The following is a 72089-nucleotide window of genomic DNA, read 5'->3' on the forward strand; positions in this document are numbered from 1 at the left end:
AGGAGTTGAACATTGTCAGAGTTTGTTTGGAGCATAAAGCTGATGGTCTCAGGATTGCTGTACCCTGCAGTGGAGCCAAGCCTTTCCTCAGTGCAATTCTGTGTTGGACACTTCCCTGCCCCTCTGAACTCTTCACACCTGATTTTTACAATGTAAGCAATGAAAAATAAATGGTAAAGCTCCTGTGCCTCTGAGGATGTTTTTGGGAGTAGAATCTGCTCTTCAGCAATCAGAAAAAGAGGGAGTAACCCTGTGGTTACACAGCAGCACCAAAGGAACAGGTAGAAGATTTTCTGCAACTTTGACCCACAAATTCTCTTATCTCCAAGAAGCTTTAGATAGCCAATAGTTTTCACAGTTAAAAGGTAATATATGCATGAAAGGGGACCATGCAGGCTTCCCTGGACTGCATAGGTGATGCAGGTCTTCAGTATTTAGTATGCATGAAGTATTTTTTTCCACTGAAGGGCTAATTTGTCTCTTGCTATTTTTTTTAATTTAAGTATTATTACAATAACTTGTTTATTTTAATGTATTCCTGTTCAATTTCAAACATCATTGATCCATTTAAATTAAACTTTTTTACTACCAGTAATTAATTCATATAAAATTACAAGTCCTGATTTTGTGTTTTCTTTCCCTCAGTATTAGGGTTGTCATAATAACTTCATCCCTGTGAACCTGCTTAGCTATCAGGAGTTCTAGTGCCAGCCTTAGATGGACTCTTTTTATAACCCACATTAATCTCAGCAGCAGTGCCAAAATAATGCTTTTATTTGAACATTTTTGCTTTCCCACCCTATCCTAACATAGTCTATATATCTCACAGTCTGCATTTGATCTGAATAAATATAATGGACTGCTGAGTGTTCTTACTGGGATGGGATGTCTCAGATTCATTCCACATGGCATTGTTTGCTTTTTCATTTCTTCAGTATTTTTCCCTGTTTTCTATTGTGAGTCTTTTGAAGTCTACAAGCCAAGTTCTTCTCTCATTTATACAAGTGCAAACTCATCAACTCAAATAGGTCTAAGCTAAGACAGGGCTTGGATCTGTTCCTACCACTTGCTGAAAGTTGTAGTCCCCTTTCTAGACAGGTATCTTAGCTGCTGGCCTCATTCTCCTGTTTCTTTTCAATTCATCTCTAAGAATGTGCAAGGATAAGCATTTATCATAACATGCCATGGATTCTGGAGTTTCTTTAATAAAAATAGCCCAGCATGTGCCTGTCACAAATTTCAGGGTCTGCATATTGCCTACTCAAAATAAAACAGCTCTTCTCCACACTTTGAGTAGAGATGGACAAATATAGAATTAAAGGCCAGCCAGGGAGATCCTAAGAAGTGCATGCAAAATTCAAGCAACAAATACCCAAAGTGTTTTTCTTCTTCTTGGTTTTTGCCATTGTTTGTGTATTTATTTTTTTGTGTGGGAGCAATTTTTAACATTCATCTTGTTCAGCTAGCACAAGTGGCTGCTAGGTACACAATTATTTCCACTTAGAAAACTGGCTTAATAAGAAATCATGTATTTCTCATCTATGTAAATCACTATTTAGGCTGATGAATCTAGAAAACTGTGTTATTCATTGTAGATAAAAAAAGTCCTCCCTTCAGAAATCATACAGAGCTTCCAGTTTTGCAATATGCTTGTGAGACTGGCTGACACCCCAGTATGTACAGGGGTATGTTCATTTCAAATGTGTTTCTGGCCAACCACCTCAATGTTTAGGAAATGTTGATTCAAATAGAAAAAGAGGTGAAAAGATTCCATTAAAATTTTGAATAAAGTGAAAAAATAACAGACAAAAGTCTGATTAAGAGAGCAAAGAATATAAAAATTGAGAGATTTGGAGTTATGTCTTGCCTGGAGAAGTTGTGGAGTTTTCTTCACTAGAGATATTCAAGAACTGTTGGGATGCAATTCTTTGCCATGTGCTCTAGGGTAACCTTGCTTGATCAGGAAGGTTGGATGAACATCACCAATGATCTTTTCCAATCTCAACCATTCTGAGCTTCTGTGATCAGTGATGCATCAGGTCCATCTACAACCTCACCCTTGGTGTTATGATCAAGAAGACTTCTTACAAAAAAGAAAGTAATGGGCAACAGTCCCTGATCCCTAAATGAAATATTTAACTATAACATTTCATTTTTAGAGAGCAAGCTTCAGTTTAAACATTGCTTTCAGCCTGCTCCTAATTAATGTGGAGTTTTAAAAATTGAAAATATATTTTATCACCTATCTTACCTTATAGTCCAGTGGCTCTCTATGTAATAAAAAACATTCTGTATCCCTTTAAGACAGGCTGTATTACAAGTTTTGTTAAAAATGTTGGCAGACCTTGATTCAGGGCTGAAGCCTAAGTTAATGAGCAATGAAAACTATTTTAGTGTTTGTGACCACCTCCTTGACAGGCAAAATTTCCACTGATTCAGAGAAGTGATTGTTCATCTTCTGAATCTCATGGTTTAACCTGACATATGAATGCAGTCTGGTTTTAATCAGTTCATAGTGTAGTTGTATCAAAGTTATTAATATCACCTGGAGGCAAGTGGTCTTCATTTACTAAAATCTCTTTGAAGTACCATAGTCTGCTTGAGTAAAGGCCAAGGAAAAATAAAAAGACTATTCAATGAAAGGAGCAATATGATCAATAAACTCTCCAGTGAGGAAAGCTCATGGAGCAGCCAGTACTGTCAGTGCTGTGGCTGCAGTGTACAGGGTACATTTGTTAATGTACTCAGTAATGATTTTTCTAACTAGAAATGTCTGAAGAAAGGGCCAACACATTTTTGAAAAAGAGAAAGATCTCCTTAAATAACTACTGCAATAGGAAATTGCTACTTCAATTGCTACTAAAATTTGTGTTCTGTCAATGTCCTTTTAATCTGTTACCCTTACACACGTTGCAATTAAGTCAGTGATACTCTTCCTATTCCAACTTTAAGTTTGATGGATTTGCCTGCTCTCCCTTACCTCCCCAGCAGCTGAAGGGCTGGATGCAGTAACAAGACAGTCGGTGTTTTCAGCATAGACATGCCTGAAATAAACTCATGGGGATCTCTGAGGAGCCAGACCTTAAAAATTTGAGAGCAAATTGGAGGTTTGGGAACTCTCCTTACTCAGGTTTTTTGTTTGTTTGGTCTTTAGTTGTCAGGAGGTTTCAATATTTCCCAATTGCTTTACCTGTCATGGTCTTTTCTTCACTAGTGAAAAAATATTCTCTTTCACTCATTTAGATTCTTACTTTTCCCAAAATTATCTCTCAAGAAAAAAAGGAGGAGCAGTTTCTGATCCCCTCCATTAACACTTCTGATTTTCCTACATTGCGCAATTTTTCAGCTGCTGTGCCTTGGTTTGGAGTTAACTGACCATAGACTACCTGCCTGATTAAAGTTATTTGGTTTAGTGATGTAATTATATATTAACCATTGCCAGGATTTTCAGGAGAATGTAGAAAAATAAATGAGTTACTGGATGAAATGCTCCCTCTGCTGTCAAAGGGAAGTACCAGTAGTGGAAGGTTTGTTCCTAATGCTGCAAACATCACCAGGGGCAGAGGATATCACAATCCATCAAGAGTATTTCTAACTGTACTGGTCAGCTGTGCAGTCTCCAAGATCTCAGCTCTTACCTTTTGTCTGGAGTAAACTTAATATCTGAGGTTGAATATTTCCTCTGGAGCATTCAACATTATTAAAAGAGATAAAACAAAACCAGCCTAGTTCTTACACCATAAATCCCACTGCTAATCTATCTCAGATATGCCACAGGCAGGCTGGCTGAAAAGCCCTCTGAACAGGCAAAAGTTGTTCTCTTGACTTTGCTGGGTTTTGCACTGGACTGTCAAATAAATTTATCTCAATTTAGTTTCAGTTTGTAGTTTTCAGCAAAGAATCCAAGCAAACAAGAGAATGTTTCATCCTAAGAATTAAAGTGGAAGTAAATGATGGAATAATATCTGAACATATGAAATTACTATTGATGGCAGAAAGTAGGAGAATTGTCCCTCAGTTTATCAGGGCTAGAATAGCATCCAGGGAACTCTCCAAGAACAATGATCTTCTAATTGCTGCTGCACTAATGCATATCTTTGAATCTGCAAAGATTCAGTACTTTTTACTGAAACCCTGCTGGCACTGGCTCTGTCCTGCAGAAATGTGATCAGAAATGTTCATGTACCAGGCACCACACGTATTTGCTTTGATAATGTTCCTGAGTTCTTTTATTCACCTTTTGAGAACTGTTCTACAAGCAAATATTTGTTCACAAGAGCATTTCCAGAATGTGAAAATGTGAAGAGCACTCATGCAAGCAGGAATGTGTGTGAATATTTGAACAGCAGCTTTTAAAAGTCCTTCTGAGGTAAAGAATCCAAATAAGAAAGAACACAATACCTCATATCAAAAAGTCAGTAAAAAGAAAAAAAAGAGTCCTAAACACAGCAAAATTTGGAGATTTTCCAATAATGTTTTCTTATAACATTACTATATCAGACAGCTCTGTAATCTCTTTTTTTTTCAATCTCTTCATCAAGACCCTAAATGAAGTCACTGTTATGCCAACAGAAGAGGCTTTTTGAAATATGATTTAATCCAATTAAGACATTCAATCACCAGCATTTTTTCTTTTCTTTTTTTTTTTTTTTTTTCTTGTATTTTATAAGGATCATGAAGGAGGAAAAGTAACCTGGAGGGAACCCAAGCTCACTAGAACTGGGCTTCAGCTGCTCATTTCTCAGTCCTGAGTCCAGAAACTCTCATTCATGTGTCATTTATAGATTTTATAGATTATACAGTTCTGGGATAAAACCCATAATTAATCTTGACAGCAGAGCTCTCTTCTGCTTCTGCTGCTTCTCACCCAGCACGATGCTCTATGCTCTCTAGGAGGTCCAAGCGTGGTTTAACCATTCTCTCCCTTTGAGGGTATGAAGTGCTGAGGGTGTAAAGGATACAACAACCCCTTAGATGCTTATAATTTGTAGTCTGGCCATTATAGCATTTTTCTGTGTGAACAAATAGGATTGAAACCCCCACAGGCTTAGGAAATCCTTGAATTCATGTCTTTTATTTCTGAGTTAATGTTCTGCCACATGAATGTCACCACTGCAAGCAAACAGAAGAGTCAATGTGTTTGTGCTCTGAATGTGCCCAGGAGCACATCAGGGATTCTGTGAGGCATGCAGCAGGAGAAGGACCTGTGTCTACTAAAATCCTTGAAGATATTGCTGAGGACATCCATTAACACAACTTTAGAATGTTAAAGAATATTTTTTTTTTTCCTTCTGAAATATATATTATTGATCAATTGAAGAAATCACTCAAGATTTCCCTAACTTGCCTTCTCATACTCATATATTACTGTCTAAATTCACTTTCACAGTTTCACCTGGAAGGCTGAGTACCTCCAGAGAAGACACCATATTGCTGCAGCCTTTTAAATGCCAACAAAGCCTCATTTATTGAGCAAATAGCCCATGAAACGATAGCACTGACATGTCCATTCCCTTTGGCAGATGTACTTGGAAAATGGGGGCAGTGCCTAGCCAAAACAACCATTGTATCTGCCCTGAAGTTGGGATCCAGACATTTTGAGACCACTAACTCCAGAACTCCCAAGAGTTCTCAGGACCTTTCCTTGGAACAAGGTGAACCTCACTCCAGGGGGTTTAACCCTGACCTGCAGATGGGGTCCCCTGTTACAAACCAGCCAGTCCTGGCTCACCTGGTGATGCCAGAGCTCCCAAAGCTCCAAGGGAGCAGGTTGTGGAGTTTTCCCCTTGGCAGCAGGGAGCCAGATCTTTGGAGTTTGTCCTGCTGCTCTGTGACACTGGTGCTATTGTCCCTTCAAGCTCCACTGAGCTGGATGCCAATTTCACAGACCAGCCACCCATCTCATTATTTAACTCTAATTTTCATGTGGTTCTCAAACAATGCACAGGTTTTAGAAAGGGCTGTGTGTCAACTCACACCTTGAGGCAATATCACAATAATTGGACAGTATATTCAAGCACTGTGAGGAGTATATTAAGCTGTTTATCACTGGTACATTAGAACAGTAAATCAAACAGGAGACTTGGATAAGTCAACACAAGATTTGTGTCTATTAGAGCAAAGCCACAGGCCAGAACCTCAGCAAAAAGGCAGTGAATTAAATTAGTCAAAGAGTAAGCTGCACTTTTCATGGTTGTGTGCAATTACATGCAGATTAACTTTCTTTGAAAGAATTTGACAGGAGAAAATTTAAACTAAAAGTTTCTGGTAGACCAATAAATCTTGCTTTCCATGACTCATATCTCTGTCCCCTGGCCAAAAAAGAAGCCAGATATTTTATCTGTATTTTCATATGTGGCTAGAATTATAAAGTCCCACTCAAGAAAACCTAAAGGGGAAAATATGAAATTTCATAATATTCTTTGAATATAAATGCCCTGTTCATGTTCTGTTTCCAATACATAAAATATTACAGTCCCATTCATGAGAAAATTCAGGCACAATAAAAGTATATTACATCTAGTCCAGGCATGAATTTTTTTGATCTATCAAAATGTTTAACTGAACAAAGATCTCTTTGTTATTTAGGAGTATACACTGTAGATTATATGATTCCAATGCTAAAATCAGAGTTTTTGAGAGGGATTAATTATATTTTTTCTTTAAATATTTAACTGTGTATAAAATATAAATGTTACTGATTCTCTCTTTTCAGGTTCCTTTCCTTACCTGAAACTTTGCTGCCTTGATTTGTGTATAACTAATTCCACTAAAACTATACAAATCTTAATTTTTAAAAAATTAATCAGGCTAGAGCCAAAGGAAGTAAAAGGTCTGGAGCAGAAATCACCACCTTATTTATCAGGTGTATTTACATGAGATATTCAAATCACAAATTATATGGAAAAAAGGGAGACCTTCATTAGCTGAAAAAAATGGAGAGGAATTTCTGCTTTTTAGAGCATTTTGCAAGGATCTATAGAAGTGAATTATTGTATCTCATTTTGTTAATTATTGGGTTCCTAATTAAGGGTCTCAAGATTGTACCCATGAGGCATTTGTCTCTCTCCATTGATTACCCAGACAGCATTGGACCCTCACATAGATATTTTCAAGAGCAGTTATCTCTTAGGAAAGTAGTGATTAACATATAGATACATTAAATATAAAATTAGTAATAACTTCAACGAAAAACTAAGGGTTACAGATGGTTAATTATGTTTTATACATGCCACATTTATCCATTAATTTTGTCTGTGTCAAAATCAAGTGAAAAAGCTGAAGAAGAGGTAATGTACTAGAGGTTACATCAGGGTTGTAAATCTTGTGACACCTCCATTAACTCAATGTGACAAGTCTTGCACACATAAAGGAGTATCCTTGCCTCTCAAAGGAAAGACCACTGGGAATAGTCTCTGTCTGACACTACCCCCTAAATAACATCCAAATGTGAAGGTAGGCTGGAGGCAATGATTGTACTTGCAACCTTTCTAACAATCTGTAAGGTTAGATTTTCTCAGGGCAGGTCACCTGCACATGCTTTGGTTCTTTGTCTTCCAGTACAGCCCAAATGTTCTTGCACCTACATCACCTTACCTATCTCTTTGTTATGTACAAAGCCAAAAACATCTCATGAGGTTAAAGAATAGAGAAAGATGTGCTCCCTCTGCATCAGGCAGGTCAAGGGTCCAGGATGCTGAGATGGATAAACTATTTCTACCTAGGGAAACAAGGGTCAGAAAGGGCCAGAGAGGCCAAGGGAAGATGTCATTCCCAGTCTCAGGAAGTCAACACCTGAATCTGCTCTGTTGGGCCCACAGTTTTACACTATGGAAAGGTCCAGAAACTCAGCCTTTCTGAAAAACATTTCATCAAACACCTGCACATTTTAAAGTTAATAAAGCAAAGGTAGGAAAGACAATAAAATGCTGAAAGTCCCCACCCAGGACATGTGTGTTCCCCAGCTGCTGAGCTGGGTCTCAGCAATGGTACCAGGCTCAGGACCATCCACCATCAGTTTTATCCCAAACACCCCCTGTTGCTGAGCCCTGAGCCCTCCTCCCAGTGCCCCAGGGAGAGAGAGCCTTCAGCATCCCACAGTACCACTTGTGCAGCCATCCACACACCCCTCTGTTACCCCTCCCTGGCATCTGGCAGTGCCTCTCACAGGGGAACACCTCAGGTGCACTGCCACAGCCAGAGGCAAATATTGCCAGAAGGATTTAATTTCCTCTTCTCACTCTTTGCAGAATTGCTTTGCAGATCTCCTTACCCAGGTACCTTTGAAGGCAAAGCAGTTTGCTGCAGACCAGCAGCTGGTAAGCCAGTTACCAGCTCCTATATCTGCAGCAATAGACACATTACACAAAACAATTTGGCTTCCAAGGTCAGTGTCCTGGGTTAGAGAACCACTGAGAGAGGGAAGGAGGCAAGCCAGCATTACTGCCACCAGGAGAGATGAACAGTCTATGGCTTTTCCATTCCACCCTATGCTTGCTAGTAATAAATGAGCAGTTATTACAGCTGGAGAGAAATTCCCCATTGAAATATCCTGATGAAAAAAAAAAAAGGAGATTAAATGTGAAAATTTTCCATTCAGGTACTTCATGAAAACCTTAGAAAAGATCCAGATAGGAGTCTAGAATAGGCATTGACACCAGAAACACAATAAAGTACTTTGTGATGTTGATTAAACTGCAATATTATGACAAATGGTACATAAAGACCTGGTTTAAACTTGTGTTGGATAGAGGGGCTTTTAAACAGAAATGAAGAACCTGCAAAAAAAGTGCTGCCTGAATTCTTAATACATGCTTTTGTGTGAAAAAATAGATTTTTTCCCCCTTTCTTTTATTGGACCTTCTCTAGAGTTATAAATAATTACTGTATTTTTGCATGCACTTACCATCTTTTCCTTACCAATTAACATCACTTTTCATGTCTTTTAAATGTCAGACTCAGAAATTATAGTAGCACATCAACACAGCCAGTTTGGTATCTCTACATCTCTTCAATCTCATACTGAAGACAAATTTCCATGTCTCTTGGGCTACATATGAGGTGACAGCAGGGCACACCCATAAACATTCTTTCCAACCCTTGTGCTGGATCTGAAGCCTCTTCTGGACATTACACATTTTAGAACCCTACACAATGTTGGTTAGTGATGCCTAAAGCTGTGAATGTGTCCGATGCCTCCTGGAATCTGTCATTTTATGTGAAACCTTGAAAGACTTGTCTGCTCAGGACTTGGCTGACATGCACATTCCTTCACACACAGGGGTGTGTGGTGAAACAAAAGTGAATCTAAGATTATCCTGTGCTTCAACAAATGTTTTCTTACAAGCTTTTCCATTTTGTTTTGTTTCTTCTGAACTTTGCTTTGAAGCCAGACAATAATGTCATCTAACTGAGAACTAAAGACCAAGCTACACAAGCACACTGTGCATGAAGGTAATTTTCTTTGCTTCCCAGTGATAAAGCATATGAAAGAAATTACAGCTTTTCCCTATTATTCATGGGGCTGATCCAAAGCCCATTAAAATCAATGGGGGACTTTTGCATTAGTAAGTGTTTCAAAGCAGATTTTAGGTGATTTGAGAAGCAAGGCCAGTATTTTCAAGGGTGTCAGAGAAGAAATTTAGGACACTGGCAGGCAACAGAAAACAACTAAAGGATAATTTAGTTAATGAGTTACTGCTCAAGAGAAGAACCATAGTAAACAACAGCATGCAGAATCTTAGATTTTTATGGATTCACAAGAAAATGTTAATTTAATTATTTTTTAGCCAGTATTGACTCAGGAAGACAATTTATCCACAGCACTTCATGCAGAGATTCACCTCACTGACTCTAACTTTCTAAGCAGCTGAGATTCAAGCTGCAGGGCATCCTGTGCTGCCAAAGGAGGTTTTTCCACAGTTTCTCCTATTACAATTTCTCTGCTTTCTTCGAAATGCTGCAACATTCATCTTTCACTGGAAAGAAGGAAGGAACAGGACTTTTCATGGTGAATTGCCTAAAATTTTCTCTAGCCTTTTAAACCTGTGATTCTTGTACACAATGATAGAACTGATAAAACTTCAACAGGAGATTGAGAAGTTGCCTAATTCTTACAGCAGTGTTTTAGCAGAGTGGCATCCTGAGCAATAGTATCACCTAACCAAAGCCCTTCTAGTGAAGCTAACCCTGATTGCTGCAGGTTTAAAAGAGTGGAAACTATAGGAAAATAGCACACTAACTTAACAATCCAGCATCATTTATTTTTGTGCTTCAACACAGAATCAGGCTGAAGCAAATCACATTGCAAGTGCTACTCGAATTGCTTTTTTTCTAGAACAACAAGCTTTGACACAAGAGTGAGGAACTGAATCTTGATGGATCTCCTGTCACTGAAAGGGTTTGGCAACTTGGGAGAGTCTACCAAGCTCAAAGTTGCAGCATCACACCATTCATTAATTTTCCTAATTTATGTTAGCTTTACATATATGCAAAAGCAACACAGTATCACAATTATTGGATATTTTTATTCAGAAAATAGCAGAGACTGGAACAACAGGGGCACTGCTATTCAGGGATTGAATGTGTAGGCCAGACTGAGTGTTTTAAAAATTATGCAGCACTTCATCTTGACAGTATGCCTTGGCTTAGCCAGAAGCTGCATTTTGTGATTAGTATAGTCAGACACTTTCTTTTCTTTATGTTCAGAATCCAACTGTTCTGCAGATCTGAAAAACAGAGCAAAATGAAAAATATGCTTTTAAAACCAGTCTGACAACTGCAATTAAATCAATCACCCACTCGATTTCAGATATTTGTAACATCAAGCAATTTAACAAACACCTTTCATCCATAACAGCTCAAGGCATGTTTGCTTTAAAAGCACTTCAGTAGAAAATTCCAGCATTCCACCCCCACTAAGATCCTCTTATGAAGAATGCACTTCTAACTATAGAGAATAAAAAGGGTTGAATATTCACTAGTATATAATTTTCAGCATTGTTCACACTCCTGGGGGAACTATACTGAGATGAGGGCAAATCTACTACTTCTTGAGGAAATACATTTAAGAATAGGAAAGAAATTATTATCATCACAGAATATCCTGAATTGGAAGGGACCCACAAAGATCGTTGAAGTCAAAAGGCACAAGACAATCCCCAAAATCACCCCATGTGCCTCAGAGTGCTGTCCAAACACTTCTTGAACTCTGGCAGGCTTGGTGCTGTGACCTATTAGTATGTTAGACTACAAATAAGTAAGTGTAAATGGAAACTTCCTTTTCTGTTGTGCTTTTGTGCTTTCCTGCTCAGCTATGAAATCAGAACAGCTGCTTGGGTTCCATCCTTGACAAATTATCTTCCACAAAATTGCTGGAAACTTCAGTCTCTTACAGTTTGCAGTCCAGTTCTGCAGGAGGCCAAGAGGAGCTGAAACTTATATGGATATCTCCAGCAGAGCAAATCATTGATGGGATACTTCTTTGAAGTATTTTAAACTAAAGAGAATAATTTTCTGATATATTCTCCATCTTTGTGCCAGGAGAAGATACACCTCTGGGCATTGTTAAAGATTGCCAGAATTTTTGCTGACATGGTAAACCATGGCATCATTTTCCATAGTCTTTGTACAGTTATGATGAAGGTTTATCAGTTTATTAGGCCTACATATTTATTTGGTCTTTCTTTTTTAAACAACCAGCTAAATGTTCTGCCCTGTGTAGAATACAGAGTAACACACTCAGCACTGAAGTTTTGAGTAGGATTCAATCTTAGGGGGATGCATAGGCCATGTGCTTAATCAATGAGATTAAATAATTGCAGCCTGATGAAAGATCTGTTTAACTCCAAAGCACTTTGTTGGCTGCATTCCTGCCACTGCTGCTTCCTCTGGCAGACATTGGTTGTGCCTTTGTGGCAGCAAGTGTGTGTTGGATCATTCCTTTCAGATCTAACTGTGGGGGTAATCTTTTAAAAGATATGATCAATAATTTTTGCTTGCTTTCTTTTTTCAATGTATTTTATTTAAGCATTATGTTAGAATAGGAATATAAGGGGGGAGGGGGATGAATAGATGGCAATAGTTTTATATAAAAAAAGGAAAATTACACAGAATAAAAGCAAAGATCTAGGAAAATCAGTTAGTAAACAGCAATAAACAAAAATGGCAGCAAGAACTCTTACCTGTGTATTATTGGTAAAATAATAAAATAGTAAAATGAAAATAATAACAAAAATAAATTTTTTTTTCCTTTTGGTTCTTAAGGTCTTCTAGAGAATATGGAATGCACATTGGAACATTTTAGGGTTATGCATAAACTGGAATGGTACCTTTTTTTTTTTTTAATTTCCCCCACAAAATAATGCACTTAACTGGAAGAATTGTGTGGATCCTAGATATTCTTCTTTAAATCTGAAGAAAAACTGAACAATGAGTAACAAAATGACAATTTACCTTTTAAATCATTCTCCTTTTATTATTACTTATTTCTCTGCTTACCAAAATTTTTACAATAAATTATTTCAGAGAACAAGTTTATAGAAGATAAGGAATTGAGTTGACATGAGTAAACATTTTGCAGATTCCCTGAGCTGAGTTTCTAAGACAATTATTAAAGAACATCCAAAGTGAAAAATGGCACTGCAGAATTCTTATTTCAAAAATTAAGATGAGATCTTAGACTACAGCATGACTGAAAACCAGACCTCAAATCACTCCACTTTAATTTACTTCAGAAGTTATAATAAATAGAAGTTCTGGCTATATGAAATTACAGGTGAAAATTACCAAGTCAAAATTAATTTCTCTTAAAGATGAGAAAATAGTAATTACTGATATTAGCAAAATCCTTCAAGAACCAGACTTCTTAAGCATTACATAGCTAAGCAAACTCAGTAAAAGGATATAAATGATATGACTGTGCAACTTTTCCTAAAATCTTAGAACATCATTAATTAAAAATGAAATTAATAAAAATTAAACCTCTTGTTGCACGTACAGATGCAATATTATTTCCCTGATATCAACCTGAAGGACACTACAAAAAAAGTCTAATATATTAATCAATGATATTTGATATTAAATGGTGTTGTGTACCACTCATATAGGAGAAGCTGAAATGATAGAACATAACTTTAAAGAAATAAAATATAAATTATTTTTTTCCCAAAATTTATGCAGCAGTTAAAATCAAATAAAAGGGGTGACTACATCCTTTTCTGTCAATGCAAGAAATGTGTTTCATGGCACAAGAAATAGTGGGCTACTGGTGTGACAAGACACACATGAACAGTATCTGACCTCCAGCTGCTGAAACTCCTCAGAAGTTTCTATTTCATTTAGGCATAATATGACAACTCTATCCATAAAGTTAAAACACTCTAAGAGTATAGATATGCATAAAATTCTTAGAAGAAGCTGATTGCTCACTACAGTATTTTGCTAACCTCAAGCATCCACAGCATTGTTTCAGACTCCTTAATATATTCTTAATATTTCTATAAATCAGAATGTTTTACAGAAATTTTTTTTTCTATAAGCCTCTTTTGAGAGAAATGGGTTTCAAAAATAGGTAAAACATACAAAGCATTTAGCAATGCTAGTCTAAAGAGCTGTTCTGTAAAAATAAGCAGTGTGATACATGAAGGATGAATCACCCTCAGCAGGTGGTGAATTTGGTCTACTGAGAGAAATCCTTTGCTCTACTGACTCTTCAGGGAACCTAATCACCTGCTTGAAGGTAAAAGCTAAAATTGCATTAAAAGAATCTAACTCCAGTGCTAAAACACTTTTTTATTCCTTCTTAGCACTAACCTATCAGTGTTTCTTTGCTTTGTAACTTAGAAAATATATGTGTCAAGTTGTGCTTAAAAATAATAAGCTTCAAGTGCAGAGACAAATAGGAGAATTTAGAGTCAAAACCTTTTCCAAAAAATGGAAAAGAGCTTCCAGAGCTTTCCAGAGAGCTGATGAGAGAGGTAGATGCCCCATTGATGGAAACATTCAGGGTCCAACTGGATGGGGCTCTGAACAGCCTGATCTAGTTGAAGACATTGCCAGTCATTGCAGGGAGCTTGATCCCTTCTGACCCAAAACTACTCCTTGATTCTATGTTTATATGATTATACTAACACTAAATCAGTTTCACAAACTTCTTCAAGCAGGACAGCCACCAGTCCCCTCTGCCAGCAAAGAAATGGCAATATATATCACAGCACTCTGAAACTGCATGGAGGGAAAGAAACAGCTGTGAGAATTTCATCAAAGTATTATCATACATGGAAACCAGTAAGACCAGTGAAATTTGTCTAAAAATGTTGTGCTCTATCTATTGCTGTTGCAATCAAGTCACAGCTGTAGCAGGATGCAGTGCAGGTCTTACTGCCAGTCTTGCTGGGGTCATCCTGAATCCTTCACTGCATTGGAAAGGGCCACACAGCTCAGTGACAGTGATGGGACAGAGCCACTGCAAAGTGTCTTAACCCCTGGGTGGCCAGCAAGTCATTCAGGGGCCAGTTTTGAGCAAATAAAGCAATAAAAGTATAAGAATCAGGGAACAATAAGAACTGGGTATCCTAAATGTGGGGTTTTCCCCCATTGTCTACTTTGGTTGCTTAGCTGTATATATATATATATGCATATATATATTCACTGACAAGGAGCACTAGTATTACTTGGATCATCAAGTGACAGCTCTGAGATAGGTGGGAGTTGCCATAAAATATTCACTGATTTTTGAAATTTTGAAGCAATTTTTTCCTGTCTTTCTGAAAGCATAGTCATGAGGATTGTTGAGCCTTTAGAGGTAGCAGACAGAATCTGAAATCTTGCCAGCCTGGCTTGAGAACTACTTTTTCTGCTGGAAAACAAACATGGACAGCCAGTTATTGCTTAACATATGAGACCTTGAAGAGGTTCCAACTGCACAAGACTTTGATTTAAAGCAATATGTAGGAAATAGCAGAGCTTTTTGAAGCAGTCTGGTGGAGCAGGAATGGTATTGATATTCCAATGCTGCTTTCAGCTATGTGTATCAATACAGTAAGAAACACCTATTCCAAATGATGGAAGTGCTAGCAGATTCTAAGTATATTGATCCAACAAAGACAATGATGATGGTGATGGTGATGATGATGATGATGATGATGAAGGACACAGACAACTTTGGTGAGGCTCTTTGCTTTAAAAGGCTCTTTTAATTGAGCTGTTCCCATAACTATGAGAAAAAAAAGCAAAATAGACCTGAATGTGAATCTCTCTACCACAGACAGTTTGTTCCAGAGTTTTTTTTCTGTGCCATTCCCTTTCCTTTGGAGGGTTGTTGCATAGGATAAGTAGTCAGAAATGTAAATGTTGCAAGACACATCTGAATGATAACAAATTATCCTATACACTCTCTAACAAACATAATTTATTAGGAGACAAGGTGTCCAGTTTTCAGTGAACTCAACAGATAGAAGAACCTTGTGCTCATATGCTGTCTCTATCCAGCTTGGACTATGAGATAAAATTCATGTATCCTGTGTTTTGTTAAGAAGAGTTTGAGGAGTGAGGGAGGAAAGCAATGCAACTCTGAAGTAATTTTAAATTATATAAACCTGTTTGTTAAACTAGATATCATTCATCATAAAAAATGACTTGGTTTCCCCTGAGGTATGCAGGACATGTGAATCCTTCTCCCCATTCTATCTGCCAGAGAATATGCAATACAGCCCCATAATGTCTTAACAAAACACACTCTTTTCTTTCATTTTCTTTAATCTAAAATGATTTGTAACTGAACATAACAATTTGCTCTTCAAGGAGTTGAAAATATTTCATTCAACCAAAAAGAAAAAAAAGCTATGATTGTCTGAAAATACCACAAAAATCAGTTTTATTTACCACTTACATCTGAACCAAAATACTTCAAGATATTATACATACAAGTTTAGTCTTAGGCTTGCCCTGACATGGAATGGGAATTTTCTAAAGGCATTAACATTTTTGTGGACAGGAAAGCCATTTCTATCCAGCTAAAGCAGAATCATGAGAACATAATATAACTATTACATGTGACAACATGATTATGCAGATTGTCTACAGATGTGAACCAGAAGAGCTTTAATGAATTCAGTGGGGTTCTGCTGATTTACATTACCTGATGATCTCAATTTGCTGCATTCTGGATGAAAGATAGAAACAATTTGTCCTTATTCTTTTTTCAGAGATCTTAGAATACTTTCTGAAATCTCCAGTCTACATATTCTGATTAAGTTCAGTCTTAGAATGTCAGACTATTTACCCCTGCAGTACTATCCAAAAATAACTGCAAAGTATGTTTAAAAAGCAAGACTGCCATTGGTAAATCAGAAATGGAGCACCATAGTAAATTTTTGAGCAGACAGCAGTAGATAAAAATAAGAGCTATGTTGAATCAAATCCAGTTTTCTTCACTTGTACAAGTTCTCACAACACTGTAGGTTGTTGTATTCTATCCTTTTAGTGATATACTGATAATGAATTTGCTGACATTGCACTTCACCAGCAACCATATTGCATATTGAATACATGGAGCTCAGGGGTCCTTCAAATGTAAACTGTTATTATTTTAGTTTTCTTCTCTTGAGAAAGTTTTTCAGGTGGAGGATGATGAAGAAATGGAATTCAGAATGAAAATACTTACCTGAGATAGTTTGCATTCTGGAGTTAGGTTTTCCATTGCAATTCTTTCTATTGAACAAACTTGTTCTGCACTGTCTGAAAATTTCTGGCTGAGGAGTCATATCTAGATAACACTGCAAAATATGTGTCACCTTTTCAGTGCTTTATATTATGTGATGATATGAACTCCAGGACAGGTCTTCAGATTTTGTGATTTGTATATCATTGCTTGATATAAATGGAACCATTGCAACTCAATTTTAATTTTGCCTCAGTGGAAAGAAATTTGTCATCAGTTTTTATTTAAAGTTAGAAGAAATAGAAGGAGATGGTAAAATTTTAAGATGAGCCTTGAATGTAGTAATAGTTCTACAAATCTTATTACTCTGAAACCCTTTTCAGGAAAGATGTGGAAACAGTTTTCCTGGGAAGAAATATTTACCCTAATTTCTTGACTCTTACACCTTCTCCTGTCAGGCAAACTGATGTGTATAATATTGATGTAGTTTTGGATGTATCTGTCTAAATGTTGTGAAGTAGTCTCTAAAGCAGAGAGTTCTGAAGGCACACACTTAGCAGAGACATTGCAATCATATGAATGTGAAAAAAACCTTGTCAGTAAGCAGTGTAGAGGTGGCTTTTCTGTCCTTTGTAGCAAAGCAAAAGTACAGTTAGAGGAAAAATAATCTTTCTCACAAGCAGGAAAAACTATAGAGAATACATCAAGAGAGAAAAATCACATAGTTTCTGTCTTCATAAGAATTCTATACAAGGGTTACATTGGTTTTGTAAGTCTGCCTGGTCTAATTAAGACTGTCTGTGTTAAGTTCACCAACAAAGAGTGTTATTTTTAAAACCCACATGCTTTTATTTTCTGCACAAATGCAGTTTTCTGTTTCTCTGCTTTTAACTTCTTTTAAGAACAATGAAATCCAAATTCTACAAGGAAGAAGTATTAAATCTGTATAGAAGCAGATGTTGCATGCTTGTTGACTGCATGAATTATCAGGTACATGGCTCTTAAAGAGACTGCTTGCCTACAGACATTATGTGACTTAATAAAATGGTTTTTATATACTATCAGATGTGTGTGCTTGCAGTAGGACTGTGCTGCATTACAGCTGAATAAATCAGAGACCAAACTCAAGATGGTATTACATTCTAGGAGTCAGAACATCTGCATTAAAAACAATGTAACTACTAAGAGGGTGCTGCACTACTGTGTCAAACAGTGTGGGTTTGCTCTTCGTGGTTTACAAATTTTTTTGTTAGGACTGTGAGGTCAAATTCTATGCAGTAATTAATAGATACTACTGACTTCAGAGAGGTTCTGCCTCGCTGTTACCATCACAGACTGTTTCTTATTTAGAAAATATTATAGAAAAAATGGTATAATTTCTTATGTTTTCTATTACAAAATCCTTCTGTGAAGTTGTAAATAAAGGTTTCCCAGAACAAAACAATGTATCAGGAAGAAGAACATAATAGATGGTATTGAAAAGCTGAGTTCAGTCATGCTGGAATTACTTAATAATGAGAAAGGGTTATATAAAGGTATAGGGGTTATATATCTATATAAAGGTAAGGGTTATATCTCTAAAGCCTATAGAGTGCATTTGGAAAACTGAAGTTGAGTTCTTCATGTGAAAAAGGAAGAGTGAACCAACATTTTCTAACAGCAGCACCATGCAGAGATTCCTCCACTAAAATTCTCATGCTGAAAGTACCTGATACAGGAAAATGGTTTCTTAAGGTCTATTTACCAACTGCTTCAGATGTTAACCATGCTTTCATGGCAGTATTTCAGATTGAAAAGAGATTTATTGCTAGCATTTGCTGGGTGACTATCAGAGAAGAACAATTTACTGCATAAAGAGAGATTATGTAAAAACCTATGGGCAGTTTGAGAAGAGTTTCACCTGCCTGGGACTCAACTTGAGCATCCAGAAGTTGGGTGCTTATATCTGAACTAGGCATTATGTGTGTATTAAATGGTCAATGGAGAGAAAAAGATAACTTCCAAAGGGGAATTCTTCTGACCTGACATGTATGAATCATAAGACCCTCACTTCCCTCTACAGACTACAAAGAGACACTACTGTGATTTAGACTTGGTGTGTTCAGCTACAGGCATTCACAGATGAGATGATTTCCTCTTATTTAGACTGGAAGATTAAGCTACTGATTTATGGCACTCAGGTGTCACATTTTTTTCCTTTCTTTTCCCCTGCTCACATTCACTCACCCACAAATTCCTCACAGTTTTGAATTAAGATGTGAGGAGAGTTACTGAGATCTTTGTTTCCATAGCCTTAGCCTAGGAAACAGCTTTTTAAATACATTTCTCTAACTGTTTTGCAGCGTCCACAAATGTTTGAACTACTCGACTCATATGAGATTAAAGGGAAAATTTTTATAAAACTGAAGATGTGCAGGCATTCCAAAAGTGATGATGTGTTTCATGGATCCTGTGAGAGCTGAGAGGCAGATACAGAAAATGCTCATTTTAGAGACATCATGTTGATGAAATGTAGAATTGAATTCAATACTTCTAAACCAAATTTTGCCATTGCCCTCGAGTGGGACTGGGTAAGTAATCTCCTTTCTCCCATCACCACAGTAGAGAAATTAAAATACTACTATTGAATTTTTTCTGTGCAAAGCTGTTCTGGGAATTTTCCAATTCTTATAATATATTTGAACATGAACTATTATATGACACCATTAAATAGTACCTAGATATGAATTTAATTATGGCTCATAGTTCAGCTGAGAAAAGGATTTCTTAGTTTTTCTTCTCTTTATGCAACTAATGCCATTTTTTATGCTTGTACTTGGAATTAAGGCTTTGAAGTACATGATTGCATAGGATTTATTAGCATGTTTAATGGTGGATATTTGATAGCCTTTTTTTTTAGTTAATAGGGCAGCTAAAGTGCTTAAATTTAGGAATATTCAATGCCTCTGCCTATGGGGAAAGAGTAATTATGTGCAAAGAGGTTTTAAAGAAAGTTTCACCATGCAAAAAAAATATTTTCATACTACTAAACTTTCCCAAGTAGAGGAGACCAATATTTGTGTTACCTCATTTCAAAGTTCCTGCAAGTTTTCCTGAGAAGCTTGGCATATGCCTAATAATTACTGTAAAACTGCAAGGAAATCAGCCATTCCAATTTGCTTAGATAAAGTTTCTTTGAACTGCCTTCCAACACTGGGCTCCATTCATAGCACGTTTCATTCTAACAGTGTTTCCACTGTCTGCTATGGAGGGGCAGTTGGCATAAGTTTTATGGAGCACAGCATATGGAATTCCACATGCTATTTGTTACAACCAGTGCATAAATTACGTGCACTTTAGCAAAGAGCTTTATCCACATTGATAAAAAGAGGTGTGTGTTTTCAACAAGGTGATATGTTCAATCAGGACAGTTTCCTCCTGACTTTTTATCAATATTAATGATGTTTTAAGATATTTTCTGGTGCTTATTGTATAGGTATACATTGCAGTCCAAGAGCTTATCTGTTCTCATAATATTCATATTCAAAGTTGGAAAAGCTGAGCAGCCTACTACTTAAAATACCAAGTGGATCACTGCAGGTGTCTAACAAGCACAAAACAACGACCCAAAAAACCAAACCAAAATAAATTAAATCCAAAACTCAAACAAACAAACAAACAAACAAACAAAAAAACACCAAAAAACCTAACTAATTTTTTATTCCTGGAAGAGAAAAAGGTTTAGTTTTCAAAACTAATGGAAACTGAATGACAGTGAAGGTTTAGAATTAGAGCTGGATCAATTACTTCATCAGGTAGAAAAATTTATATCTGTCTCCCCTTTACAAAACTATGTGAGCTTTTTAAGATGAGACAGCATTCATTGTGTGCAAATTAAACCATATATACTTTCAACTAGATATATTTTATAGAGAATATTTCATGCCTATTTATGTGCTAGTTCCCAGTAATCAAGTATATGACATTTATGGCTGTTCAATTAAAAAAAAATAATAAGAAAAAGCAAAAAAGCAAGATACACACTGTTCATATAAATGTTTTTAATCGTGTTTCATATAGTGATTGTTTTATTACAGGACCCAAATTTTGAAATGCATCTTTCCTGATTTTGAACAGAATCCAGTCTGTTGAAGAGATTGCTATGATAATGACAGATTCCCTCAGTACAAGATGAGATAACTTAGAATTTTCTTCTATCAACCATGGGTAGAAGCAAAGATACATTTTTTTGATTGAGAAATATCATAAAAAGTATTAAGCAATAATTATTATAATTATTATAAAAAATCTGCAAAAAACAAGGGGATTTTGCAATGGTTTGCATTCAGCAATTTCTAGAAACACCAGGTAAATATAAATTAGTGCCATGAAATAAGATTTTAAAAAAATTAATATGTTAACCCATTTTTGTTCTACTTTGTTACAATGTATGGAACCACTTACTGTGAAAGGATTGCAATAGGATTTACTGAGCTTCAACCAAGTGTTCTCCATTAAGTGTTTTTGAACCTGCTTCTAGGTTCTGTATAGGATGTGAAATGCAGGCTGGGCCCAGTTTTCTCCTCTGCCAAGGCCAGGCAGTGGGACCCAGCCATGACCCCATTGCTGAGGAATTACTGTTAATGACAGAGCCATGTTATTCTCAGGCTAAAAAGTTGAAACCACTTCTGAAATCATCATCACCTATGTTAGTGTGTGGATACTCCTTAGTTTTTTTGCTTTGCTTATACAAGTTGAACCCAAGTTGAAGCCAAAGTTGAACCCAAGCAGTTAATATTATTGTAAACTGGGGATAGCTTGAACTTTAGGACATTAAAAATAAGGGCATAAGGCTTTTAGAAACACTGGATGCTTTATTATTAATTCTCCTCTTTAATATTTTAGTAAAGATTTTAAGCTGACTCAGATTTAGGATTTCTTACAGATATCAGATTGCAGGCACAGTGAAAAGCAAAACAATTATTGGGTGTTATCCATTAAGAAGAATTCAAATAGCAACTGTTAACAATCTGCAACACCAGGGTAGCTGTGGGCTCTTCTCTATGCCATAAAAGACCCTCAAAGTTACCATAAAGCTTCATTCACTTTTAGTGTGATAGGTTACACATGTGATGGTTTATTTTACAAGCAAAATCTGCATGTAAGCTGAAAAGTGCCTGAATGCTTGGATTGCAAGATGGAAAAATAAACAACTGCAATTAAGGGATCAAGCATTCCAATATTGTTCCTATTATATCATGTGATTTTATTTTCCTAAAAGCACTTCAGAGAAATATACTGCCAAATTAGGACCTTTGATGTCTTCTGAAATGATCAGTGATACATGGATATTTTATTCAGGAAAAACAGCATTAAGGTGTTGACTATAGAAAACATTTTCTGCAAAATCTCTCCTGAGTAATTTGAAAGTTTTAAATAAAAGTTTAACTACTGAAAAATCTTTCTAGCTAATATATTAAATATTTAATTCTAATAAAAATTATAATAATTTTCTATATTATTTCATTCTGATAACATTTTTCTTCTTCTGAAGAATTATTATACACATTGAATTTTAGTCTTAAAGAGTTATTACAAGTAAAAATAGGTATAGTTTTAGAGTTTTTATAAGTTTGGAAAGCACCCATTAAACTGGGTGCAATAGAGCTAACACTTTTTCAATTTGTATTGCATTATGCACTGATTGTGAAGTTCATGCAGTTCATTCTATTTTCCATATTAAAATGTTTAATTGGATATATTAAAAAAGAATATTGCACAATGGTATTGCAAAGAAGTGCACAAAAGGTGCTTCCAAGTGTTTGATATGTAAGTCAAAGTAATTCTAAATGCAGGTACCTGACAAAAGTTTAACAAAGCAAAGTCTGTAGCACTGGAACAATGGAATCTATCAATGATATATTAAAGTATACATATTTTCACCAGTTATTAACACTCACCCTATTCTCTTAGGCACTTCATTTTTTTAAGTAATTTGTGAGTATTAGCTTTTATAATGTCACATATTCAGAAATCTAAGAGATTATTTATGTTAATATGTTTAAAAAATTATTTTAAAAATTTGTTTTTTCAAAAAAATCCTTCCAGGTGATGTAAGATTTCTGACTTCAAAAGGGACTTGATTTTATAAATTTTATTATCATCAACAAAAAAACTTGAAATACCAAGTTTTAGTTTAAAAAAGTGGCATTTTGCACCATATTCAGCTGTTTAATCTAATTAAACCACTGAGATGAAGGAATGCCTAAACACTAAGGAAAAAAAAATCTTAAGTAAAAGAAGAAAATCTGTATACTATATTTCTCCAACATTGCTATCTACTTGACAAGGCAATATTATGTACATTTTCCTACAAGTACAGAATCTTTAATCACCACAGAGACTGTATGAAGAATGTTGTACATCTTCAACAGAAGAGTTTTACTACCTCAATACCCAAAATTCCTGTGAAGAAATAGCTATATATTGATTTTGAGGGAATAGTGCCACCTGCTGAGCCAGTGCCTTCCATTTCTGTGGTGTTCCCTAAATACAGATTTAATCCAGTGTGGTGAACTTGAAAAATCTTCCACTCCTTAATCTTTGAATACTATCCTTGTTTTTATAACTAGTTGGGATTTTTTTTAAATTAAATTTATTCTACTAGCACCTAAATGAAAGGCTCAGCTCCTTGGATGTAATCCATTCCTACTGATGGGCTTGAGCTCTCTAGCACAGGAGGCTCAGAGCCTCTGTGATATCACAGAATGCTGCTGCAATATAAATAATGACAAATATGGGTCCAGGTCTTATCTAAGGAGGAAGTCCCCTCTTCCCAGGTGAATTATACTGGCAAACCTCAGGTTTTTCTGCAGGTAACTAAACCAGGGAAATTGGTTTAGCTTATCATAAAACATCCTATGCATAGCAATGATATTTAGGTCAATGTCATGTTTTAAGTAGTTTTTTTTTACTGGGCTCTAAAGAGACAAAAGATGATCCAAGTAAAACAGAAATACAGAAGGTTTGTCTCATTCCAGAATATTTTATTTCACAGCATTAATTATGTGCTTTGATGGGATCAAATAGCCTATGTCTTTGCTATAAGTTCAGTTAGGAAGCTTATAATTCAATAAAAAGGCATCCAAAGTAAATGGTCTAGAAAATAAACATTTTTCTTAAAACAGACATCTTTATCAAAACAATCAAGGCAAGACATGGAATGGCAAAGAGAATCAGTCTATTATTCAGTTATCCCATCAATTTAGGAGAAAGACAAAGGCCCAATGCAAATGCAGCTCTGGGGTTTACATCCTAAAAAAATTGTTGAGGCATCAGTAGTTAAAAATTGCATTTGACTTTACACAGAAAGGAGATTTGAAAACCTCTCCTTACATTTTGTGGACTGAATTTATTCCCCAAAATCATCATAGTAACTCTTGATAGAAAATTTTATAAAACTTTTTCTTTAATTACTTAGTAGAAAATCTTGTAGAGAAACATATTTGAGGCTTCTCATTTTTTAAACTCCTCATATCACTTTAAGTTTCTGTTCTGTATGGTCACTTTCCATCAGTCTTTCTTCTGCATTTGGAGTAGAAACAACTGATAATAACTGTGAATTTAGGACATATCATTGTGTGAAATTCTGAGATTATTGAGTAAAAGAGTTTTAGATATCTAGTATTCAATCATAGTTCTCATATTTTGTTGATCCATCTATAAATGTGTTTCCAATTAACAAATAATCTGTGATTTATGACTGTGATGTCTGAGTTATAATTTTCTTTCATTTTTTCTGCAGTTAATGAGGGATGACAAAGACCAGTGAAGGAAAACTTCTGCAGGAGATCTGTACTTATCAGTAAAGAATGCATATCAGAACTTAGAATTAAGTGGAATTTCAACTTGGTTTTCGAAATTAATTTCCTGAAGGGTAAGAGGAAAAAAAAGCCAGAAAAATAAAGTGTTTTTGTGGAATGAAAAGTTTAAAAACCATTACATGTTACTTAATTTTGGGCCAATTAACTACTAATTTAGATTTGTTCACTTTAATGCAATGCTGAATGGAAAGTACTTCTGTTATTTGTTGTAGTGGAGTCTAAGTTTTATGTAGAATACTGGTCTCAGGAGAAAAGTTTTGCATTTGAATGAAAGAAACAATAGATTAAACAAGAATAGCATCATATTCTAAATTGCAGTTTAGCACTTTGGAATTCTTGGTTGAAAAATTTTAAGGAACACAACATTATCAACTGTACCTTATTTCACAGTGACCAGGCATCACTTTGCAAGAAAACATCCAAATGTGCAAGATACATTTGTTGTGCATTCACAGGATTTTATATTCTAATATAAAACGTACCATTACATTTCAATTTAATTTTGTTTTCCCTATCTGTTCATTATGATTTGTCATGGAGCAAATTCAGAGACCATTTGAAAACAAACAAATCAGATCTGTCTCAGCTGGACATTTCCCCTTAGATTTAAGAATGTGAAGCAGAACAGAATTCAGCTCCCTACTCTAGGACTAGCAGACAGCTTATTCTCAACATTGATAGCTGAAGCCTATGTTTAAGGATAAATAGAATATAGAAAAATCATCACTTTAAACTGATCACTTATATGCCTTTTTAAGTTGGGAACTTCAGGAGTTTAGACTGGTTTTGTAGATGGATAGAGGAAAAATGGAGTTATAAGCAATGGAGCAAGAAAATCTATAGGAGAATGTGCATATTGCACTTGGAAAAGTCTGGAAATGGTCCTGGAAAATCCAGGCAAATCCATTGTGATCAATGAAAAAAATATGTAGAATTTAAAGGTAGTCTGCCAGCAAAACATTAAAGTACCTCCAGGTACACTGATGCACTACTTGGAAAAACAAAATCTCTTACATTCTCCACTCACATTCAATCACTTGCAAATGGTTTATGTATTGAAATTACAGATGACTGTGTATTGATGCTCCACCAAAAAGGTATTTAGGAAAAGCAGGAATGGTATCTTTTATGAGAAAACTTATATGGCTTTTTTTTTTTTTTTTTTTTTTTTTTTTTTTTTTTTTTAATTAAAATGGAATATAATTACTTAACATATCTGGGAGGAAATGTACTGTATTTTGAAGAAAACAACTTGATAACAATGGATCTCTCCTTCCTCTAACTACTGTGAGAATGTAATTTTAATTCAACACAATAAACAAAACATATGCACCTATACAAACACACTCATATGCATTAAAAACAGAAAAAAAAAGAAATAAAAAATTTCTCCCTAGAGCCTAAGCTGCATCATTATTTTAAAATGTTTATTATGTGATTGACACTGTAGACTTCTGGGAATGTAAATTTCAGCCAGGAAAAGATGCTGAAGGATTGAAGGAACTTGAAGGTGTTTATTATATGAAATCAAATATTGAGTAAAAGGACAGACAAATTTCAGTTTGAAATTTCTGAGTTTAATATTTCTGAGTTTGAAACTCTGTGCAATGGACAGAATTTGTTTCAAAATTCTCTCAAGACCATTATAAAAATCATCACCAATATAAGGAGATGCATTTTACTTCTTCTCTAGACAACATATATTGTCATATGAGCTCCAAAAATCTTCTTTCTGCACATACTTTTCTTCTTGTCCTTTTGTTTCTTTGCACTAATTCTCTTGTCTCTCATCTAGACAGAGCATAACCAAAATTCTTCTCTTTACTATTTACTACCTTAGTTGAGCTAAATTACCTAAGTTCCTCTTAGATTCAGAAGTAGCCTTTGCAAAATGTAGTAGGAGCAAAAGGTTATGAAACTTTTGTGCCATAAATTGGGATGGGATGGGATGAAAATAGAATAGAATAGAATAGAATAGAATAGAATAGAATAGAATAGAATAGAATAGAATAGAATAGAATAGAATAGAATAGAATAGAATAGAATAATAGGAATATTAATTTTCCTAATATATAAAATAAAACCCTGTATCTGTATTAATCAAATTGAGGACTGAAACCTTTCCATGAGAAATAGAAATCCTTTTTAGAAAAATCTGGAAAGTGGTTTCTGAGGGGGCAAGGGAGTCACAAGAGTAGATAAGAGTGTAAAATATTCTATCATGAATTGTATCTAGGTTGTGTTCCTCAAAGATCTGCACTTGACATTGGAGAGAGGGGTCTATTATATATTGAAATAAAGCAGATTTTATATCAGTTGTTACAAAAAAGTCAAGAAGGAAAAGAAAAAGTCATCATAAGACATTCTGCCCATTAAAAAGGGGTGGCCCTAGTGGTTTTTTTTTTTTTTTTTAATGTTAGTGGCATGGCCAGTGAACACTACCCAGTAGACTTCTACAGCTCATCCCAAAATATGTTCTTGGGAAGTTCACATTCTTTTGGAATACTTTAACACAGGTATAGTTCATTAAATTTCTCATACTTATTAAATCCTCACAATACTATAATGATATTATTTACAAATTGTATCTAAAAGGAAAACCCCCACAAAATATATAAAGTTACTGGGTTTTATCCTAGTACATTTAGAATGGCTTAAGTCAAGCTTTTTCCCCAGTTCTGGTTGTGAACCAGAAGCAGGCACTTTATTTTTACTTGATCAGAGAGAAGATGAAAAATAACAACCTTGATCTACATTAGAATTTCTAAAGTTACATTGATAATATTTGATAAATCATATTATACAAGTCATTCCACTTGATTGCATGAGTAGAAATTTGGGTTCTAATGCAGACATTATGGGGTTTTTTCAATTTCATTTTCTATAACTATTATATAATATCTTCTGTTGCTTGATTTTATTGCTTTTTTTTGAAAATTTTGACCTCTGCATCTCAAAAAAAGAGACGAAGGAGCATTAAAACTGTTGCAGGGAACTGACTGGAAATTAATCAGAAAACACTAAACCCCAAGAAATTCAGTACAGAAGGAGAATTAGAATGATGCCATTACATGATGATCTTTACCCAATCAATACATTAGACATCTTCTCCTCTACTTAATATAAAGGATCATGGTACAAATAAATCTGAAATTACTGTAGATAGACGTGAGTCACAATTGTGGTAATTTCTATTAACTAAGAATCTGTCTGACATGACCATTTTTCAAGGCATGAAATGAGTTATATTTATTAATACAATAGCAAAGAGGAAATTCAAACAGACAGAAGTTTCTTCCCTTTTGCTCCCTTTACTCCCACACCTGAGCTGTTTTACTCCATGGCAGAGCAGTGCTCCTTTCCAGACACGTGGCATGTTCCAGTCCCTGCTGGAGCCGGGGGATTCCATGGGAATCAGGTCACGTTTGTAAAATGGGTTCTGAGCATTGCAAAGAGCGTGGATCAGCTCTTTATGAACAGTTTCATTGCAGTCTGAGGTAACACTTCTCCCACTGCCTTCTCTTAGCCCCATGGCAAGCTGACCCTCTGTCTATAAAGGAGAAAGCTTTGAAATGCGTGAGCCACTCAGCTTTAACTCAGCTTGGGAGCATTCTGCACATCAGTGTGAAATGCTCTTGGAAAGCCTACCATGACAGTTTTATGAATGGAGTCCATTGTAAATTTCAGCTTTGAAATTGAATTTATGGACTATGCTTAATGCACAAAAAGGGAGTCAGCTGGGGTGGGTATCTTGGAAAATCTCTGTGGTTAATGAATAGTGAGCTCCAACTTTTGCTTTGCACTTCATGTTCTCTTTCATAGTGCTGATGAAACAAAATAAGAAGAAAGAATTGAAAGAAAGAAGAAAAGAAAACAAAAAACATTAAAAACTAAAAAAAAATAAAAAGTTCCTGCGTCAAAATATGCACAATAAATTAAAGCAACAAAACCAAAAGGCAGTAAAATAAACTTCCTTATTTATCAATTTTCCAGGACGATTAAAGAGCTAGAACTTTATCTTGAACTATTCATGATATGATCATGCAACAGGTATTAATGTTTGTCAAGTGAAAAAGAACCTAGCAATGAAGGTTTTCTGTGTTCTCAATTCAGATGATTTGAAGACTGACATCTTTTATGGATGGGTTTCCTTTAAACTTTAAGGATTATTTTATTTCTAGAAACAACTGATTAATTGTTTTTAATGGCATCTTGAAGCTTTTTTCTACCTTAACTAACTACTACTCCTCTGCCTACTTTAATTGTCTGATCCAAGAGCTTTCATCATTTAACTACACATTTTTCAACTGAGTTTCTACACTCTGTCAATTCTTCTTTCCTTCATCCCTGAACCCTTCCATACTTTTGAATTTTCTTTCCATTTCTTTCCAACTGACAAAATGATCCCCTTCCTCTACTCAGACACTGTCACCTCAAACCATCAAGCCACTGTGTAATTGGTTAACCCCAGTACATCATTTCTTTGTGGGCATTTTGCCTGTTTTCGCTGCCATCTGACTTGTGTTTTAGATTTTCCACTTACTAGCAGAGACCAGCTAAGAAAGTTGGTTTGGCAGAGCCAAAAGAATTAGTTTTGATTAGTAGCTCTACATTACAGATTTTCTTTTATACAGTCTTTGATCTAAGCCTTTGATATGATTTATCTTGTGTTTATAGTAAAATGGGGGTTCAGCTAGACTGTCCACTGGATTCCTACAAGAGCTGACTAAAGTATCTCTTAGTCATGCAGCTTAGTTTTCTCTTATTCTCTTTTTTCACAAAGTGCTTCACTTTGCTCTTTTTCACACTAACTAACACATCCATTCTGAGACCTAGAACAGGCCAGGTTCTGCCAAATGACCAAAGGAGCACTGAGCCATCCTCCCATGGACATATCTGGAATATGATGAAGGGAAAAAGAATTTTAGTCCAATTTGCTCTGAATCTTCTCTACTGTTAAACTAACGCCAGAAAATATTGTTATGTTTCAGACTATTTTAGCATGGAAGAGACTTTGCTATTGAAGTAATTTTTTCTATATTTTCTCAATTTAAATATTTTTACAATACACAGGGCTTCAATAACATCCCTTACATGATTTCCTCAAGCCAATATTGCCTGCATCTTAGATTTTCCTTCATCTACACATTACCTTGATAACTTGATATAGACCCAGATTGCCTTTCTAAAGAGGTTTTCTCCATTTTTTCCAGCTTTTATAGTGAATTGCTCTTATCTCAAACTCTAATACATTCTTGGAAGCAGCATTGTGAAGAAAGTATGGAAAAGTATTTATTAAAAGTGCAAATTATTTCACATGTAAAAGAAAATTGTTGGTAGGAAACTAATTTTATCAACTGCATAAAAAAACCCACACTCATCTTTTACTGTGGTTTTCAGCACATAATATATTGAAAAGAAAAATAAAACCATTTAATAAAAGAAACAAAGATAATTTCTTTCTATGACATGTAAGGGGATGCCTTATTTATTCCCTACTGGTTCTTGGAAGGAATTCATAACACTGAAGGCTGATACAGCTTAAAAGCCTGAATATTGTATCTACTTAAATAATTTATTTTTTTCATCAACAATAAAGGGATGGAAGCTGGCCAAGAATGATCAGCACCAGTCCCAAAATGAATATGCATCTCAGTGTCTGCTGGTACGAGATTCTGGAATGGTTTCAGGATCTGGCTGTATGGTAACCAAACGTGCCATTTAGCAAATTATATAATTAATTTAATTCAGCAAAAGAACCAAAGAAACTAATGAAGTCAAATGAATGGTGAATTTGAACCCTTTCATCAAAACACAAACATGATTTTATTGAAACATTTGCATTAGGCAAGAGTTTTTGTGAGTGTATTAAGTGTAGGATTTCTTTCACAATTAACTCTCCAGCACACTAGAAAAAGCCTAAGAAATTCAGAAAAAAATTTCAGAATGTATGAGGAACATAGCTGTGACCACTGATTTATTTTCCTAAATATATATTAGTTGGGTTTGGGGTTTTTTGGGTTTTATTTTTTTTTATCTTTTTGGTTTTTTGAGTTGTTTTTTCGGTAATCCAAAATGTCTGAAATAGTAAACTCCTTGCATAAATCTTAAGATTACCAATCTCTCAACAGGCCAATGTCACTTGTTGAAAATGAGAGTGAATCATGGTGAGTAGCACCCTGACCCTCAGTCAAGTATTGATTCACACAAAGCATGCTATCTTAAAATCCAATAAGAAGTATTATTGGCAATTGAGCTGGTAGATGTACTTTTCAATTGCAGAGACCCAGGTCTGAAGTTCAGTCTAAAGACAAACTTCATGAGTTATAGCTGCTCCTCGTTTCCCATATATTTCCTGTCCTAGAAAAAGTTATTCAAACAAATTGCATATTAGTCAACTCCTGTGTGAAGCTTTAACTGAGAAATTAATGCTCAGATTTATCTTTTGTTTGAGATAAATTAATGTCTCTCTTTAAAGCCATGACAGTGCAGGTAAGCATTACCTTCAAATGATTGAGGGCATAACAAATAACGTGATGGATTTCTTTCAGTTTTAGGGATTGTCATCAAAGGTTGAAAGAGACTGTGAACAAAAGTTTTAAATGTGAAGTTAAGGTAAGCTTCTCACCGGATAGCACGTGGTCAGTTAATTTATTGGAATTTTTGGATTTATCTGGCAACAGGATAAGCTAGGATACACTTGAAAGAAATAAAAATAATCTTACTTCAGTAATTCATTTAGTCTGTAAGCTCATGATGTTTGTAGCCAGAACAAAGCTAGATATAAATGAAACTTAAAATTATCTAATTCAATCAAACACACATACAGCTTCTGGAGGGAACACTGTGATTTTCATGTCTCCTGAGCCAGTTGTATCTTAAACTTGAATTAGACTCAAAAGAAAAATGGTTCTTGATAAGATAACTTATGATTAATAAGGCATTTAAGTGTGTGAAAATATTCCTAAATTCCTGTGTACCACACTCCCATCAGATTGGCTTTGCCTTCTAAAAGTATTTGGTGCAACAAGGGAACAAGGTCCATTAAACTAGACCAGTCTTTCTTCTTGCTTTTCCAAAAGTTTGTTTGAAAAGGAAAGTATGTTTTCTCTAGCATTTATAAAATCACTAAAGTCAGGAAATCATTACCAAAAAATGTAAATTAATATATTATTAATTATGGCTTTATCTACTGAAATTATATTAGCTTTTATTCTCCTACTTTGTAGTAATGTAATGTTTTCAACCCTACTCTGATTCTGGCATCATTTGGCATTTCAATTGCTTCTTTTACTTTAACCATCAGGAATAAAATCAGATTTCAGAGTCACATACTGCCTTACTCTACTGGAAATGTTCATATATTTCTTGATTGTTGTAAGTGATGAGACCGCACACAAAGTGAAAGCAGACTAAGGACAAAATTACAGAAAAAAATCCCACAGCTCTATCCCTCATGCTGAACATGTGGTTTGGGCTAAACAGAGCACAGTGTGACTGTCTCAAAAATAAGATGGCAAATTCTATACCTCTGATTACAAATAGACTCCTGGCAGCAATTTGGTTTCAAATAACTCCATTCAGATCCTCAGGCAAGTGTGTGTGCCTTGCATTTTTGAGCTGGGAATGTTAAATCTTTTCAGTAGATTTCCAACACTATATGGTTTCAGCCAGCATGGAAACACCCTCTGAGAATTTAACTTAAAGATGTGTTCATTAATCAGCTCAACCACTGGCATCTAAAGATCTGTCAACTCTGCAGAATTATGGCATCCCTTAAGTTTTCTATCCCTGCCACTGCAAAAAGTAATATTTAAACAAGCAGCAACAGTAATTTGCAATGTAAGAAAAGAGTTAACCAAAAGGCTGGTTAAAATCTCCTCTATTGTTCAATGTTGATTAAACAAGTCTTGAGAAAACACTCTCCTGTTTGGCTTTTATCGAGTTGGGTTTTTTCTCTTCCACATTTTTCACCTTTTTTTTTTTTTTTTTTTTTTTACATTTGTAAGAAGTGGGAACTTTAGACATTTGCAGTAATATTAGTAGACCTCAGTTCCCTTGATTTTCTATAACAAGAAGATTATTCATCTATGACATATATTGCCCACTACATTAAAACTTGCAAGGGTTTACTTGAATATTTCCTTGTCTCTGTAATAACCTTCAGAAAATAAATCATGTAACCACTCAATCCCCAAGGTGCCTTCAAGAAGACTTGTATCTAACTTAGCCTAAAAAAGAAAACCCTTATCTATTACCTTCAGTAGACTGGATAAAATGAAAACTCAACAAAATTGCAATTACAAATTTAAATCAAACACAGTTTTTTTTTTTGAAAGGTGAAAATCACATTTTGGAGTTGTTCATCTCACAGTAAATTTGTCTTATTTTCAATTGGTAAACACAGCTGGCTCTCTGGCAGGTCTCAACTGGCTTTGTGTATTTCATCTAGGATGGTTATTTAAAAAGAAAAAGGTTTTTTTTTCTGATAATATCATATTAGGTTTTTTGGGTTACAGAAGGAATGTGGGAAGGTTCCTATTTTGCCAGAAAAGGGGTAAATGTTCTGGAGAGGCCAGCAGGCACACATGAGCAGATAACTCAATATGAGATTTTTTTAAATGTTGAAGCCCTGAGTTTCAGGTCAGGAATACATATCAAAATAAACCAAGGATGTGCTTTCATCTTGCCACTTACCATGTCATGACACCTCATCTTTCCAGTGCCCAACAGCCTTTTGGACATTCTGTTTTCCTTTCCAAGTAATGGAGATAAACTGACCTTTATAGGTGTCCAAGAAATCTAAGAAACTTGCAGTGGTGATTCAAGATAATTTTTTATAATATATTTTTTTTTATATTGTGTACTTAAAAATAAAGTGTTCTTTTAAAGTCTGATTTGGACTTTTGTAGAAAAGTTTTCTGGTGTTTTCTTTTTTTGGTTTGGGTTTTTTTACTTCTATGGAAGCATGAAATTATTTATTATGCTATGAAATCTGATTATATTTTTACATATATATTGGGTCTGAACCCTTACTTACACTGCTTGACTTGGTTGAACACAGCAAGAGAAGCTCTGGATCTCTGTCCTTGTTAGCTTTGGTGATTCTGGGTTTCATTCCACTAACTTCTGTTCTGCTGTGTGCCCTTCTGACCTGTGACTTCAAACTGTCAGAAACAGGTCATTCATGTATACACTTGATTTCGTTAGATCTTGAATTTTGTTTCTGGCAGTTCTCTCACCTTGGATCAAAACCACTCACTTAGGAAAATGGACTGTTTAGAGAGATATTTTCACTACCTCAATGCCTTTCTGTATAAAACTGCATTTGTCTACAAAGTCTTCCTTTTAATTTGCTCCACATTATGCCTCTCTTTGGTATTTAAGGACTTGAAAGAGGAATAATAAAAAATATATCTTTAAGTTCCTATAAAAAGGAGAAAGAGAAATCAGTTCAGGTGATCCAAAGAGGATGAAGTTATTTTTGGATTTTTTTATTTATTGTGTAACTGTTGATAATATTTCCATGCTTGTTTCACTTGGAACCCCTACAACATCCGTCCAACCCAACATCTTACACTTTGGAAATCATTCTGAGAAAATGTGTTAAAACTCTCATTCTAAAGCCAAAACATGGATTTATACAAGTGTGTGAAACAACCCATTTGGGGAATCACACAATTTTGCTATAACCTTATATTTACATTGGGAAAAGAAACCTCTTTTCCCTTCCTACATCACAGTTATACTGACAAACACAGCTATTGATGGAAATAGTTCCTTGCTCTTTATCTGAGCAAACCTAGCCCATGACAGACAGATATAAAACTGGAATTAAACCTTCTGGGCTGGTTACTGACTGCCTTCACCAAGCTCTCAGCTTCTGACTGCTCTCACTCTTTTCCTAAATACCTCAGTTAAAGCAATTTCGCTTTGTTTTTTCTTTGGATCATTCCAGGGTTGGAGTCTTCATAAAAGGTCTCCACATTCAGGCCACAAATAGCTGATAGCAGAAGAAAGGAAAGCATGTAATATATGGGAAGCTTGGAGGAAGCTTTTCTCACAAGAAAGTCAAGGACAGCACGGTCCTCCATGCGTGAGCTCTGATTAGCAAAAGCTTGTTTCTAATTTCACCATAGTCTGATCCCTCTTTTTGCCTCTCTCTCTGCTGTGGAAGCAGAGTTGAAATGTAGAGAATCCATATTTCTCCTTTTCTAATTCTATTCTATTCTATTCTATTCTATTCTATTCTATTCTATTCTATTCTATTCTATTCTATTCTATTCTATTCTATTCTATTCTATTCTAATATTTTTAGTCACCAGTCATTTTCCTGGTCCAGTCTCTATCTAGAAGTGCTTTGGCTCCTCACCCAGCCATACAAGTTCTCATTCTGGCACAAGAGAGACAAAGGGGGGAATTTCCCTTTGGCTGACTTTGGTTAAGCCAGCTTAAGTTGTGAGGCTGGAGCCACGGGAGCCATACTGGTGTGATAGCACACTCAGGATAAAATCCTCCTGGTCTGGGCACCAGAACAGAGAGTTCTGACTTCTGAGATATTCATTCACTCCAGGACATCAAGTCTCCCTGAGCTCCTTCCTGGTATGGCCAATGGCCAAGGCATGGCAATGTGGTTGGCTTTGCCCTGCCCAGTTCTGTCTGGAGCCAGTCTGCCCTTCATCTGTTCTCATACATATGTGTTTAAATACAAAAAAAACCCAAAACAAACAAACAAACAAACAAAAAAAAAAACTAAAACAAAAAAACCCCAAAAAACCCAACAACAACAACAACAAAAACCAACCAACCAACCAAACAAAAAACCACCAAAAAAAGCCCTAAAAAAATGATGAAATACCAACTTGGTTTGGTATCCATAGTGTGGACAAAATTATGTTATTGATTTGAGTATTCCTTGATCACTTTGAGGAAATAACACCTGAAAAGCTATGTTTAGAATAAAAGTGTTGGAAGCTGCCTGTAAGGCTAGAGATACACGAGGGAAAATAGGGTGCTAAGAGAGAATGAGGTCTTACAGTTATTTTAGGTCTCTAAGCAATTAATTTGTCCAGGGAAAATCCAGAGGAAGAAAGGGAAATTTCCAAACCCACCACAGTAAACTATTTTAGAAAATCACTTTGTTGTCATGCTAGGTTGAAATAAAATTTATAAGATTTACAAAACTTTTGCCTCAATCCAGAAAACACAGATTGTTTAAACATAAATTATTTAAAGTTCTTTAATTAAGAAGAGTTCAAACATGCTTTATTGAGAGATAGCTTAGAAACAGTTTATGCTTGTATTTTAAAATGTCAGAGAAAATAACATCTGGAGGAGGTAATGTCTCGAGGAAATTTTGAATGCATTTCTAAGTCACTATATGAGCATAAAATTTTAGTTCGATATATTCTGTAATAGACTAACCAGGCTATATAGACACATGTATTCCTATAAATATCTACATATTTAACCACTTAAGCCATAAAACACATTTTAAAATATATACAAGTCTCTAAAAATTTTGACAGTTAACAACAAGCTGTATTATGTCAGCATAGAGCTTGAGGTCAATTGGAACTCTCCAGTACTTTTTAAGTGAAAAAAATCAGGTTCTTTCTGAGCTTCCAGCAGTTTTTAACAACCATCAGAAAGAAACCTGGCATACTATCTACAAGATTATAGAAACAATCTGGGGAAAGATAAGACCCCATTCTTGAAAGAATTCCTAATACTTCTTCCACTTTCAGTAGCACTTAATAATAGCTAATACCAGATCTTTCATTGCCAAAATATTTTAGCATCAGTACTGGCAATTATTTTGAAGGTCTTAAAAGGGGGTCCAGACATTTATCTGGAGCTTTGCAAGCCTAAATCAGATTACCTTGATTTCTGGATTAGTTTTCACCTGAAAACTCAACTGCATTTATAGTTCTCATAATTTCTGCCTTAGCTGCTTGATTTGAAATAAAATATAGTGTAAATGCACTTAATAAAGAAATCTCTAAGGACTGGCTTACAGGCTGGTGACCTGTAACAGTGCTCCATCCTCAGCCTTGTTCTCTTCAGTATCTTCATTAACAACTTGGGCTATGACTCAACTGAATGCTGAGGAAGTTTGTCAGTGTCACTAAAATGGGAGGAATTTTTACTGCCTTGGGGACAGAGAGGTCCTGCAGAGAGACCTCAACAAATTAGAGGGATGGGCAATCACCAACCATCACCAAGTTCAACCAGGAAAATGCTGGAATCTGCACTTGGCAGGGCAACCCTGGTTCTGTGAGACTGAGGAATGAGAAGCAGTGCTGGGGAAAGGGACCTGGGGGTCCTGGCTGAAAATGAGCCAGCAGAGCCCTGGCAGCCAGGAGGGAAAACCATTTCCAGGGGCATCAGGGCTAGGGAGGGGATTGTTCTGCTCTGCTTTGCACTGGGGCAGCCTCACTTGGAGTCCTGGGGGCATTTTTGGGCACCACAATATAAAAAAAGACACTGAGCTATTGGCAAGTGTGCCAAGGATGGCCACAAGGATGATGATGATGGGTCTGGAGGGGAATCCTTATGGGGAGCAGCTGAGGTCACTTGATTTGTTCAGTCTGGAGTAGACAGGACAGAGGAGAGACCTGATTGTGGTTTTCAACATCCTCATGAGGGGCAGAGGAGAAGCAGGTACTGATCTGTTCACTCCTGTGGCCAGAGACAGGACTTGAGGGAACGGTAGGGAGCTGAGTCAGGGGAGGTTCAGTTTGGATGTCAAGAAAAGGCTTTTACCCAGAAGGTGGTTGAGCACTGGAACAGGCTCCCCAGGCACAGCACCAAGCCTGGCAGAGTTCTAGAAGTGTTTGAACAATGCTCTCAGGCCCATGGTGTGATTCTTGGGCTGTCATGCTCAGGGCTCCATTCTGATGGATCCCTTCCAACTCAGCAGATTCTGTGGTTCTATGGCTTTATGATTCTGTGACTTGCACATCAGATTGGAGAAGATGTTTGACACCATTTTCACAATTAAAGCCACCTTAGACTGGATGTTACCCAGTATACAATACTGAGACTAACACAATATTTGGCATTTCTCATCTGCACTAGACCTAACTAGTGTTAAGAGTGGATTGAATCCCTGCAATCAAGAGATGATTTTTCCTCTCCAGTGTATGTGCTGCTACATAATTGGTGCATGGAATCACTCACTGCTCTGCAGAGTACTCTTTGGACTCTAATGTTTGTGCATTGCCAGGTTCCCTTCTCTGGAAAAAATGGTTTGTGATAACAACAGAGCTTTCACAGCATGGCACACAAACTAACTCAGGCAGCATGAGAAGTCTCAGAAGACTGGACATGGTAGTTTGAAGCTGCCTGTTAAATTTCTGGAACTAAACATTTAGCACAAAAAACACCTGAAGAACATCACAATGAAGGTAGAACAAATAATCTGTAAACTTCTGAGGCAAAAGCTAGCACAACTTACTTTTCTAACTGTTCTTATTCTAACATATTCCTTAGCTTCTAGCTCTGTGCTGTTGTTAGAGGATCTATGCATCACAAAGTTGTTTTATTTCTTCATTTCTTTTGTAATGGCCTATCTGTGTAATTACCTTTCCTGCCCTCTGACTGGCCTCAATCTGTCAGACCAGCTTTGCCTCACTGCCAGGTGAGACACACTATCTATGACGTGGCAAGTTCTGGAACACCTGCAGAGGAGTGACTAACACCATCATGAGCTTTTTTAAGACACTCTCTTTTAGAAAACCCAGTCCTTAGCTTGAAAAGAAGGAGGTTTGTATCAAGAGGTGGTTGTTGCTTTACATGTGGAGAAGCATCAACCAGCACAGCTAAAAGCAGTTCATGTACAGTTTAAGGTGTTCCTAGCCCAGCTCCTCTTGCAGGGATGACAGCCTTGGTTACAGGGCAGCACACACTGAACTTCTCCCTCTCCTTTGCTACTAGAGTGAAGTTTTGCAGCAGTTTCTCTGTCTTAAAACCTTCTAGATATTTTTGAGCCTTATTCTGGGATCATCAAGGACCTTTGTTATAGAAACTGAAATATCTTATTTTGAACTTTAAATGCATTATTACTTGTGGGAAGTATCTCACGTTGACTTGTAAGTCACTGCATCAATGTAGTTTAGTGAATATGGAATATTTACATCATCTCCCTTTGAAAAGGTGCTCATGGCAACTATAACGAAAACACTATCAGCTTCTTCTTTAAAATATCCATTTATTTTCATTGTAATTGTCACAAATGCTGTTCAGCAGCACATCATGATCCTTTTTACTAGGGATACCTGTTGACATAATGAAAAATGCAATTTTTTTTTTGTTGTTTTTTTCCCTTCCCTCTTACAGTCTTTTAAATTGAAAGCTGCGGAGAAGAAAAAAATGTAAAGGAAAAAAGTTAGCAAAAGAGCAGTAGGCTGTTTTCATGCAAAACTACTCTTATCTGTATCTAATATTGGGATGTTTATGGTGATAAAGGAATCAGCTGTTTCAGCCTTCCAAGGTCATGTAGGGAAGCACATTGTTCCAGGACTGAGAAGTGAGATTTCACTGGTCATCCAAACCCTGTGGCACAGGACACACATTAGTGATGCACCAAGAAATCTTTAATGTGTTAACTGCAGGAGCAGACAGAAAGCACACTTATACTGCAGAGCTGGGATTATTTTATGCATATTTTGAATCTGTAGTCTTTTTGCAGTCAGAAAACCTTACTAACCTTGTGTTTTCTAAAATACTTGACATTTCTGTTTAGTTACACTTGAGGCTAAGTTTTGGATGATTTTTAGAGGTTTGTTGCTGGTTGAGGTTTTTTTACTGAGGACAAAGGGAAGTTTGTAAGACAGGTTTATTGACTGTCTAGAGTACTTTATATTCCAGTTTCTCTTGTCACCTACACAAGTAATCACATATGTTTTTAGCTTAGTTTCAATGCTTTCAGCCAGACTGATGTCTGGATTTTTATTTCATAGAGTGTCTGGGCTGTTGCTGAGAGGATTCAGAGCTCCACTGGGCATTCCCTCCTTCCATACACAGCACTTACACAACACATGCTTCACACTTCTGTCAAGAAGCAGAACTTCCCCAAAAATGCCATGCTGCATTTTTACTACTATCCTAAAGGATAAAGGGATGTCCTAACAGCCTTTCTTATCTGTCTGTGAAACTAATTTTCTTCATGCCACAGCACTGACATCTAGTTTGGAGGATATGTTGTGATGGTATCAGAAGAGTTAATTTTTACTGCATTACATCTCCTGGTTTTAATTGACAGTTTCTATGAATGATGCTTCTTCCATATCAGACTAGGTACAAATTCAGAGACATGGCTCACCTCAGTACATTCTCCTGGACTAGATGCTCAGCAGCTGCTTTCTCTTTTTCATGTGTGCTTTGGGGGGTGGGGATTGGCTTTTTTGTTGTTGCTTTGATCATGTTTTTAGGTTTTCTTTTTTGGCTTTCTCATTAAGCTTCATGTTGATGCTCTGCACAATGTTGACTAGCTTGTTTAAAACAAAAGTGTTCAACCAAAGACTGAAACAAAATATCTCTAATACTTTTGGGCAGCCACAGAGAAAAAAGCAAAGTAGAAATGTTTTTTGGCACACACTGGTTGAAGAGAGGCCAAAGGTAGGGTTATTTTGGAAGCACTGTTTGTCTCTGCTTTAGACATGCAGTCCTTGGTGTCCTTGGAATAGTTCTCCTTTATTCTTACTGTAGCACCTGTAGTGCTGAGATCAACTTTTTGGTGACGTAGATGCATTCATCACTGTAGACTTTACATGTACTCTGAAACTATTTATGAATTCTGATTAACATAAATATTCCTGAGAGAACACACAGTGTGAGCATAGGTTATAGGAAACATAAATGAGAGCACCTGTAACACCTTGGGGGTCATAGAAGCAAGAGACAAGCTTCAGTAAGGTATTTGATAGGGTATCACAAAGCAGCCCTGTAGTCAGATTATTGCCAAGAAGGATATGTACTAGATAGGTGGACTCCAGGCTTGGTGAAAAGCAGCTTGTGTTGCTGGATTTAGGATTATTCCAATTATTTGAAATGTCCCACTTTAACTGTGCATAATTTCAAAGAGTAGAAGTACTTTAATATAAAACAACGAGCTACCATTTAAAATCTGACTGGTGCTGAGCTACTAATAATGTTCCTAAGGGGTTGGTGCAGTGCCTATAGTGTTTAATTTATCCACTGAAAACCTGGAGAATGGGACAGGAAGACAAGCTCACCTTCTTCACAAGTTCACCCAGGGGTAGAGTTAAGCCCCAGCAGGGAAGGGCTCCCTACAGAGGAAAGGGACCTTGGCAAGCTAAAATTATGGACCCAGAGAAGTGGCAGGGGTTTCAACAAAAATACATATGAAGCCCTTTACCCTGGTAGAGACCTTGTTGAAGCTCTGTCCTCAGAAAATTTCAAAACACATGCTTCTTTTTAATCTCACCTTGAATTTAGCCATCCTCCAAGAGGCTGGATTAGAAACCTCTGTAATTCTCTCCAAATAATTTTTTTTTCTGGTTCTGTAAGTTTTCTGCAAGTCTTTGCTTAGAAAAAAAAAAAAAAAAAGAAAAAAACAAATCAACAAATTAAAAGAACTTGAAAGGAATTTAAGTGAAAAGTAATCATAGAAATATAACCAGTAGCACGTCAAAAATTTGGATAGAAATTACTCTTGTCCTTCTGGTAAATCAAATAAGTAATGGTGTCTATTACTGTGTCCTGTTGAGGAACTCTGTATTAAGTGACTGTATATTAAGTTAGAATCAAGTTGCAGAAGAAATTTTTTGTCCCTGTGACTACATCAGTAGGGATGATCTGAGTTGCATTCTGATAAAGGAAGATGCCTTGAATCTCTTCTGATCTTTTCTTGTGATGTGATTATAACTTTTGGTCTTGAGTTTGAAGGCATGGCTATGCAGAAATCCTCCTTGCAATCCCCCACATCTATGGCTGATATAAAGCTCTCATCTGCCACAGAAGTTTGGTTTCTATTCCAGAGCTTTGCTCTCTGGCTAAGTGATCCTGTGGTGTCTAACTACTAAGGACCACCCATGGTCCCTTTTGAGCTTTCCTGTATCCTGTATTTCTATAATTTCTAACTATTTTTGCTTTGAGAGACATAAGAAAATTCTTCTGTGGGTTCACATAGACGTACACATCACAGACTAAAGCTTGCCTTATTTTGTATAAAATACAGGCTTTTCCCTTGTTCTGGCTTTGTTATTTTTGGAAGTAAGGAGCATTCCTGTGCAGTGTGCCAGTGTGTTGGCAGATACTGAGCTAATGATGTGAAGTGCTTCTGCATAGTGAAGCTGAAGAATACCAGGCTAAGCTTTCAACTCTCTCCCTCACCCCTAAATAGAAAACAGCAGTGCTTTGTAAATGCTGAGAGCTGAGGGTTAGACTACTTCTTTGGTGAAGAAAAACTGGTGGCAATGGCCAAATGACAGCTTGCCCTGCAGCACAGAGCCAATGCAAATAGCTTGAGACAATATTGCAGGGCAGAGTCAGTGATGCCTGGCAGTAACCTGCTAATCTGGCAATCCAAAGCTACTGCAAAAGCTTCAAGTTTCTTCAGGTCATGAGCTAAAAGATTCTTAGAGCCACTCCAGGCTTCATAAAAAGAAATAAATTGCACAAGTACTTTGTTCCAGTGCAAACACCCATGCTGAGTCTTCCTTCCCAGTAGGTAATTGGTGCAGCACAAGTACAGATTTGAACATCAGTATCTACTTTCCTAAACTTCCTTTTAAAAACTTAGTTTGGACTCATATAGAAGGAGAAATGCATACAAGAGGGAGGGTGGATTGTAATGCTGTTTTTATAACTGTCATAATTCAGGCTTATCTGATTTTTCTTCAGGCAAGGTATCTTGCATGAAATTCCCCTTTTCTGTCTTCTCTGAGTTGACTAAAATAGTTAAAGATGTGAACATGTTCAAAGAATTTTGTCTCAAATGGCTATGTATGGAAAGGCAAGCAGATGTTAGAGAGGATATGTCCAAGGGAGTTTTTGGTTCCATCACTGCTGGAATAGAGAAGCAACCTTAATATAAAAAGCATGTGTAGATAGATAGATAGATAGATAGATAGATAGATAGATAGATAGATAGATAGATAGATAGATGATAGATAGATAGATAGATAGACAGATAGATAGATATGCATGTATGTATGTATTTATGTATTTATATGGATTTTAAATCTGTGCATTAATACATGAAAGGGTACATACATGAGAACTGTGGCCCTCAGTTGCAGAAAAAATATATAAGAAAAACTAAACAACCTGTCTTTTACTGTAAAATTTCTGTTTACTACTGTCTAACATGGTGACAGATATTTCCCTAATTCCCTGTTATTTCACAGAGTGATCAAATGCAAAGGTGACCATTAGAGCTACAAGAATCTCTGGACCTGAATCAATGCTGCTGTAAATATCACCAGGATTGCAACATTTTATAAGTGAAGGGACATAATTCATGCTGTGAGTGGATTATCATGGTCTCAGTCTACATGATTTGTTCAGACATTTTGAAACAAATCTCAAACGATTTTAGACTGTTTTGGACCAAAGAGATTATTATAATATGATTAGAAAATAATCATTATAAAGTGTGATTCTGTTGGCCAAAAGCAGATAATTTAGAGCTTTGTCACAAACACTGAAGTTGGAACTAATTGCCCAATGTTTCTTTTGCAGTGACTGGAAAGAAACAGAGTTAAAACCAAACTCATCCAAATATGGGAGTCAAAGAGAAATCAGCCCAAGTTGTTTCCTACAGGTATGAATTCCTCTTCACTGACTGTGAAAGGAGCACAGGGTAATCAGCTCCCAAGTGGACAAACACCTTGCAAATCAAATGGAAAGAATTACACCTGAATGCAAACAACCTTAGTAAACCTCCACTGGATTTTGACTACTGTGACTCCAAAACCAAGTAGGAAAACATAAACACATTTGCAATTTTAATTAAGTCATCTTAAGCCTCCCACTTCTGTCATTGACTGTCTATATCTGAAAGCTGAGAAGATATAGCAAGTTTTCAATACAAGCACTCACCTCACTTGTGCTCCTTCTCCTCCTCTATAAGTGCAGATATTTCTCATTCATTATCCTCTCATCTATCCCAGTCTTCCTTGTCTTTGAGACACCTTGGTCTTTCCAATCTTCTGAGATGAGCATCCGTTTTCTTGCCTACTCCTTTCCTTATTATTATTTTCAGTAGTCTTTGGTTAAGTTGTGGACTTGATAGTGTTGAGTTTATGATTGAACTTGATGGTCTTACAGATCTTTTCCAACCTTAATGATCCTATGGTTTTTTTCCTTTTTTTTTTTTTTTTTCCCACAAATAGGAATTGAGCTGCTCACTCTGAATGTGCAAATTGTAGTTGTTGTTCCTCCTTTTGCTTGACCCTGTTTTTGCCAGTTTCCATGCTGCCTCTCCTCAGTCACAGTGACAGTCAGGGTGGTGATCTGCCTGGTCCAAGCCATAGTCACTTGCACACCAGATCACCTCATCTGACCAAAATCAGCGTGGTCATGCTCCTCCCACATAACAAATCTAGGATATCTCCCTTTCCTACCCATCTTCAGCTAAAGGTTTTGCCCAGACTGTCATCATCTTGCACTTCTATTATAAATAGCCTTTGTCTGGCTCTCACCTGCTGTGAGAGCTCTTGTCCTGCCACATCCATTTTGCAGAACTTGTGACTTCCCTTGCCACATGCAGTGCCACAATAGTTTGCCTTAATGTTAAGGGTAGTCTTGTCATCTCATTATTTGTATTGAAGCACCAGCTTCATCTCTAATTTTATTACTGCTTTTCACTGCCCATTTTCAAACTCTGTGAAGTTTTGAGGCATGTGACTTTTGACATTTTTTTTCCCATCTTGCCCTTCATTTCATTTAACAGTCACATATCCATTGTGTTATTTCCCTCAAAATCCTTTCTTAAACACTTTTTCCACAGTAGAGAAAGAAAACATCAGTTTCTAAATTATTAATATGCTCTGGATAATTTTTTTCACATTATTTTCTCACAGTCTTTGATTTTTATGACTAAATTTATTGTTTCTGATACTATATTCAAGTCAGAACTCTCCTGATACAGAGAAACAATTTTGGTGCTCTTTCTTACTGCCATGCAAAAGGACTTGGTCCATGAATCAGTCTTCAGTAGTCTATTAAGAAAAAAAAAATCAAAATTTAAAATGTATTTGTAATACAGTTGGGATGTTCATGTGTTTTAGCATCATTCTTGTTCCATATTAAACTAATATTTGTGCCTGTGGGTTGCCCAGTAAAGATTCCAGCATGAGAGGAATGTAATCAGATTGTGTGCCTCTAGAGCCATGCTGTCATGAGTAAAACTTTTGTTAACAGCAATGACTGGATGATACAGAAGGTAATATGACAAATATAAAAAACTGATTGTTAAAATGTATTATTGAATGTAGGACATTCTGTAAGAATTATTGTCACAATGCACTAGAAATATTCTGTTGTCACTGTCATCTCCAAACATTTTTCTGGCATTTCTACAAAATACACGTTCTGTGACTCTGATCCCTGCATGCTGCTGCTGTTTAGACACCTAATAAGTCAACAGGAGTTGAGATAAATGCCAAGGGACCATCAGTGGCTGTGTTTGGCTGGAATTGCATTGAGGTCTATGAAATTTTGGTTTTCACTCACTAAGGATCTACCAGACAGTCTGCAAAAACCAAAAGGTTCATGCTGGCTCCTTGACAAGTGTAGCAGTTCAAACAGAGTCTGGAAGTGGATTAATAATGTGACTCATGGATGTGACAGTCACTGGGACCTTGCTATAGTCATAACCAGACTGGAATGTGAGAACTGTAAATCATAAAATTGTCTGAAAATACATGAAGCCTTACTGACCCGATGATAGAAAAACAGTTCAAACTTGTGACATCCTCCTTGCTTCTTTTATCAGGTTTATAAGATTTAAAGGGAAAGTTCAGGGTGAGAAGAAACTAGTGATGAGATGGGCTTTAATTTTTGCTATGTGTAGACAATAATTTTAAGTGTACATTGTTCATAAATCTTATCCAAATCTGTATGGTTTCATATACTCATATTAAAATTCACAAGGTTTAAGAACTGTTGTACCCAGAGGGACCATAAAGCACATACACTTTTTTCACATAAAAAATGGAATAAATCTCCAAGCTGGATTTTATCCAATTCAGTTTTTTCATTGTATTTTACTTTTTGGGAGCTCAACATGCTTTAATTTTTATGAGAACTTATAGTCCACTGACACAAAAAGACACACAGTTCACTGCATGATAATAATTGGTGTGAGCTAGCATGCAGTGACATGATGTGTTCCAAGTGAAGAAAACTGTAAAACATAAAAATAGTTCTTTAGATAGCATGGTAACCTGCTTATCAGTGTTTGACATTGATTATGTTCTTCTTAATTCTGCATTTCAGTGTGTCCCTCCACTTTTCACAACATCTGCACATTTTAAGATGGATTTTTCTTCATGGAGTTCATTTCCAACAACGGTGTTCCCTACATGAAAATAGATTTTCATAACAGCTAATGTTTTACAACTAAATATCCCATCAAAATCATGCTGAGTGTGCTTGCTTCAAGCTGAGTAATTCAGCCCTGAGCAATGGCTGTACCAGTCCAAGCCTATCTTGAGCCAGACTTTCTTAAACTCAGATCTTCTGCCTGGTCTTTCAGGTGCAGGGAGAAGGGACCAACAATTTATGACAATACTAGCAATAGTTCTTTTCTTGTTTAACATCAGTCAGAACAGTTAATCTGCTGGCAAGCAAAGCATTTTCTAAATGTTTGCTATGTTTCTGGATACATAGAGAACTGTCATCAGAATAAAGCATCTCTTAAAAGATTTCCCAACAGTGAAAGCTCTTTGGAAATTAGATAATTTGATTCTGTCAATAATAAAAACTTATCCCAGACTTGAAGATCTACCTGGATTTGAGGGCTGAGAAAAAGATTTTCTGATATCTTAAAGATAACTTTGGAAGCAAATTCCTATCAGATTTAGTCATAAAAGAACTCCACGGGGAAAGAGGGCTCAAGACACATATCTACTTAGAACAAGAGATCCTCTTATTTCTAAAATTCAATGATTTACAAATCCCTGAGTGTTTCAGCTAGGGAAAAAAAAATCAAAAACATTCATCTCAATCTGTTTATTACACATAAAATTTTTGAAAAGTAGCAATAATTATGTACATAATTTTAGCTTCCAAATGATCTCATCCATATATCTCTGCACAGCAGTCATAATTTATTTATTATGAGAGGATACAAAATTTGCTCTTAAAACAGCAATTTAATTTTAAACTGTAAGCTAACTAAATATTTTCTTTACTGTGAGGGTGGTCATGCACTGAAAGAAGTTGCCCAGAGAAGTTGGGGATGATGCCATCTCTTTTAGTGTTCAAGTCCACATTGGATGAGGCTTTGAGCATCCTGGTCTAGTGGAAGATGTGCCTGCCCATGGCAGCAGGGTTGGAATGAAATTATTTTTAAGGTCACTTCCAACACAAAATATTTCATGATTTTATGGTTAATCTACCATTTGGAAACAGTAGGTTAAATTTATCTTTGAGTTAAATATAAGTTTGGATGGCAAGTTTTTGTTTGACTAAGGAATTTATTAAAATAAAAATTATTTTCAACATCAAAGTGAATGAGGATGGAGCTTGAAGGGGATAAGCTCTGTCTATTGCTTAGCCAATGTCTTAAAAAGTTTACAAGCACCTATCCCCAGTAGGTTTACTTGCACTCAGTGCTACAAAACTTCTCCAAATAAATGAATGGAGTTCACCCTAAAGTTGTTTTGTGGGGGGTACACCACAAGGAAATTGAATTTATGTTTGACTTTCAAACACAAAGAAATGAATGTTTCCAAAACAGTTTGGCCTCAGAAATTGCAGGTGAGCAAGCTACAAATGTGATTCTTTCACACTGAGCTGTGGCTAAGTAGTGTTTACCCTGGGAATTTCTTTGTACACAGCCAGGAAGTAAGATAAGCACTTTCAGGAGAAGCAGGTTTTACAAAGCCTGATTTCCTGTGAGCTCCATACAGTTCTGTCCTGTGTGATTTATGAGGTATCTAACAGTAACATATGTGACTTCTCTTGAGATATTTTTATTCTTCAGTTGGGGGTAGTTATCTTGGTATTCCTCCTCTACTCAGCTACCAAGGTTTAATAATACCTTGATACCCTTCTGTCAGCTATGAGTAAAACTGGGTAATAAGATGCAAAATTCTTTGGAAGCAATGTGGAGATAAAGGTGGATAAACAATAAAATTGCTATAAGGTACACTTTTAAGACAAACACTTGCTCAGCTACCCTAACTCTCCTGCTCCCATGTTTTCTCACAAAGGATAGGTACACTGCTAAAGCATTATTTAAAATATAAAATAAAGCATTATTTAAAATTATTTAAAGTGCTTATTCTCTGGGACATTTCAGTTTTGATCAATCTACACTACATAAGAACTAATTATTAAGAATAAAAAAAAATCCATAGCTAGCAATGATTAAAGATATTAATTTTTAACATGGATTTAACGTCAGTCCAGAGCAGAGGTTTTGATACCCACTTTACCATCATTTTCAAGAAAACTTTTTGTTGTTAAATATCTGTATCTATGCATGAAATTAAATATATCTAGACTAAATCTGTCACTCATGTCTGTACATTGGCAATGGAATGATAAAAATGTATGCATATACAATATAATGAATTCATGTGAATCTGAAAACCTGGAAATATAATTGATTTCTTTTTTTTGTGACCTCAGATATTCAAGGAATACAGGAACTTCAACATTCTTTATTGAAGTCCAAACAGACACTAATTTGTGAGAGAGGCATTCATTCATTTCAGTGAGGTCTAGGAAATTATCTTAATGCACTCTGAAATAAACTTTGATTACTTTCTTCTCTGAGAGAATTTAACCTGCTGCTGATTGATAACAAGAGAGGCTGCAGGAGTCTGTGGGGTCAGATTTCATGATTGTGTTTGGAGAGTTCTGATTCCCTCATCACAATAATCTGTTTTGGCTTAGTGTTGACAAGCAAAATCATCTTCATTGTCACCAAAGCTGTTGCAGAGTTCTCAAGCCTGGGAAGAGAAAAGAGTAGTTTTTTAAAACATATATGGTAATGACTTCTATTGGAAGGTTAATGGCCCCTTCATTTGTTTTCATAAAATAAATACCAAGTTTCTTCAATTTGCAGTCTGCTCACTCAATCACATTCTAGCTAAAACACTGCAAAATTAGTTTCATATGAGTTACCTCTAGGGAATTATTTGCTCAAAACAGATGTAGAAGATCTCCCCAGCCTGACTGCTGCTGTTCTGCATCAAAACCCTGCCAGGGGAGCAGGTGAGGCTGCCCTCAGCAGGGGATGCTCAGCTCTCAGCCTTTAGGCCCTGGGCATGTTACAGGAGCTACAGGAGACACTGTCTAAGGGAAACTTGGCTGGCTTTTCATTCTCTAGCAAACACCCAGATGATCCCAGCACTGTCACCATTCAGCTTCCCTGAGGCTACAGTTTATCCTTTGGTCTTGTTGACATCAGTGGGACATAAGTACATGGCAAAAAAATAAAAAAAATATTACCTTTTCCATTTTTTTTCCCAGACTAAAAGAAAGGGAAAGTCACAAATTACAGGTGAATACTTGTGGCACTTGGGAGCCAGATGAAATACTTAATAACTCATTTCTTCCCACCTCCTTTCCTATGCTCTGTCCTTTCCTGGAACAATTATTAGGAAACAAATACACACTATAAAATTTTGTGCTATAGCTGAGTCTCTGCTGAGGGTAGAGAGGTGAAACAGGGAACAGGAAAAGCAGTTCCTTTTAATTAGATATTTAATTTAGGACAGAGCTGAATACAGTTTTACGGCTTTTATCTCTGTTATAATAAAAGTCCATTTCAAAAGGGACATTTCAAAAGAATATCCTTCAGGTTTTTCTTTTTTTTTTTTTTTTTTTTTTTTTTTTTAATGAATCAAAAATCAGATGTTCGCAAAGCCATGTTCATAACTTTAATTAAACACGTTTCTAAACTTTTCTTTAGCCAATGTAACATGCCAAGTATAGATTTGATACTTGACTGGATTTGTTTGGGAAGCAAGAATACATTTCTATAAAACAGTTGACTAAGGTTCATCCAAAGAATTTTAGTGTTTTTCTTTTGTTCATTTGTAGGTCTTTGGTTTGTTATTGTTTTTAGTCTTATTCTTTGTGATGGCCTTTGCAGTGCTTGTTAATAAATCTGCAGAGAGATTTGGGAAACACCTTAAATAGAAAATATTTGATATCTCACCATATTCTTTTAGGTATTAGTGATCATGAAGGAATTAATAATTTAGGCCCTGTCTTAAAAAAAAATGTCTACTAGTTTAAAAATTTAAAACTAGTCTTCTTCAAAAAAAAGACCCTAGCTTATCCCATCAGTGATGCAAATCATCATATGTAATTATGATTTATATTGTTATGTGCCATCTCCATTCTTGCCTTTTAATGGCCCAGTCATTATAAATTAGCCCTAATAATCTTTGATAAATTCAATTAATATTTCTCTTTAGTGTGCAACATCTTTCATTTCTCTTCCATATAAGGAGAAAATCATTGTTTTATCAACTCTGCAACAGAACATGTCTTAGATTATCTCCCTAACAAATTTAAAGGAGTTTGTAATCTATACATATCCCAAGAAAAGCTAAAGCTGTTATAATTAATGGTAAAATAAAGAATATTGTAAAGGCTTTGAAAAGTCCCTATTTCAGGTTTAAATCAAACCCTTTTATGTGAAAGATTAAAAGGAAATCTTTCTGGAATTATTCCTATTGTGCATCCTTTGCATCTTTTCTAAAGCATCTGGGTTTTATCACTAAAGCGAGAGAATTAGACCAGCTCTGCTTTTCTGTAACATCTCATTAGCTATTTCTAGATGGGCAGAAGACCTTACCACTGTCTCTCACACAGAGGTTTTTGGGTTTTTTTCTTATTTGTTTGAACTGCTTCTTAGTGTTTAGGAGCTCTAGTTCCTGGGGGAAGAGGACAGGGGGGGAGAACAAAAAAAAACATTTAAAAAAACCCAAAAAGCCAACCAACCAACCAACCAACCAACCAACCAACCAAAAACCTGAAAAAGAGCCACTTTTTCCTCATAACTTATGACATCTGACTCAGATACCTAATGTCTCAAAATAATAATTCAAAAGACTTCTAAGACTGTGCAGCCAGTCCTAATGCTACTTTGGCCCCCTTCTTATGAGCATGACATTGAACTTCAGCTTCTGTGCAGTCTGAGTGAAGCTGCAAGTCATGATGTGATTTCTACAGCAGAATTAGGAAGCCTGTTAGTAGGCATGAGAATAAGCACTTCCTTGAAAATTTCTGTGCAGTGGATATGAGTGCTAGAAAAAGTGCCAACTGATGACATTTTTTACCTCATTAAATGATATTTTGTACCTTTTTTTTTTTTTTTTTACTGCTCTGCAGCATGACTTTTCTTCTACTTCCTTCACCCATCTGTTTTTCATATAAAAGAGATCCACTATCTAATGCACTAAGTTATTTTAGTTTTATAGGAGTTTGGAGAGGTTTTTAGCTATGCTAATCCTTTTGTTCGTGTCTGTCCAGGTTTTGTTCGGATCTAGTTCTTCTCTAATTTACTTTTTTAATGGAAAACTCTTATGAAAATGACTAAGTTTAACTTATAAAATATTTTCAGCACTTTTTAGAGTACCTCCAGCTATCTGCTGGTGTATTTTGCAGCCCTCTAGGCAACCAGCTGGCTAGAAGCCTGTATTATACATGGGATATCTGAAAGATGCCCTTTGCCAGGACCAGAGGTAGCAGTCCTCATTTCTGTATATACATTTACACGAGGATTTAGAGTTCTTGCCTGCACTTCATGCATGCTTCAGACACTGTTTCAGTCACCTTCTGCAAAATAAATATTGTTGTTCTTCGTGTTACCTCTAAGCCCCAGGCTGGGGTATGTACCATTATAGACATGCCTTCAAAAACACAAAGTGAAATGGCCGTGGCTGGAGACTGCACTCCTAAAATGAGACAGCAGCAGTGTGTAAGGGAAGACAGAAAAATGCTGATTTTCCCCTTGTGACTCTACAGGCTTGTGGAAGGCAAGTGCCACTGCCCAGACCAAGCAGGCTGCCCTTAATGAAATTTATTAACATGGCCCTTACTTTCTTTGTACATGATTAATAATTAAGGGTTAGAATATGCCTCACTTTTAGTCACTCAAATATTATTAGCTCCAGTCACCAGGCTTCAAATTGCTAAGGAAATATAGTGTAATATAGTATAAGGGGTTCAAATTTAGTGATGCACAAAAATTAATAAACAGGACAAAACAAATATAAGAACACTAGCTTCTAAGCTTTTTATGTTCTGCAAGAAAAGCCTGACAAACTAGGTCACTAAACTTTCTAAACAAAACATTCATATCAACTCAGGCTTTTGTCTCCAATCTATTCTTAGCTTTTCCTTGTAATTACTCTTGCATAATAAAATAAAAATAGCAATAATGTTAAATAGAGTTTATTCTGGTGAGAGGCTGTTTATTAAGTAGATTTACTGCTGTGGGACAGTGTAGTTTTTCAGTCTTTAGCTTCCTGGAGAAAACTAACCACATTTTTTTTCTAGGACAAACCAAGTGTTTTTTGAATGTGCCACAGCTTTGATTACTTTGTTTTATTGAGGACATGGGCTGTAGAAGAAATCCAGCAGGCTTTAATTATGCCTTGTATATTTTATTCTTAGGCAACCTTAGTTAATACGAAAATAGAAAAGATTTAATGTACACACATTTCCTCTGCAATTCTGGGGGTTAAGAACTGTCTACATTTCCTGGCAGTCTTTGGACAAAGAAGCTTCTATTATTCTCCTAATAGGACATGGCTTAAAACACTGACAAAATTATGGATTGAAATTCTACAACCATATTATGCAGGAATTTGGACTAGACAGGGACACTCCTTTGCTTCCCACCTTAAATAATACATATTTGAGGCAAATATGGCTTATATTACCCTACTCTGCTCACATCAGAAATATGATGAAGCTCCAAGATTGAGCTACACTAGAGAAAATGCAGCAATACAGTCAGTGCAATGTCTCCTACATCTGCCTGAGGATGGCATTCAGTTGGTGCTCTTGCATGAACATACATATGAAAGCTACAACAGACTGATGGCATTCACCAAAAGTTAAAAATTAAAGATGTGCCCATGCTGAGCAAAAACAGAAACAAGGTTTTGAGGTCACACTTGATCTGAGAGGAGCAGAGTGCAGAAGTGAGCAGCAAGGAGAGTGTGGCTGTGGGAGTGCAGTGTCACTGTGCCCATGAGGCTGGGAGAGCTCAGATGCAGCACCCTAAGGACAGAGTTTGTTCCTGAGAAATTCTGGATGACAGGAATGCCTGTGGGACAGATCAGGCGTGCTCTGAGAGGCACAGAGGTCCTTCCAGCTCTGAGGGACGTGCATGGGGACAGGAGCACGAGCTAGCACTGGATTCTAGCATAATACTGACATGAAACAAAACTGGTCTTATTTACCTGTAGGAAATGATAACTAGTGCAAGCACCAGCTTGGATGCTAAATTTAACACTCCACTTGTGGAAAGTGCCTGGAGGAATACTACCATACATATCCAAACCCTACATTATTTAGTGTTGTTTTTAAGAAAGATTCTTTCCTTGAGTTATCCTGGTTTAGAGCTGACATGACTACAGTCGTTGGAATTAGTGAAGATGGGGGTAAAGAAAAATAACTATATTAGATCTTGTGCATACTGAGTATATGAAACCAGATTAAAAAAGATTAATAAAATTTATGAGCAATTATAATCTTAAATGTCATATATACTCATAGCAAAATATACCATGTCATTGCCCTACATTTCCTTTAAATTTTATTAATATGATAAAGAAGTAACACGACTTAAACTTGAGCAGAAAAGGTGGAACCTTGTGACAACCAAGCTCACCTGAATGCTTGGTCTCTTCTTCAGGCTGCACTGAGAAGCCAAGAGCCTGCAGCAGGACTTGCTGTGTAGGAAATTATTGATAGATAACAAGGAACTCCTGGCTGTGGTGAAACAAAAGATGCAATTATGTCATGTGAAATTAGAGACAGTAAATGGTAGCTTCTGATGTCCTAAATAAAGTACAATGAAATCATCTTACCTTTACAATACATGTAACTAAAAAGACCATTAACAGAATAATATGTCATGTTCAAGTACAAGAAGATATTTATAAAGTAAAAAGGGTTCACTCAAATGCTATGTATGTAATTCATTGCACAGCTAACTTCCTGAACTAACATGAAATGATTTTTTTTTAATCTCTAGGAATTTTCAGGAATTTTAATGCTTTCCTTCTTTTACTTCAAAGCATAAACTGACCAATTTCTTTTGTTCTCTGTCACTACTCCCCCTCTGTCCCCCAGGACAGGAGCAGAAGTGTCTGGTGTCTAGGGCACTAGCTCAGGACAGAGAAAACTCACAGCCAGGTCCCTGCAGAGACAGTGTTGATACATCATTAATCTATCACTTTAGCTGATGAAAATGAACACAGAAAGTGGCAAAGAGCAAATGCTCTGTGTGTGACAGATTGTTATACAAGTGTTCTTGTACAGAGTGAACTACCCCAGACTAAGGCAGCAGTGTACATCAGAGTTGTCTTCTGAAGAAGATCATGTGTGAGAATAATTGCTTATTCACTGGTCAAGAGATAGAGAAGGATTCAAGACATAAACCAGTGTGGGCTTTGTAAGGCACAGGCTAAAATGCCCCTGCATGTGAGAGTTTAGCTCAGGTGGATCCACTTTCTTTATATTTCTTTTCCACTACAACTTTCCTCTTTATAAGAAAATTATTTTTAATAACTATTTTGTTAAAAAAAAAAAAAAAAAAAAAAAAGCCACCCAATTCTAAAATTCTATATTTCTACAAGCTTACATTTCCTTGTAAAAAAACTACTGTTGAAAAACTTCCCTGACACATATATCCCACTCTGTGTATTACAGAACCTCACACTTCCTAACTTATTTTTCTGGATTGATCAATAAAATGATGACTCAAACTATGTGAGCATGGTGTCATCGACAGACACTGTTTGCTTTCTTTTGAGCAAGGGTGAATTTCCACTCTTGGGAGGTGAAGACTCAGGTGTGCCTGTTGCAGACTCAGGTGCTCACCTGTTTTGGCCCCTGTGTGGCACATCATATGTGACAGGGATTTAGGGCAGAGGGAGAAGTGGTGCCTTCTTCTTGGGAGACAGGCTGTTGTTCCAGCTCAGCTGAACCTGCTTTGAAAGAAAACACAAAGAATCACATCTACTGAGCTTTTTTCTTCCTCTGCCTCTGTAATGCAAGGGACAGTACCTGTTTGGGTAATAGATAGAGCTATTGGTTCTGGGCAGATCCTCATAATGCTTCTTGGTTTACTAATTTTCTGACATTCTTTATGCTGGTGCTGCTGCTGCATGATTGGAATAGGTAAATTATTCTTCAGGGGGAAAATATTTCAAAATAACCTGTGGCTCAAATACAAAATACTCAATATTTCTTAAATGAAGAATACAGGAGAATGCTCTGGCTTTTGGGGCTCTTGGGAAGCAAAGTTCTTGGGAAATGGCCTTTGACTGAATTTTGCCCTGTTAGTCTGTTGAGCTTTTGATTTTAGCATATGTTGCACCCAGCATGAAACAAACACAATAAAAAGAGATTAAAGTATTTCCATCTGCTTAGATAATTTACTGGTGATTGAATGGTAAAAAAAAATGTCACTTTATCCAGACACTTGGGAATTACAACATAATTTTAATGCATTCATAGGAAAAATCACTGTAAAATTGTATTGGTTTATTGCTACTGGCTTAATATGAGATTCAAAGCAGCCTTGTTTGATTCCCTTGTCAACTGCAATGTCTTGGACAACTTTGGAAAGTGTCCATTCTATTAAATACTCACAGGAGACATTTATAGACCTGCTTTTATGTTTGCAAATCATATTGAACTGGAATTGTTTGGTGATTCTGGGAAAGGCAATATGCCTCTAAACCAAAATCTTTATAATTCCTGAGTTGCCTCTGTTATTGAAACTTTGTGTAGTTCTGCTGAAGGGTAGTAAAACCAGATTTCTGCAGCAACAGCTGCTTCTTTTATCTGAAAATTGATGGCTTGCCTGTAGTATTTGTAAGTTTTCAGGAATGATTCACAATTCATGTCAGAACTGTTGGACCACAGAGAACATGAATAATTGAACCAAGTTCTTGGTAAACTAATTTCCTCTGTATGAATATGGTAAGGGTTTTTTAGGCAGAAAATTTGCATATACTTGGAATGTAATTCTCATACACACAAACAACTGTTATTAAACCTACATCTGATGATATTTTCTACTCTCTGTTGAACTACATCTTGTTTTGAAATTTGATTTCAGTAGCAATTTCTCTTGAAAATACTGCAACTTTCTAATATCTGTCTAGTTATTGGAAAAGCTCAATGCAGAGAAGAAAAGAAAGTGTCCTTTACTGAACATTAAATTACAGGGTCAATTAAGATCAGCCTTAAGTTTGTGGTAAATCTCATAGCACTTTGTATCTGAGTAGAAAGAAGGATAGGCACACAGGCAGCACCTTGATCATGAAACATATACCAATAAAATTACTAATTTTTTAAGCACATTACTTTAACAGACCCAAAGTCAGCAGACCTTAAAACAAACTCTCCATGAAGAAGGAAACATCCTGGAAAGGTATTGGGTGGTTACTTTTCCAGTGTATGTAATGCCATCAATCCTTTCCAACAGAGATGCTAACACAACCCCATCTTATCTTTAAGTAAAAGCAGGACTTAGTTCTGAATTTGTAAGACTGTAAAGTATTTGATAGTTTTTTTAATGGAAAATTGTTCTGTTAAATAAAATTATATTGTTTCATGCAGTTACTTTATTTAGAAATGCTTTCTTTTTCTAATCTTTTGAAACTAAATAAAATACTAATTTAATTTTAAACATGAATAAAATCTTATGGGACTGACTGCTATAGCATAAAGAAAAAAAAAAGATAAAATTCTACATATGGGATTTATGGGAACTTTTCATTCACTCCTAACCAGAAAATGGTATTTAAGCATAATTAAAGTTTTTAAAGACTTGATGTTTTAAGCATTTGGCCCAGCTTCTGTTGTTTTTTTTATGTGGCTTGTAATAAAATTATATGTATATATTCTACTGAACATCTTTTTTTCCTCTAAGGTTTTGGTAAACTCAATATATAGGAAAAATATGATGCTAATTTGCATCATTCTATTTTGGCTATAAAAATTTGAAGCATTCAGAATTTTTCTCTTTTTAATAGTGCTTTCTAAAAAAGAGAGGTTGAGAAACTTACATTAGCAAACTCTACATTTCTACAGGCCCAAATCCAATTTTAGATACCAAGAAGAGGAGCACTGACAGTAGTAGGAGGTAAATGCAGAGCAGAGATTGATTGCATCCCCAAATTCTGCAACAGGAAGAACATTCAGGATTTGTGCACAAAAAATTTAACACATATCCTTAACTGCACGAGCTGAGATCAGTTTCCAAGTTTTAAAGGAACCTTTCATATTCTAGTAGCTTTTTGCCCCTTTCCCCTACTTAATAAATTAGAGCTATAGAGACAAGAATTGGCCAGCAGTCCAATCAACACCACACACTGAGCCAGTGGATTTTTCATTCCTGGATGTATAGTGGCTCAATTTTGACAAGCAGAAGTGAAATTTTTTATCTACTCTTCTTCTTGTGTGAGAAATACCCACAGAGATAGATGAGAAGGTTCAGTATCCTAAAGCTCTGACTTCCTCTGCACTGCACTAACCACTGTTGGGGAAAGTGGGGGGGGAAAAGGGAGATTTTTTAAGAGGAAAAAAATATGTATAACAAAAACAAATTACTCTGTTTGAGGCTCTGAATCTTAATGACACAAGGCCACCTAAGCTGGAGAAAGTGTCAGATATAGCCCTCTGCAGCATTCAGTGCTGTCTAGTTTAGGCACCACCTGCACCACTTGTGGACTGTGCTGTGGCAAATCTTGCTCTCATGCAACACATGGGAAAAGCTGGAGAATTCTTCAGTTATAAAACAGAGGGTGAGGCCTCACAGGGAGCTATGGTCACTGTGCACAACAGACTTTTACCTTGGGGCTGAAACATGGACCCTGTACACTGTGCCTTAAATCCACATTTCTTTTTGAACCCAGCCTTAAGTCTGATCTTAAGCATCTGAAAGGCTAGATACAATATCATCTGAAAATTGGCAACAGAAGTCAGATTAAGGCACATCAAGAAGGACAAAAAAATCCCATTTATTATGAATAAATAACATCCCATTATAATGTTGCATAACATTTAAACCCCTGTTTTATATGTTCATAAAACACCCTGTTTCCAACTCTGATCACCTGAAAACCATGGCCTTTAGTAAAAGAAATATCTAAAATGTGTCTGGATCATGTAACCAGCCTTCTGTTCCAGGGCCTCAGAGAACAGAATTTAGTGTAACTTCTGTAGATCTGTAATTTCTTATTGGGTTAAGTATATGGCTTGCTGGTTTTACCCCAAAATAACAGATATTCCATATAAATAAATTTACACTATTGAAAACATAGCAGACTGTGATTTTGTTTATTTAATCTGAATCAATTTAACAAACTGACCCAAAGAAAAGTATTTCAAATACCATGACTTGTTGAGGTTTTTGAAGGTTGTTGAGGTTTTTTAAAGAAACAATAAGACAGATGGTGTGTTAGATTAACCTGAGCTAGGAAAACAGAGACATAGCCAAAATTAAAGACAAAGACTAATATCTGTGCAAGGAAACATGCTGAAAACAAACTAAGTTTGACCTCTGGTAATGCTAGCAGCTGGGCTATACCATACACGAGTGCAACCTCAGACCTGGTCTCTTTAAATTGCTTTTTAAGGGTCCATTTTGTTGGACTCTTCCTGATAAATTAAGTCTTGGGTGAGTTTGCTGCTATTTTCTTTTTTTTCTCTAAGGAAAACCTTCAGACCAATCTACTGAGAAACGAAATTAAAGTTCATCCTGTGGCCTGTTGCTGTATAAATTTTCATAATAAAGAAATTTATGCTAGGGCCAAAATGCTGAAGTAGTGAATTAGCACATTTCCTGTGGATTCCTGTCTTGCAGTAAAATTTTTTCAGCCAACAATTTCAAACTCATTTTTTCTATTAATGGTACAATTTTGTATATATTTTGTCTCCATGTAACAGGTTTTCTTCCAATATTGCAGCCTATTCTCAACTGTTGGCTTTTGCCTTGGGCTGCAGTTCCCTGCCCCTTTTAAGTGCCACTCTGTGAAGTGAGACAGAGAATTACTTTTGTTTTTGGAGTTTTAGTTTGGGGTTTTGTTGGTTTTTTGTTTTGTTATGTTTTGTTTTGTTTTTGTTTGTTTTTTTTTTTCTGGATTCAGTGTTTATTTCATTATATCAGTGTGACTGAGGGGTGTGAAAAATCACAAGCAAAGATGAGCAGACAAAAGTCTCCCTTGAAATGGTCACTTCTGCAGCAAAAAATGTATGTGCTACTGCACTCTTGTAGATGTTGGAGCAACATGCCACCAAAAAGTCAGTGAGAAATAGTTTTAATGAGATTAATAATTAAAAAAAGGCATCAGGATTTTACCTAAGAGTGGAGATTTGGTGAGGGTGGAGCTGCAGGGCTAAGACAGGAGCACTCAGAGGAGATGCTCTCAGATTGTGTCTCCCATCCAAACCCTATGCAAGACACAGGTACTTGCATGCACATTGAACACAGTAACTGAAATCTGATTGAGAAATCCTGGTCTAAGAGTGGATAGCTTGTCTCTAGACATGAACCAAGATCTCACTCAAATCTAGTACCATGTACATCTGTAAAAATTTATTCTTTTAAAAAAAAGTGTGCATTTACAACAATACATTAACTTTAAATCATGTTTAAATGAATATGACAGAGCTCAAATGTGATACATGAGCTTTCATACAACTCTCACACCTCTTTATTTTTCTTGAGACTGCAGCACTTTTAATCTTGACTTACAAGAGTTTAAGGACACTGCAATCTAACAAATTCTCTTACTGTGTTGCAACACTGTCATGCAATGTGAATGTCTTACTGAAAACAAATATTAGAAAGTATTGCTACTAAAGTGGGATAAAGAAATGTGCCAATCTATTTCTTTTAAAAAATAATCAAGGCAGTATTCAAGACAGCTGCCATAGTATGGAACATGTGTGAGGCAGGGACCTCCATCCAAGACTATTTATTGTATATGAACTAGAAAAAAAGTGACTTTTAATTGTATAGTTTAATATTTTTACAGCAACTTTCATCTTCTGCCAGAAGACTTTTAAAGCTGGTATAAAAGCCATGTAAGATTGGATGCTCCTGGCATCAATATTTAGGACTCCTGGGTTATATTTCTGCAGCTGGACAGCCAGGGACAAATAATTTCTCTGATCAGGGCTTTTACAACCTCAATAAAGTTGATTAATAATAACACTCCAGTTCTTCTCAAAATGATAAATATACATTGACAAAACATGAAGTCTAATATCTAGGTTATTATTTATTTAATTTCTGCCTCAATGTGCCCTTGGTATAAAAGCACCCTTAAATTTCTCTAAAGAGCAGAGCTTGAAAGGAATAGAAAGGTGTCAGTGGAAGTTTCAAGGAGTCCTGAGAGAGGCAGAACGTTTTTTTTCTTGAGAACAGTTTTTTAATGCTGTCTAAATTACTTCAGTGAGCAAGAATTTAGGTTAAACCCAAAGACAAAATCTCTAATGCTGCAGGTTTCTCAATCCCTATGGGTTACAGTTTCGTTTATACTGAAAGATTTTCTTTAGGAAAAGAGATTATTGTCATTACTCAGAGGTAAGATGATTCATGATCATGTACTCCACTTTGCAGAAGAATTTTGCCTTTATGCAGTAACTAGGTAGTTGTTCACTGTATGTTTTCTAGCATTGTTTAATATCTTCATTCAAATTTTGATCAAGATCTATTTTTAATCAGTCACAGCCATGTTTGGTCAATTTATTTTTTAAAGATTCACTCTCAACTACCCATATAGCTGCTCCCTCACAGTGACCCATCAAGAGATTATGGTCAATGCCTCTTTAAAGTATTTTAAATAATAGAATTTAAAAGAATAAAAAAGCAAAATGTTAATGAAAGAAAATGCAAATTTTAATCTGCTTGCTGAAGATAGGAAGAAAGCAGCCTTGATGCTCGTCTGAGAGTCATGAGTAGTTTGGAGACTATCCCACTGCTGTATAATTCTGTGTAAGCTGTAAAAAATAATTTACATCTTACACAGAGCTACAGCATAGCTGCCAGGAAGGACCCTGAATATCAACTTTGCAAACCTTAGATGTGACAGCACTGAGACAACACCCCATGTTCTGCACTCAGGCAGAGATCCCAAAGAACTGCTGTGTGTCTGTGTTCCTGACCATGCTCCAGCACATACCAGATTGTCATTGAGAATAAGAAAAGTCTGGACTATTTACCATTTTCACAAATTATATTTAGTCACCTTCCTCAAGAGGTAGCACGTGGATCCACTTTCAAACTCTCTCTGTGGGGTGATAAAACTCCCTGGGTTTAGATTACATTTGTAGAACTAATACATCTATTATTAAAAATAAAATAAAAATAGCTTGTTGCTCAGTTGTAAGAGTTTGTGGGTTTTTTAGAGAAAGGTAAGGTCTGCATCACCCTGTTCAAGCTTGGAAAATGCACTGTCTTGCAGTCAGCAATTTCACTACTCAATTTGAAAGTAGTTCTGTTAAAATGATTTAAATGTCATTGTAATTTCCATCTAATTTCCTTTATTTTTCAACTTCAAACCTTTTAAAGCATCTGTTATCTGAACTTGTGGGATTTATTGCCTGTCTTACATGTCTGTAGAAACATGTGATACAGACTGCTTAATCAACTCTTTCACAGTAGTTCTTCACATTTTTTAATTGTCTGTGGTGGACAGGCTGGTATTTTATTTCATTTCCCTATTCCATATAAGTATCTAAACAAATTATAGAGTGTTATAAACAACTGTCTTTTCCTAAGCATATGCATGGATACAAAATGCCATACCTTATATGCTTCCTATCTTTGCAGGAAATTTGGGGACTGGTGTCTCAAATATATTTGTCCAATCATGATCTTGCAGAGGCATAAAAGGTACCTGCTATTTTATTAGTAGTCTTTTCTACAGTCAGACATGTGTTTTAATACTGACATTGCACCAGAATAGAAATGAATGCATTACAAGGCTTTTAAAATATTGTTCATCTCCTCCTACCTATAGAACCTTCACTGTTGATCCCTGCTCTGAGAAATGAGTCAGATATAATTTGATTTAATAGGAACTATCCCTTGAGCCTCTCATTCCTAGAAACTCCCACTTCATTCCATTTTTCATATTCAAATCACAAAAATATCTAAAAACTCTGCTCATTTTTTTTTCAGATGTGATCCACAGGTCTTTCATATCTTCCCATTCCAAAAATGTGTCTTATACTTAATGCTGAGAATCATATTATTTTCATTCTTTTCAGCAGATGCATTGACTCATTTCATTAGTTATAGTGTACTATGACAGCATACATGAAATCAGCAGACGTGGCTAGATTTTTAACTCTCCATTTATCCTCTGAGAACCAAATTCTGAAAGCTGATTAATTTTTCAAGATTTTTGGAATATCTTATTTGATTGAGAGTATGTGTATCCATCTGAATATATGGAAAATCAGTTACCATAAGTGTAATCTGCTTATCTGATACATTTTTCCCCTGTTGGGTTTTTTAATTTCATTGTGGATGTTATTTCAACTACTTATTTAAACACATTGAGGATGGGGATAAATACAGAGAAAGTATTGTGGAAGTCTGTTTCTACACTTATGCAGGTCAAATGTAACTGAAGCTCATTAGTGACCCTGGTTCCACCACAAAAATCATGACAACTTAATAAAATATACATTTAACTTATGTTATGACATTCATGTCTAGAGAAGGGGATTTGATCAGTTAATATGAAAACTACCAGGGTAGTTCCATTAATCAGATTTTGTTTCTTCTATGGATATGAATGTAAACAGTTGAGCAAGTGTGAGTTTGGGACATGTGTTTATTATGTTATCCTTTTAACCTCATGAACTGTTTAGTGTATTTAATGTAGAATTGCATCAATCACTCTTTTCAGACAGGACTCTGTATAGATACTTTGCATTCCTGAGAAATCACATGAATAAAGGAAGTGGAAACAATCAATAAGCAAACCAAGAAAATCTACATAAAAGGATTTTTGCTAATTTCATTTTCCCCTGGGGTGGTAAATGTCCCACAGGACACAGGGTCAGATAGATTCCCAGGGGAATGAGCAGTGGCTCAAGAGCACTGGGAAAGTGGGATGGGGCTGGAGGGCACTTGCAGCTGCAGAGAGGACAGTGCTGAGCTGGATGGGCCAGGCAATGCATCAGCCCAGTGGCCCAGCCCCACGAGCAGGAGTAAAACAAGAGCTCCCATCATCACAGTCATGAACCCTGCCAGGGTAGGACATTAAACTTTCAAACCTCCCCAGGCAAGAATGGGTTTTAACCACCTCTTCTTCTCCTGGTTGTGGTCTTTAACTTACTAAGTAGCAAAATCTTCTGTCAAGCAGGGAAGCACCTACTGCATTAAACTTGCTTTAGAAGAGGCATTAAATGTATTTAAAGAGAGGCAGAGTAGGTGGGAGGGTTTGTTGGACTCTGGGGTTTGGCAGAAGTTGACATCTCAGATCTATCCTTTCATCTGTGCTCTTTGAGAAGGGACATGCAGTCAGAGGAAAAGAACTAAATACAGAGATCTCTTGATATACTCTGTGATATGAGAGAGATCACATCTGGGCCTTGCCCATCTCAACTGGAGTGTTCTCATCTATGGCTTTTATACAGAAAAAAATTTGCATGTAATCTCAAATAATTTCCTGGTTTTTCTCTAAATTACTTAACAGTAAGACTTTTTTGAACCTTAATTTGTTTCAATACAAACAGTTAAGCAGTGAGCACAGTGCATGTACAATCAAAAGTTTGTCTGGCTATGCTTTCCCCAAAGCAAAGCAGAGCTGCCAGGTCACTGCTGTCACCACTGACCCCCTGGGCTGGCCCCCTGTGTAAGTGGAGGCTCAGAGAAACTAAAGCAACACCAAGACATTTCTTACCTCCCAGTCAGAGGCCACAAGTGTCCCCCCACAGCACCAGGATGACTGCTGGACTCACCATCAATATTTTTGGTGACACAATATCCCAATGACTGCTATGTGTTCAGGATTTGGTGGCTTGCTCCCATCTATGGAAGGCATGAGCTGTTTTAATGCTGCTGAGTGACTCCTCATCCTCACTGAAATCACAGGTGACATGGTTGCACTATTATTCCACATTTAGTATTTTACTTTTGTTTATAAATTAACCTCTATGTAAGAATGTAAGCTATTTTAGGATAAATTGAGACTGAGATCTAAATCTGTTTCTCTTTAAAATCAGCACACAATGAACTACAGTGAACAAGCTCATGATCTGCATCTTTCACCTGGCAGATGCTCTTCTTGCTGTGTGAAAAGTGATTCATTAAACTGGTCACGAAGGGTAAATCTCAGAGTAATTTTACAAAAAAATCTTTGTTCTGCAGTTTATTATACACAAAGTAGGAACAGGCAAAATTGTTTTATTTTATCACCTTACTCATACAGCACACTTTGGCAAATGAGATGCTTATCTCAGTATGGAGAGCATTTTTGTCTGTTTAGTCAAGCTGGAAAGGACACAGATGAAGACATGAAAAGGAAAAAGAAATAAAGGTCAAAAGGGGAAGTGTGAAATAGGTCAGAATTTTAAAGAATGAGTGTTTATACAGTGCATATAATGCATAAAAATTGTTGATATCTGATACCTTCCAGTAAAAGATTATATGCACTTCATTTAGGAAATCTCTAAAATCAGCCAATCTTTACAATGTTTCTGAGACAGATAAGACTGTCAGAGCTGAAGCAAAATCCAAACCTTTTACCAGATGATTTTCAGTAAGTTATTTCTCAGGCAAATTTACATAAAGTGAGGCAAACGTAGGCTAATTTTTCAGAATGGAGATCCTTCCTACTTCCAGCATTATAGGAATTCCTGAGCTAGGCAGTTCATCCAGGCATGATGTACACACAAACTGTACATCACAGCATGGATCTATGCCAGATTAATTTGTTAGAACTCATTTTCAAACTCATATGCACTTGTGGTCAGAATCTTACAGCAATGCATCCTAAGGGTTAATTATGTGCATCATGAGAATGGACTTCTTTCAAACCTTCTACATTATAATCCTGAGGAATGATAACTTCTCTCTCTAAGTACTTCCCAGTACAGATCATGACTTTACAAACCCCAGTAATCTCTACAGTCCACTGCTTTCATAGGTGGCCTTTCATCTCTGGATTCCAATGCTTTTAACTGCCCTTCATGGCTTATGCAAATCTCTGGTTTGGAAGCCTTTTTTTGTTAATGAATTTGCACTAATTCAATGCCTGATTCATTGGCTTAATTAAATGGAAACAACTTCCATGAATCACAGTATTTGTTTACAGGAGTGAAAAACAAAATAGTCCCTCGTGTGTGGAGAAGCTCCCCTGTGTACAAACAAATTTTATTCAGAAAATGAAGTGGCTGCACTAACTTGATTAGTACTGATGGTTATGTGACTAGTGTGAGTGGTAAGGAAACGTATATTGATGCAATCAGATCGATATGTGTTTATTTATATCTTAGCCCACAAAAACTGTGAGATAACTTGAGAATGCCCTAAGCACATAGTCCTCTTTTCTGTATTAACTGCTTATGATTCTTATTCATTCAACCAATCTTATTCAGCCAAGCTGCTGTATTTTACTGGATGCTCAGTTAAGCCCATAAGAGCCACTAGATGGCATTTGTTAGCTGCAAATGAGCTAAATACAACTAGCTCTAAGGAGGACTGCAGGGAAAGGATTTATCTACTAATAACAGTTATGTGGATGATTTTAGGTGAACAATTCTGTGATTTAGACAGGGGAAAAAAGCTAGAATTAGGATTAAAAATAAATGCAGAATATCAGAGACACAAAATAGTATCTTGTGGAAGTGATAAGCGCAGCTGGCCCAAAAGCAAAATTTTTGGCAAGAAAAAAATGCATTTGAGCCTGACTGACAGACAAGCAAAAAGTTTCACAGAGGTTCTCACAGATAAGAGTTACTTCACTCTCCTGTTACAGAAGTTGCCTTTCTGTTTGTCCAAACCATTCAAAGCCCTGCCCTGATCTCCTTTAGCCCTTCACTTCACCTGGATCCTAATCCACATTCTGGGATCCTGGTCCCAGTCTCCCCCAGTAGAGCAATGTCTCTGCATTTGCCATCCAGAGCTCCCACCCTGAGCAATCTGAACTCCACCAGCCCCTGACCATTGCAGCCATGCCCTTCTCTGGACACTTGTCCAGCTCATCTGGTCCCCAGCTCACTGACCTGCCACCCTGCCACCCATGGCTTTGCCATGTCCTTGTCCCCACAGCCCTGCCCACTTTTTCAGGCTCTGTCCTACCCCGTTCTCCTCTCCAGATCCTTCTCTGCCCCATAAGCAGGATGATATCCCAGCCTGGCTCTCACCAGTTGAGTTTTCTGTGCAAGTACGGTTCTTGAAACAAAATAGAAAAGGTTACACAATACATGCTTTTCCTATTAAAAAATCTAGAAGAAAACATCTGAGTCTATTTGTAACAAACCTCTGTTGGCACCTGAAAAAGTTGCTTAAAAACCTCTGTTTAGGGTTTATAGAAGTGGGGGGTTGCCCCTTTTCCTGCTTTTGCAGCCCAATCCTCCCCACCCTGCAGTCCAGGCTGTTGGGGTGCAGCACAGGGGAACGGTCACACTTGGACATATGACATAAAGCACTGGAGGGCATTTCCAACTCTCTGTTTTGTTTTGTTTTGTTTTCAGCTAAAGGGTTTTCAGCTGTCAGGTGTTCTCTTTTTCCAACAAAAATAAAAGATTAAATTGTCTGCAGAAGGCAGGCACCTTCCAAAAAAATGTCCTTCTAAAGAAAACCCAATATCCTGTTGGAAAACATTTTCAGTGGAAAACAACCAACAAGAACTTTGTGTGGTTTTGACCCAAGGCCAGCTGCTTCCCTTAAAATTTAACCCACTTTCAGAGAGCCACTTGCTGCTTCAGTGTAAGAGAAGGAAAAAACAGAAATAATGTTTCAGTGTCACTGAGAGTGTCAAATGTGAACATCCAATAATGGATCAAGCATTTCTCTGTTTAATTAAGGAGACTGAGACAAAGTCGTGCTGACCAGACAGTTTGCATTGCTGTTTTTCTACTCTAGGAATTTTGTGAAGAATTTTGCAGAACCAAAATGGAAGTTGTGTATCAGCAACTTATAATACTGACACCAATATATTACTTAAGCTGGAAATAATATCCAGAGCCTGTTGCAAATCATTCCAGTGTTGTAAAATTATGTCAGTGTTATCATCTGTAAAAAAAAGCTTATATTTCATTTATACTGATAATTTATTTTCAAGCTGAAGTAGTCAAGAACAGAATATCTTTGGTTCACCATTATAAGTGTTGTGTATTCTTTGATGGTCAACATGTTTGGTAGTCCAATAAATGTACTGCAATAGTTATACTGTTGTAAACATTACTGCATACCTGTTATTAAACTATAGGAAAAAAATACAAACAAAAAAAGACCCTGAGGTATTCATAGATTTGGAAATGGAATATTAATTTCAATTACCAATTATTGTACTTAGAGCTGAAGTGAACAAAAGCTGTAATTTCAAGGTCAATCCTGCTAATGTTTTCAAATGGATCTTGTGTTAATTATTTCTGCAAATACAAAATTTACCAAACCAAAGCAATGATGGGTTAAAATTCTCCATAAAGAGCTGCCAATGGAAGATTTACATACAAATAAACCTCATCAAAGTTAACCTTAACTGAGTCTCAGCCATGAGATTGTATATAGACAAAAAAATTAAATAGATAGAATAAATCGAAAATAGAAGAAAAAAAATCTTGGCCCTGTATTTGCAAATTGCAAAAACAACAACAACAACAACAACAAAACAAAACAAAAAAAAAAAACAAAAAACAAACAAACAAACAAACAAACAAAAAAAAACAAACATTGGGGAGGTGGCGGGGGGGAGAAGTTTTTATGGACTTTGTTAATTTCTCAGACAGTGTTGCTTATCCAGCTCTTAGCAAGAACAATAAAGTAGCTTAAGGGTTAAAATATTTTCAAGAGACTTACTATAAGACATAGACTTGGTCCAGTGACTCTGCTATTTTTGCATCTGTTCTATGAATTTTGAAGTGTCTGAAATTTAATACACTTGACACCTTCACAGAAGGAACCAAAACCCAATCACAAACCACATTGAATATTCCCAGAGTCCAGCAGGTCCGTCCTGCAGCTTCTTGAGAGAAAGAAAAAAAAACCAAAAAAACAAAAAAAAACAAAAAAAACCCCATCAAAACCCGCCAAACGAAATTAATTCCTGGTTCTCTGGTGGCATCTGCTGGCCACCCTGCAAACCAGCAGCGTGTGACATGTGGAATTTGCACTCCAGGTTTAGGGCAGGTGATGGGAGCCCTGCTCCCCTGTTGGGCAGAATTCCTCCTCTCCCTGGTTTGCCGGGTCATTTCTTGTTTTTCCTGCCTCTTTTTGCTGTTCCCTCCTATTCTTCACTCCCAGTGGTCAAGGCAGGTGGTTGTCACTTTTTGCTTTGTGGCCTCACCTCGAGTCCTGTGTGCAGTTTTGGGCAGCACAATATATAAAAGATATAAAGTTCTTAGAAAGTGTCCAAAAAGGGCCACAAAGATAGTGAAGAGCCTTGAGGGGAAGCCCTGTGAGGAGTGGCTGAGGTCACTTGATCTGTTCAGCCTGGAGGAGACTGAGAGGAAACTCCAGCGTGGTTTGGATCTTCCTCATGAGAGGAGGAGGAGAGGCAGGTGCTGATCTCTCCTCTCTGGTGGCCAGGGACAGGACCCGAGGAAATGGCCTGAAGCTGTCACAGGTCTAGGTTAGCACTTGGAAGAGATTCTTCTCCCTGTGGTGTTTGGGCAGTGGAGAGGCTCCCAGGGAACTGGTCACAGCACCAAGCCTGGCAGAGTTCAAGTGTTGGGAAGTGTTGGGACAGTGCTCTGAGGACATTGTGTGGTTCTTGGGTTTCCTGAGCAGGGCAGGACGTGGAGTCAATGATTCCTGTGGATCCCTTCCCACTCAGGACATTTTATAGCACCATGCTGATAGCCCACCTCCCTCCTTCCCTCTGGTAAAGCCCAGATCCTGGCTGGCTGAGGAGCAACGTGGTGGTTCCTGGGGCAGCTCAGGGAATCCCTGCCCCATCAGTGAGGTGAGGCTGCTCTGAGGTACTGGGCACCCCCAGAGCTGAGCAACCCCTCTGCTGGTTCAGAGCTGCATCCAGGGCTGCTGCCAGAACACTTAAACCATTGGGTTGGGACTCTGAAAAGAGCAGTTAAGATCTGGGCTCCAGGAGAGGCAAGAGACATTTTAAATATGGTCTAGATTTAATTCCTGACATCTGCACTATTTATTCTTCTTTCCCATAACTACTCCTACTGCTTGACTACTCTTTGTTGACTCCTGGGAATGAGTAAGTTCAGAACATGATTAAGACATAATAAGGATGGCTGAAAGCTAGCACATGCCTGTGACATCTGCTCTGACTGGAGGAGGTGGAGACACCGAGGGCAAAAGTTAAGTTACTCCTTCACTCCATTCTTGGGAGAGCCAAGAATAAATAATAGTTCGTTCTCATTCATGGGAATGCAAAATACAAGGAAATGTAGAGCAAGCCAGAGACTAGAGAGGCCAGCTATGCTCATAAACTATATGTGTGGAACATTTCCATAGGAAAAGATTGTTCCATGTACTGATAGCAATCTCCAATGGTTCACTTAAAAATTAGCTTAAAATAAACAGATCATGTCTTGAGTTTCTGAATTTCAGTGACTATCTGGAAAAGCTAGTAAAAAACCACCAGCTCTATAAAAACTCGCATTAATACTGTATTTTACTTACAGTGTATTAATGATAATTACTGAAGGCTGTTAGGAAAATGAATAACTCACAATAAATTACTTAACGGCTATTTCTAATTTGGAGGGATCTTTTTCCCACAAACACAAGTAACTCCCATAGTGGACACTCCCCATTGTTTTCCCCACACAAACAGCATTTGGTGGACAATAAAGAATCAGGCTTTTATAATCATATAAGATTTCTATTCCATCCTGCAGGGAACACCAGTACCATTAGGATGTAAATCCTCTTCCTATACTCAGTCAAGTTATTAACTAAAATGTTATTTCTCCATTAAGTATCCAAATGCATCCTCAACAAGAATTAACATATTTTAAACCTTTATGGTTACAATGCTTCATTAAAAGTGGAGGTTTGAAATAGTTTTATCACATGTATTATTGTTAGACAAGTCTGTGAAGCCCTAGAAGTTCTGAAGTTTGGTTTTGCTCTTAACAAGACAAGAAGACAAATATTGAGGATTTTTCATAAAAATGCAATATTGCAAAATATTTAAATTTATAATTATAGCTGAAATAACGATGTCTAAAGGAATCACTTTATTGTGTTTATAATATTTGGAGAAATCCAAAAAGGACATTCTTTTCACAGTTAGCTATTTCAGTGCTGCTTCTCTTTTAAGGTTAGAAACTACTAAACCTTTTGACAAATTTTTAGCAATTTTTACTATTGAACACCTCAGCTTTGGACACTCCTCCAGTATTAAATATGTAATTCTAAAAAAATGCCATTGCTAATATAAAACTAGAATCATAGAATCATAGAGTCATAGAATGATTGGGGTTGGAAGGGACTTGAAAAATTCATCTGGTTCCAACGCCCTGCCATGGGCAGGGACACCTTCCACTGGACCAGGTTGCTCAGAGCTGCATCCAACCTGTCCTTGAGCACTTCCAGGCATGGGGCATCCTCAGCTCCTCTGGGCAACCTGTTCCAGTGCCTCACCATTCTCTGATCAAAGAATTTCTTCCTAACATCTAATCTAAATCTCTCATCTTTTAGTTTAAAACCCTCCCCCCATCCTATTTACATCTGCCCCTGTAAGAAGTTGCTCAATGATGCAAATTTGAAACATTCGAAAGCAAATGAGAAGCAGCCTTTGCTTTTGTGTATCTTTCGCTTTCCCCCTCTGTTCTCCCTCACTGCATCACATCAGATAGGAAGAGCCTTGTCTGGCTCCCTTCAGAGCCACTCACTGAGCTCCTGCAGCCCTTCCAGAGACCTGAGCACATCTCACCTGGCAACTCCCTGCAGAGAGGGGCTGTGCTGCTGTCTGACACCCAGGCACTGAGCACAGCTGCTGTGACACCCCCAGCCAGAGAAACACCCGAGCCCCCAGGCTAACACCCAGCACTGACGTACTGAGGAGCTGGAACAAATAAACCCCCTGCTGGTGCTGAAGCAATCCAGGCTGAAGGGCTGCTTTTCCAGAGCGAGGGGAATGCTGACACAGATCACTCACATGTGTTGGTGGATGATGTCTGGGGTTAATATGCCCCTGGAATTTTGACATCATAATGTGCATATCTAGTCATTTTAGCATTTCCTTATGAGGGAAGGCCATGGTACCAGGTACCAGTGTTTATACTACATGACATCAACTTTCATTACAAAATGAAACTTTTTTTTTTTTTTACTTCAGGATCCTTTCTTATGCATTTCTAGTTATTCCCTCTCCTTGTGTTATGACTTGAAAATAATAATTTTCCATTTTTTCAGGTCTTAGTCATTCAATTTATTCCTCTCTAACTGCTTTTGCCTTTATTTCTGAAACAAGAAAAACTGAGCTTTAACATAATTTTCAAAGAATAATGCAAAAACATACACATATTCCTATTTAATTAATACCTGTTGGAACCCCGGTCACTGAGAATGCTCATTATGCTTACCAGTAAAAGTGTTCATTACCATAACATTGATACAAATTTTAACACAAAAATAATTTTAGTGAAGTTAATGTGCCTATCTGTTGATGAAAAGACGAATGAGATTTTTTTTTAATCTTTCAGAAGTAGAATCTTAATATTTACACTTTCTGAAATCTAATTCCTCCTAACCAACCCCTAATTGTAAAATTTGAAATACATTATGAAGGAAAGTCAAGAACAATGTTACTTTGGGGGGAAAAAACACGACAGGAGATACAGGTTTATCAAAACCAGGACCCTGTTACTTTAATAATGCAAGGAAGCACAGATGAGTAGCCCAGTAAACTGATATTCAAACTAACAGTGTTATTAACCCAGTAATGTAAAAAATACACAGTAATGCAAAAAAAACCAACGAAAAAATACCAATAGGG

The sequence above is a fragment of the Oenanthe melanoleuca genome, chromosome 1A (genome assembly GCF_029582105.1).
Source record: "Oenanthe melanoleuca isolate GR-GAL-2019-014 chromosome 1A, OMel1.0, whole genome shotgun sequence".
Lineage (NCBI taxonomy): Eukaryota > Metazoa > Chordata > Aves > Passeriformes > Muscicapidae > Oenanthe > Oenanthe melanoleuca.